This window comes from Periplaneta americana, chromosome 4 (genome assembly GCF_040183065.1).
Source record: "Periplaneta americana isolate PAMFEO1 chromosome 4, P.americana_PAMFEO1_priV1, whole genome shotgun sequence".
Classification (NCBI taxonomy): Eukaryota; Metazoa; Arthropoda; class Insecta; order Blattodea; family Blattidae; genus Periplaneta; species Periplaneta americana.
Genome location: NC_091120.1, coordinates 207,079,120 through 207,151,208, shown reverse-complemented (window position 1 = coordinate 207,151,208; position 72,089 = coordinate 207,079,120). Strand labels below are relative to the sequence as shown.

The window sequence follows — 72,089 nt, the reverse complement described above, 5'->3', positions numbered from 1 at the left end:
CATTTATGTAGACATGAAAAAGATCTTATGTTACTTAGTCCCTTCTACTCAGTTTGGGTTCTAGTTTTAAAAGGGCTTAAGTGCGGCTATTTTTGGAAATAATCAAGAAAATTGTTAAATGAACAACATTACCTATTTTAGAAGAAATATAAACAAATAATATCCAGGAAAAACCTCTTAATAAAAAAAAACTCTATAATTGAAACCAATCTCAATCTTTCTACTGCTCTCCTGAAAAGTATAAAATTGTTACTGAAGACCTTTTTCCTCCCGGCCACAGACATGAGCTCAAAGTGATCGGACTCCGAAGTAAGTCGATGTCAGGTAGGAAACAAATGCGGAAATGTCCATGAAGTATGATGTACACCAACGCAAATCATGTTCGTTTCTAAGACAGACCTTTGGGCCTTCCCGTGGTGCCGGAGGAGTACACGGTGTAGGCCATGTCGTCCAGGCGCACCACCACGGGGCGCGGCACCCCCCGGACCCTGTCCAGCCAGCCGGCGTCCAGCAGCACGCGCTTGGCGGCGGCGCCCGTCAGCCTGTCCGCGAACGCCGCCTTGGAGCACACGGCCACGGGGCGGGCGTCCTCCAGCACGGAGCGCAGCAGCGGCGGCGGGTAGGACAGCTCCACGGGCAGGTAGGCCCCCCCTGCACAATGCAGAACCTACTTTGGAAGTTGATTTTCATTTCTTTATGCGTGGAGTACTTTCTACAGAACGAACTGCTTTTCATTTGAAAGTCTACGATCAAACATTACTACTGTTTGAAATACAGCAGCATTAAAGCCATTTCGTTCAACTTACGAGTAGATTGGCTGTTGTAATTTTGTGTTATTTGATGATTTTAAAAGATCAAATGCTGTTTGTGACATTCTTCATTCGACCGTGACAGATCGATCTCCTCTGTTCATCTCTTAAGTTATAATACAGAGTGATTCAAAAGGTTTTTGTAAAATGCTAAGAACAGAAAATATAAAAATGACAATTTTAAAACATGGCGTCGTTTCAGAGATACAGTATTTTGAAGCATACGAGTCACGAGTCATTTGAAACACAGAGATATGAGGCTTCCATATATTCACTTTAATTTATTCACCTACTTACATACCTACCTACCGTATCTTCCTATCTATCCGTTTATTTATTTATTTATTTATTTATTTATTTATTTATTTATTTATTTATGTATTCATTCCTTTATTTAAATTAAACAAATACTGGATAAATAAAGCAACAGGAAAGATTGATTTACACTTGTTTACTGTAGAGATAAAATTAAAAAAATATATATATATTAAAAATATTTATGTTAGTAAATTGTGAAAAGGAGCAGATACGAGTAAATAAGATTTAAAGTCTTAATGGTTATTACGATTGGTTTAAACATACACTAAAACCAGACGTAAGTGCAAGTTTGAACCAATAAATTATTGAGATTTGCGATAAATTAATTAGTTTAGGAAATTGTATATTTATTATGTATAACTACTTTTGTATATAGATCTTTTTGTTAAATTATTAAGTTTTGTACTTTTGTGAACTAATAAATTAATCTATCTATCTATCTATCTATCTATCTATCTATCTATCTATCTATCTATCTATCTATCTATCTATCTATCTATCTATCTATCTATCTATCTATCTATCTATCTATCTATCTATCTATCTATCTATCTACCCACCCACTCACCCACCCACCCACCCACCCACCCATCCATCTATTCATTCATTTATTCACAACGACGAACACCGTTAGTACAATTTGTCTGTGAAATAGCGGGGCACAACCACACGACAGCATGCGACGTACCTGCCCGCAAGATGGCGATGTAGCTGACCACGTACTCCAGGCTGCGCTCCATCAGGATGCCTACCACGGTGTTCACCTCGACGCCCAAGTGGCGCAGCCAGGTGGCAAGCGCCTCAGTCATGGCGTCCAGCTCCCCGAAAGTGACCTGCGGAAAAGCTTCTATGATTCCTAACAATAACAACAGTGACAACAATGTTTTTGTACGCAGTGACACTCCGTTCTATGATTCCTAACAATAACAACAGTGACAACAATGCTTTCGTACGCAATGACACTCCGTTCTATGATTCCTAACAATAACAGTGACAACAATCCTTTTGTACGCAGTGACACTCCGTTCTATGATTCCTAACAATAACAACAGTGACAACAATGCTTTCGTATGCAGTGACACTCCGTTCTATGATTCCTAACAATAACAACAGTGACAACAATGCTTTTGTACGCAGTGACACTCCGTTCTAAATAACAGACACTTGGAAACTGCTCTGCAGAATTACATGCGCTCTTATGGAAAAATGGCGAACCTCTATAACTGACACGAGCAGCTATATTTAATATATTTTTGACTTCAGAATTTCTCAATAATGGACAAAGATCAAACTAACACAGGATATGCCTTGAACGATGCAATTTATTGGCATGTTATTATTATTCAAAATGACATTTCAAGTGATCCCTCGCTATCTTGCGGTTTGTTGCAATCTTATCGGCAATTGTTCATGACACTTTGCAATAAATCCGGGATTTCTCCCTGTATCGTGTTCTTCAAATCCAGGATACAGCGTGGTCTGGTTTGAAACATTCTTTCTTTGAGGTATCCGTACAGAAAAAGAAATCAGGGGCTCAACCCGGTCAGTAGATACCGCCAGTCTTCCTAACTTGAGGAATATATTATTTTACGCTAATATGGACTCGTGGCGGACGGGCGGGTAGCGCGTTTGGTGGATTTTCCTCGTTACAAAATCTTCCAGGACGGCCTCAGAAATCCAGTAGCCCATCGTGTCTTGCCACTTCGTACTAGTGTCACCTATACAAGCAGAACATGACCACAACTCGCCTCGGCGCCGTCGTCAGTGACCACGGCGACGTCCCCAGGCGTGGCTCGCGCTTGTCGGATGAATTGCTCGTGCAGGCAGCCCTGCTGGTCGTAGTGCTGCATTGCCTGCTCCACGGTTACGGCTGCCATCTTGACCTGCAAGAAAGTCATCAAACACTTCACTGAACTGCTACGGCCCCCGAAAAAAGAATTAAAGGCGAGAATTCGCTTAGAGGGAATAGTCCCTCCCCCTACAGTTAAGATTAAAATAATAATAATAATAATAATAATAATAATAATAATAATAATAATAATAATAATAATAATGCCGGGTAGCTCAGGTGGTAGAGCAGCTGGCTACCGACTGAAAGGTCCGGGGTTCGATCCCAGGTGGTGACAGGATTTTTTCTCGTTGCCAAACTTTCAGAACGGCCCCGAGGTTCACTCAGCCTCCTATAAAATTGAGTACCGGGTCTTTCCCGGGGGTAAAAGGCGGTCAGAGCGTGGTGCCGACCACAACCACCTCATTCTAGTGCCGAGGTCATGGAAAGCATGGGGCTCTACCTCCATGCCCCCCTAGTGCCTTCATGGCATGTTACGGGGATACCTTTACCTTTTTTAATAATAATAATAATAATAATAATAATAATAATAATAATAATAATAATAATAATAATAACAATAATTGAATAGCAGTAGTAGCCTTCTACTAAAGAAAAAAATGTGAGAACTGTAATTCGAATATTAAAATATTCCACTTCTATAAACGTATAAGAAATAAAAGACGATCTGGTTAATGACTTGGCTCGAATGAACCAAGGCGTTACCCTTTGTTACATTAGTGTTGTTACATATTATAAATAAAAGTACACTGTTAAATAAAATTAACATTTCTTTACTAGTAAAATTGTGTATTCATTTATTCGCACCTACGTCATACAGTAGTTATAGCAAGTGGGCATGATTACCTACAGGAACGTACATTTTAGTAGGATAAGATGTTGAAACTAACAAACAAACATTCTGATGGGGGCAGATAAAATGTTACATTTATTTCTTCCACCATGTTAATAATGTCAAAATAAGTGCTTATACAAATTTCGGCCACTCGACCGCAATTACGAGGCCGTCCAGAAAGTGATTTTCCCTCGGGCCGTTTACAGAAAAAAGTACAATTGCATGGGAAGATTTATTGAAACAGCTGCAGCAATTGTTGCGCTATTTGTCAGCATATCCCTCACTGGAACTAAAGCATTTGTCATATCATGGAATCAATTCTTGTATCCCTGTGTCGTAGAAGTCAGCCGCCTGGGATCGGAACCAGCGTTTGACAGCCATCTGCACCTCTCTGTCGATCCCGTGATATGACAAATGTCTCAATTCTGGTGGGGAATATATTGAAAAATAGCTCAACAATTCCTGTGTCTATTCCAATACATTTTTTTCCAATTAAATAGTGTTTTCTTTCTGTTAACGGCCCCTGACGAACTTATTTTTTACTGCCCTCGTAATTGCGATCGAGTGGCCAAAATTTGTATAAGCACTTCTTTTGACATTATTAGCATGGTGAAAGAAAAAAATTTAAATATTTTATCCGCCCCCATCAGAAGTTTGCTTGTAAGCCTATGTGTGGAAACTGAAAATGTATTCTCAAGCGGAGTAAACTTGAGTATAAAAAATTATATCATATTAATTTATCCCTGTTTATGGTATGGAGAACAGTTTAGTTTACCTAGCAGAGTTAGGGCCTGGGCCTCTCTTCCACTCAACCAGGTCTAATTAATATAAATACCGTACACAAGTTATAATAATAATAATAATAATAATAATAATAATAATAATAATAATAATAATAATATTATTAATAATAATAATAGTAATAATAATAATAATAGTAGTAATAATAATAATAATAATATTAATAATAATAATAATAATAATAATATTAATAATAATAATAATAGTAATAATAATAATAGTAATAATAATAATAATAATATTAATAATAATAATAGTAATAATAATAATAATAGTAGTAATAATAATAATAATATTAATAATAATAATAATAATAATAATATTAATAATAATAATAGTAATAATAATAATAGTAATAATAATAATAATAATAATAATAATAAGGTATGCAGTAAAACACTATTATTGAAAGTCAAGTTCCCCGTTAATCTGAATAGGTCTGCATTACAAGTGTAAAGATAATTACTCATAACTTTAGCATTTATAAAGTTAAGTTATTTAGACATTTAAACATAATCACAGTTTAACATAATGTTAAGAGAATTTTTTTAAGTAAACTAGTCTGAAAACAAGGCTCAAATTATTAAATTCTTATGCGTTTTACATTCACGAGCGAATGAAATTTTCTACGTTGAATTAGGTAACTGTGCATTTCAATTTTATAAGACCGTTCGACGGGTTATATTATCGACAGGAAGAAGATTCCATATTCGAGATTTGAAGATGGTGGAAGATTGAAAATAACGACATGTTCTGTGCTTAGGTGTAAGAAGAAGAGTTTCTTATTGAGACCGGGTGTCAAAGTTGTGAAGACAATACGCTATGCGTTATAGCCAATAAATCTTCCCTATAAACAAGCAGCTAAGTTGAGGTCATAACAGTGTACATCCACCCACTCCATCGTCGCTATGGACGCTACTGCTAGCAACGGGGACAGACAAAATACCACGATGAACTCAACTAGCCAGGCTTGACTTAGTTATGAACCACAAGTAATCTAGGATAATGGCGATGAGCGATCAGGCGGGAAGGTCTGCAGAGTAAAGAGGTTGAGAAAAGCATTAAACATCAGACCACAATGTGGAAGATCTACGTGAACAAAGTCAACAATAAAACATGCATGGCATTATAAATGAAATGCATTACACATCAAACCACATTGTGCAAGATCTACGTGAACAAAGTCAACAATAAAACATGCATGGCATTATAAATGAAATGCATTACACATCAAACCACATTGTGCAAGATCTACGTGAACAAAGTCAACAATAAAACATGCATGGCATTATAAATGAAATGCATTACACATCAAACCACATTGTGCAAGATCTACGTGAATAAAGTCAACAATAAAACATGCATGGCATTATAAATGAAATGCATTACACATCAAACCACATTGTGCAAGATCTACGTGAACAAAGTCAACAATAAAACATGCATGGCATTATAAATGAAATGCATTACAGATCAAACCACATTGTGGAAGACCTACGTGAACAAAGTCAACAATAAAACATGCATGGCATTATAAATGAAATGCATTACAGATCCAACCACATTGTGGAAGATCTACGTGAACAAAGTCAACAATAAAAGCATTCAAGGTATCATAAATGAAATAGCGCACGGAGGGGGCTGGCTTAGGATGAGTGTGGTTGCCCGTAAGGCACCTGGACACGCAGCGAACCTCAGTGTAGTCAGCCGGTGTGGGCTTGGGAATGCGCCTATCTTGTTGAGGGTTAGTGCAATAGATCTTGAAAGATTGCAGTACTGAGTCGTAGAGCTCCCCTCCCGAAATTCAATTCAAACGCAAACGTTGTAGAAATGTCTCCTTTCCATTATAAAATATCGTATGCATGATTCATGGTGCATGTACAGCTATAAGTGGACGTTTGCCTCATTCCTCTCCCCATGGCTATACTCTCCGCTTTTCATAGCCCTGGCAATCAAGTACTTGGCCCAGGCTAGATGTGCTGCATCTTACCTTCTTCGGACTGGTTGGCGAGCTGTTTAACACAGTGCAGCACACATCTGACCAGAGCTGCGGCAGGGACTGTGTCTGCCGATAAGCTATAGCTTTCCGCCAGCAGGGTAATACACGTGTCCGTGTTATGCTGGAGTAACTGCCTAATAAATTCTAATGCACTTTAAAAGTCATGCACTCACCCATGTCACGCAAGAATATGCTAAAACTGCCTGCCTCCATTTTCCACACATTTCTGGCATTTTGGAAATTACTCACCCACCTTTCTAGTTCTCTTTGAGAAGTTGAATTGAGATCTTAGCTGCTGTTATGCTTCACTTCGTCCAAAGTGTGTGTATTCGTCTTGTAACTTTATCTTTTATCACGACTTGAAATCAATCATCTGGGAATTTCTCTGGAAATAATTTCCTGACATTCTGTACGGACTTACGATGTGGAATAGAATTAGGCCTATTCTTTGCCATTTATTCTTAGCAGACTGTACACGCGTAGTTGCTTGCACTGTTCAAACAACACTGTCGCATGAGAATCAGGTCAAAACCACCAACCCAATACATACAGGGACATCATTTTATTATTACTTGCATTTTTATTGTACCTGCATTTCTGAATGTACTTCACTCCCACCCCTTCACTAATGTCCTTGCTCCTGTCAGACACACAAACTTACGGCCGCTGTTGCATTCGAAGTCTTCAAGCAGTGAAGTAAACACTGCAGTGTATAGTGTGTTTCATAAATATGATTGCGTTTTCTATAGAAGAAAGAACCTATATTAATATCGTACTAAAAAATTATATTCAAGAAACGATAAATTCAATTTCATAGAATATGCTTCAAAATGTTTTTAATAATATGCGTACTGAATTGAAGCCTGCATTGTAATGAACGGCAACCATTTTCAACAACTTGTTTAAAAATTCTGATTAGCTTTTTTTGAATTGAGGTGGCTAGAAGCAAAGGAATGCTAGTGACATTTGTAATAACATGAGTTAAGTGCATCCAGCGTAAGCTAAAGTATCTAAAATTTTAGTGGCAAAGGGATATTTTAATCGCATCACACATTAAATTTTAAATAAAAATTTCACCGATTTTACGAAAGCTTAAATATTTAAACCCCATTTTCTCAAAAGTAACTTAAGTGTACTTACAGCCCTTTACTTATGAGCCCCTCAATTTAAATGCACTCTCTATATTGTATGTTAACACCAATAATTAATATGCTAAATAAAGTAGACATTACATAACGAACATAGCCGCCTGAAAAGTTGAGTTTTTGAAAAAAAAAAAAAAAAAAAAAATGTTACTACTCTACTATATTTTGACAAATTCCGTAAAAGTGATGATCAAACTGAAAATCGTAACATCGTATTTCCCTACAACATAAATGGATACACTACTTTCCTCTCCTCCTATACCCAGTAAAATGATTTGTTTACATATTGCACTAGTAACATCAAACTCCTGTAATGGAAGGGGGCAACAGTGTTTCCGAGTATAGTCAGGTTAATGTTAAAAATGTTGGTAAAAATAAAGTGATGTCCCTGTACATACATACATACATACATACATACATACATACATACATACATACGTACATGTACGCACACACATACATATATATTCATAGTTTTCTGCCGTCCTTCGCTGCAAACCCAGCTTTCTTCAATCTTCACTTTTTCTGCCTTCCTCTTAGTCTCCGCATACTATCTTAGATTAATGTTATCCATCACGTGACATCTTCTGCCTCGAAATTTTCTCCCGTTCACCATTCCTTCCACTGCATCCTTCAGTACAGTTTCTTCTCAACCATTTCTTTTCTCTTCTTCATCACCTTCAGCATTAGGCCTATTCTTTCTTTACCCACTTTTTCTAGCACAGCATCACTTCTTCTGTCTGTCCATTTCACACGCTCCATATTCATATTTCAAATGCTTCTAGTCCTTCCACTTCGTTGCAATGTCCATGACTTCGTCCCATACAGTGCCACAATCCACACAAAGCACTTCACTAGCCATTTCCTTAGGTTCGCAGAAAATGCTCTTTTTCTCTATTAGAAGCTTCCTTTGCCATTGCTATCGTCTTTTTGACTTCCTGGCAGCAGTTCATGTTACTGCCTATGTAAGCACATCCCAAGTATTTGAAGCTGTTCAATTCTTCTAATGTCTCATTTCGAATTTGCACGTTTATTTATTTTTATTGCGATAATCATGGTCTTCGTCTTGTTTGCATTTATCTTCACCCCACACTGCTTAAAGCTATCATTTAGCATATCCCTTAGTAGGCCTATTATCTCCTCTTCCGTCAACAACGCCATATCATGAGCAACTCGTATGCACTTTAGTCTTTTTCCTCCTACTATCACCCCTCCCATGTTCTGAAAACACTAAATCGTCCAAGTAAATATTGAACAGTATCTGTGATAAAAGGCATCCTTATTTTTATATAGATTACTAAACTGTCTCCTCTCTACACCAATTTTTTTCAGGATCCCCTTAAGTTTGTTCCAATCGACTTTGTCAAAAGCCTTTTCCAAGTCCAGAAATATCACATACATGTATGATACATACGACAGTGCTTCAAAAAGTAAGGTAAAAAAACTTTATTTCACAGGCGGGTATACTGATACACTGGTACGCATCACTTTTCAACATAGTCACCATGCTTGTCCAACGGTAGACCAATACATCGATGGCGGCATAGAAAACATCTGCTCAAGTCCCTGAAGCCACGTCATGACGGTCTGCTGAATCGCTTATCACCCAGGTGCTTCTTCAACGGTCCGAAGAGATGGATGCCAGGTCGGGGCTGTACACAGGATGGTTCAGTACCTCGCATCAGAAGCGACGTAACAATTCGCGAATGTTGTTGGCTGTGTGTGGTCTGTGCAGCAACACGCCGCCTGCTGAGAAAAGTCCAGGTCGTTTTCTGCGAATTGTCTCCCAGTGTGTGACCATAATCGTTCACTGCTTCTCAACTGGTGAGGAAATTAGCCAGAAGCAGGTCTTTGTTCCAAAAGACGCCATGGAATTACGGTTCATCTCCAGTGCTGCATGAAGCACCTCTGTAACGATACTCCTTCCTCACGAAACCGCAAAAAAGTGCACGAGAGACAATCCCATCCGAGTGAATTAGTGATCTTCTGTGAGTTACTTCGGCACTCACCGTGAACACGACTCGGTATCCAGCTGCTCATGTGCACGCTGTCCACTGAGATGTTGAGTTCGTCAGCAATGTCGCTGAGTCGAATGCAACGATCGCCTGAATCAAACCTTCACACTGTCAGCGCTTGGGATTCTTAAACTTCTGTCCTGCTTGTCGAACTCAGTGCACCAAACCCATTTCTGCTTCCGTGACATGACATTCACACCGTACAAGTTGACGATGAATTTCTGATGGTGTGACGCCCTTCAGACGCAAAAACCGGTTCGTACTACACACTTCCTCGTCCGACCAAGCTTCTGCGCGCGCAACCATCTTGAAACTGACATTGCGACTGTGCGCGATAACGGCTCTGGCGGATAATTCGAAGAAGAGGGGACTATGTCACAAGTAGGAGCTCTTGTTACCTTACTTTTTTAATCATCATCGCATTGTAAAAGTTTTTTGGAATGGTTTAGTTTTACTGGACTATACTGCAGGTGTGGAAAGTTCTGGTTGGATTCGCGCTCTTTTGATATTGTAGGTCTAATATTGAAACACTTTTGCAAAGGATCAGATATTACTGGACTTTACAGGGCACGCAGAAAATCCTTTCCTCGTTGCAATCACACGTAGTAAAGCAACATTCTTCAGTGAGCTGTTCCGGATACAAGTCTGCGAGGGAATGATAGACTGACAACCGCGTATATTCTTCCTCTTCGACGAGTTTAATGACGGGTGGAAGGCGTAGCAGGGTGAAGACAAAGCCGTGTAGGCAGAGCGGTGCATATCAACTGGACGCGCTTTTTAAATGCCTTGCGTTTATGTGATATCTACTGAACGACCAGTTCGCATCAAACAATGGTGTAATCGTTGTAAAGTTAACAGATAACAACAAACAACATTTGAAGAGGCAACCAATTTTGTTGCATTGGCTCACAATTCAAACATTTAAACTGGATATTAGATCCGTAAAACATTTTTCTTAACATGCTACAGCTGCCGAAGTTGATCCGTCGTAACATGGGGAAATTCAATCCAAATACGGCAAATACGGAGTGGACAAGACATACAGTAGCGTGCAAATTAATCCGAACAACGTAATTACTTATGCAAAAACACTCAAACGGGATAAAAAAAAGGATCTAAGACATACCTCAGTAATCTATGTGGCCTCCCTTGTTCCTAATAACAGCTCTGAGACGATTTGGCATGGATTCCACTAATTTCCCACAAACATTCTTCATTTCTTCATCGCGAAACCATACACCATTGAGGGCAGAAATCATCATCTCCTTTGTAGAACAATCCATTTTTTGCATTCTTCTTTTGCAAATTGACCACAAGTTCTCAATGGGGTTGATGTCGGGTGAGTTGCCTGGCCAGGAGAGTACCTGAATATTCTTCTTGTTGAAGAATTCTGTAGTTTTTCGAGACGTATGGCATGGTGCCAGGTCTTGTTGGAACACAACTCTGCCATCCGGAAATGATTTTTTTTGCAGCTGAGGCACGATTCTGGTTTCCAATAAGTGAATATATTTGTCAGAATTCATCATTCCCTTGATAGGTATTAATGCTCCAGGCCCTTCATGTGTAAAACAACCCCAAAACATTACTTTAGGGGGATATTTGGGTGCTTTTTGGAGATGAGCTGCTGTTACTTTTTCGGATCCTTTCCGTACGTAAGAAACACGGTGGCCATGGACCTCGAAATGAGAGTCATCGGAAAAAAGTACATTCTTCCAGTCATTCACTGTCCAGTGTTGATGTAATTTTGCCCACATTAAGCGGTTTTTTTTTTTGCACATAACAAGGGTTAGCAGTTGCTTCTTAATAGGCTTACGAGCCCTTCGTCCAGCTTCCAAAAGCCTACGCCGCACTGTTGTGACGTGAATATTCGCCCCAGTGGTAGCCATTAACTCGCGGGTTAAGTCGACAGCAATTAGTCTAGGATTTAATTTACTTTTCCTGACAATTAAACGATCATCTGCAGGTTAAATCTTCCTTTTCCGGCCACAGTTTCCTTTTTTCTGGGGTGTGATGGATCCAGTCTCCCTGTATCGTTTTATGATCAAATTAACAGTAGCCAAACCGATGTGACATTCTGCAGCAATTTGCCTCTGTGTCATAGAAGAATGCTCTGCTAATGTTATAATTTTAGACCGTTTTCGTGGAGTTGTATCCATTTGCGAAGACGACAGAATGTACACAGGATTGCAGTATTAAGTCTTCAACACAACTGAAATGCTTATAAGTACAAAACGACAGGCAAAATGTCACATATTATAAAAAAAAAAATGACAGACCTTCAACAATGGAATTACACGTACTACACATGTCAATTAAAGCGGTATGAGCAGCTGTGAGGCCAACAATGACAGAAAATGTAAAAATATGTCGTGTTCGGATTAATTTGCACGCTATTGTAATTGGCCCGTGGAAAATATAATTATATGAAATATACGAATTTATATGTATAAAAGCCCATTTACAATGAAAATTAAACATAACCGTAACATAAACACAGAAGTTTGCGTCCAGGCCACCAAATGGGATCATTCACAATGATTCACATAAGCATCGACATAAACATTACCGTAAAACGTTAACATGAAAGTTTGCAAACTCCAAACTTTCATGCTTATGCTTACGTGATTTGCAAACAGAACACAATCGTGGAGCGCTGAGGTATACGGCAGAATATGAGGATATGGCGTCGTTGTTATGTTTCCATGGTTACCAAGTATGTTTGCTGTTATGTTTATGTTCCCATCGTGAATGATGGCATGACTTCTTGATTTTACAGTAAGGTTTATATTCTTAAGTTAACGCTTACGTTATGTTTAATTTTCATTGTGAATGAGTCGTAAGAGTGACGCGGAAATGACCGTGACAATGCAGGAAACCGTGATTTCGATGCAACAATGGATTGCTATCACATGTCCGGGTATGCGCATCTCCCGCTTGCTCCGTCCCGAGCTTCGCTGTGTCATTACGTTTGAGTGAGAGGAGCAGACGTGTTTAGTGGCCAGTTGAATGCAACACAAAATGGCGCTCACGACAAAACAACGCGTGTTCATTGTAGAGGGTTATGCGAAGCACAATTCATGGGAAAGGTGTGCGGAACTGATCGCGCAAGAATTTCAGACTGGACGTGTTTTGGCAAAACCTCCAGCAAAGACTGCAATGCAAAATTTAGTGGCAAAATGGCTGAAACGGGCTCTGTAGCGAATAAAAACCGTAACTATTCGAAAAGAGTTCGAACACCAGAAAACACTGCTCGAGTGCAGTAAAGCCTGGTCAGTCTTTAACAGCCTTATAACTATAAATATTATATAAATGCAAATATTACAGATTTTCCAGGCCAGTTTTATTTTTCCCACCCTGTATATGAAAAACATGTTTACAATAATTTGTGAACACAGTAAATGCAACACAACACTGCGTGCTGCAGTTGTCCACCTTTTCGCTTGAAGGCCACAAACAGGAAATGCTCCTGCACGAGGAAGAGGTAAGAGGAGTACGTTTTTGGCACACTGTCTGCCCAGTGATTACACTTGTGATGAAACTACTGAAGTGACTTTATTCGGAAAGTGAAAAAGCCAGCTACGCTTTAAAGGATTCCAGCGCCAGCGCCTTGATGGATATAGGAGACATATCCGAGGCTTCCGACGGACAACGCAGGAAATATGAACGTTAAGATAAGCACTGCACTGTGAGGAAATAAATCGAGCACAGAACTAACAATTCCAAGGATTCAGAACTGCACACTGGGTCACATTCTGTTGTGCTTGGCTACCTCACACAATATTGTAGCCTATGTACTGTACGATGAAAAAGTAATGGAACGGAGAAAAATTCTCTCCAGCGCCGGGATTTGAACCCGGGTTTTCAGCTCTACGTGCTGATGCTTTATCCACTAAGCCACACCGGATACCCACCCCGGCGTCGGACAGAATCGTCTGAGTGTAAGTTCCAACTCTTGGGTTCCCTCTAGTGGCCACCCTCTGCACTACGTCATAGATGTCTATGAACGTAGGACTGAAGTCCACACATGTGCTGAGGTGCACTCGTTATGAGTGACTAGTTGGCCGGGATCCGACGGAATAAGCGCCGTCTTAAATCATGAAGTGATTTACGCATATCATATATATTATTTTAATGTACCGAAGTACATATGATATTTCCATGCAGATATTCTACGTCATCATACGATGAAAGAGTAATGGAACGGAGACGATTCTGTCCGACGCCGGGGTTGGTATCCGTTGTGGCTTAGTGGATAAAGCATCAGCACGTAGAGCTAAAAAACCCGGGTTAAAATCCCGGCGCCGGAGAGAATTTTTCTCCGTTCCATTACTCTTTCATCTTATGATGACGCAGAATATCTGCATGGAAATATCATATGTACTTCGATCATTAAAATAATATATATCTATGTACTGTAGTTCCGATACGTGTTCGAGCAAACGGTTGTGTATTATCCAGAACAAACCTTCACTCATTTCGAGTAATTCCTGATTGTCACGTGAACACGGACCATACTGCGAGATCAAGGATGTATAACTTTACAAATGAATGATATAGACCTAAGCCACACAGACAAAATTTTACAAGAGAACGATCGAAAGTTTAGCGTCCAATGCTATCAGGTGCGGTATTATAATTTCTTTGGCGTATACTTACGTCATATGTTGAGTAATTTTTATAATATTTTACTGGTAGCTTCCTCATATATACAGGGACAGATGTTTCATGGCATGGCCACCAAGGTCACCCGATATGATTGCATGTGACTTTTTTCTATGGGGGTAACTAAAGGACCGTGTGTTTATACCGCCTTTGCCACGTGATTTAGAGGAACTAAAAACCAGAATTCGAGAAGCTGCCGCCACGGTCACAGAGGATATGTTGAAAAGGTTAAGGGAAGAGTTTGATTATCGTTTGGACATCTGCCGAGTCACTCGTGGTTCACACATTGAATCTCTGTAAGGTGTAAAACGAACTTTGAGAGTTTGACTTTAAACTGACGTGTGTTTGAAAGTGCTATCATTAGTAGTTTTTGTGTAATAAAATATTGAAAGTGTTACCGGACTTTTGATATGCCCTGTATTGTATTTCATATTTTTTGAAGATTAGCTAGTTAATGTTAACCCGGCACACTCACATTGATACAAATTTCCAGATTCTAGACATCCAGCAATTTTTTCCCGAGCCGAGCCCGGGAATCGAACCCGGGAAATTATGATTAATGAACAGCAAAATTAAACAAATCGTTGAGGTTATAACACTTTATTTTGAACTAGGTTCTTTCCTTTTGTGAATTAGGAACAAGACTGCACTTGATAGTTGGCTTTTATTAGTTACAACTCGATAGATTCCTACTCTCCAGTGGTACATACGCGAAACAGTCTTAAAAGTTATCTGCAGACTAGATTCTCTTAGTACTACTGGACCACTTACCTGAGCAACAATCCTGAACCAGACTGCCAAAGCTCTGAGTCTGCAGCTGCTGTCTGGCTCTGTAATCCAAATCACGCGTCTGGCACGCCACGCACACATCCCGTGCATGCACACTTCTAATCCACGGCACGGCCATGAAATAGTAAGCAATGTGGATAACAAGGGATATTCCTTCTGAACTATATTTTCAAAGTATTTTTTTTTCACAATATACAAAACAATTATTTGTCTTTTGAGATAACAAACACTAAGAAGCAAAATTGTAATACATCATAAAACAGTACAGTAAATATTTACAATCGCCGGCAAGGTGCGTGAGAAATCTGTTTGCAGACGACGCGACGGTGAGCAATCTTCAAACCAAGACAATCAAATATAAGGAGTGATGAAATACAGTATCTGACGGGAGCTAAATTTGAACTCATTGCAAACAAGACTGGTTAAGATTGAAAACAACAAATAGCATTACCAAAATGACAGCTGGATGCATTTCCTCAGATCACAAATGGCACGATGAAATGTTGTAGGAATTACAAATCACACTCATTGTCGATAAAATCAATAAACAAGAATAACTGTACACAACATAGATTACTTCTACGGGTTCCGAATTACTGTTTAAGGGAAGAAAAGGTTAGGAAGGAATATCACCGAAACACCCAGCAGATGACATTCACCACCTGGAGTAGCACTCGTGATTTTAGAATTGGACACCTTGTTCAGACATAATCATCAGTGGCGTAGCGTCAATGTAAGCTAAAAAGCTCAGCTTCCCCAGTTAATAATAATTTCATAATAAATCTGCAGTTTATGGACAAAATTATTTATTAATTTTAATAGAACTTATATTTACGCGTTAAATATTGTAATGCGGCAGCTCAGGATGATTTGTGATGCAGCAGTAAACAAGAAGCCTGCACACACCAGCTTCCAATCTCCTCTACTGAATTACAAGCAGACTGATTTCTTCTGTGTAACCCACCCCGCAGATTTTCCATCCCTTTCTAACTAAACTAACCTGGTCGCAAGGCTCGCAAGAAGCTAGCTTTGACACTGAAAATAATTTAGTTTCCGAGTTACACAGTTATGTTCAGTTGAAGTGTTAGTGTGCATTGTGGCTGATATAATAAATAATGAGCGAAATAACAGTTCCTGACACTAATTTACTTGAATTTTTTAGGACAATTCTATTATCAACACTGACTTACGTACAAAAGTGTGATTTAAAAACAAATGACAGACTGCCTTGCTGTCAATTTTTATTTTATTGGGTTATTTTACGACGCTGTATCAACATCTAGGTTATTTAGCGTCTGAATGATATGAAGGTGATAATGCCGGTGAAATGAATCCGGGGTCCAACACCGAAAGTTACCCAGCATTTGCTCGTATTGGGTTGAGGGAAAACCCCGGAAAAAACCTCAACCAGATAACTTGCCCCGACCGGGATTCGAACCCGGCCACCCGGTTTCGCAGCCAGACGCGCTGACCGTTACTCCTCAGGTGTGGACTCCTTGCTGTCAATGAAGGACACAACCAAAAGACATACGCATACATAAGTAATGATACTAATACTGTATCTATTGACCGTTAATTTTGTGATTTCTCTAAGTATGACAGGAAGTGAGCTAATGTTATACGTATACGTGTCTATTTGTTAGAGATATGTGTAAACCGTGAAATCATATTTTACTACGTACTATTTGAAGTCATGCCTTATTGGTGTTACTTACGAGGTTCCAACCAATCTTCGGACTGCTGACTTGACATTGACTACTATATATTTTAAGACTCTTTTTGTAATACGTTTTCTCATGTACATGAAAGACAACTTGAGTTAGCTTCCCCTGCTCAAAATTTCATGCTACGCCACTGATAATCATAAAAATTAGAAATGGGTTTGGTGTACTTTAGAAGCCCACATGCTTTTAATGGTATTTGATGAAGTAAGGGACAGGAGTTACGGAACGCGGTATAACGTACAAGGCCTACTTATTATTCAACTTTTGAAGCAAGCAGACACGTGAACAGATCTGACACAATAAAACAACTGTACAGAGTACCACGTGTGTCACAAAGCAGACATGAATGACTAGGCCTGTACTATCCAGCACGCTGCCAACGACATTCCACTTATAGTCCGTTTTCCTTAAATGTCATTCAAAAGATGTTCATAACAAAATGATTTTCCCTGGACCGAAATAAAGTGATTAAACTTTCGTTATCTGCACTGTACAAAAGGCATACGCCAAAAAGTAAGATACGGCATCTGCCGGCAACTATACGGTGTAAGTACACGTCACGACCTTCATTACTTTTGAACAAATTTACTAGACGTAAGGCACGATCGTTTCTAGTATTACTTTCCGAGCTAGGCGTCGGTTAGTGCGACCCTTGGCAACAGCTACATGGACACACAAGCAGCAGCATTGCCTCGCCAGTAAAGAAATATTCTAACGCAGCATTTACAACTCCATCTACAGGAAAGTGAAGTTTTCACAACTTCACTTTTACATTAATTTTATAAAAAAAATCCGCGTATATTTTACATTCAGGGTTATAACTTATGCTCCAAAACAATTTCAACTAGAATTATCATCTATAACAGTTATTTTTAGAGAAGAATGAAGTACGAGGGTTGTTTGAAAATTTCACAGCCTGACAGAAATTATACTAGAATTATCCAACATAATCCCCTCTGAGATTCACACACTTGGTCCAATGCTGCTGTATATAAATTCCTCGAGGTCTGCAAAAAGCCTTCTGCTGCTGTGATAACCTCTTCATTTCTTCCCAGCCAAGCGAGTTTTGAGCTTTGGGACAAGAAAGAAGTCTGAGGGTGCGAGATCTGGTGAGTGGGGAGGGGGTGAGGCAACAATTCGAACCGTAGTTCGTGTAGCTTGGCAACCGCGACTGCAGACGCGCGAGCAGGGGCATTGTCGTGATGACACAACACTTTCTTCTCGGCCTCTTCTCGCAATTTTCCCTTTCAGTTGCTGCAGCAGATTTGAATAATATTCTCCGGTTATTGTTCTCCCCTTGCTAGACAGCCAATCATGATTATCCCCTTAGAATACCAGAACACAGCCGCCATAACTTTCCCAGCAGATTGAACGCCTTTTACTTTCTTTGGAGGTGGAGAATCGCTGTGCTTCCATTGTTTCAACTGCAGTTTTGTCTCTGGTATGTAGTAGTGAATCCAGGTGTCATCAGTAGTCATAAACAACCTCGAATCGACCCAGACAATCCCTCGAAATTTGATAGCGGACGTATCTATGTTCCGGTGTTAACAAACGCGGAACCCACTTTGCGGAGACCTTGGACGTGCCCAAGACATTGACCAAGCTGTGGCGCACCCGTTCAGTTGAGATACGTATAATCTCGCTAATTTCCCCCCCCCCTTCAGTCGACAGTCATTCAACACCACATCGGTTTTTCAGAGATCACTACACTTTCCATATACTTCGTACAAGAAATGCTCGAAATGATATTTTGTACATCAGATCTAGAGTGTAGACAGATGAAAGGAGAAATGAAATTGTAAGAACCTAATTAAACATATCATCTATATTAACATGAATTCAGGACTATTTTTGCAAAATTTGCTAACTGAAAAAGAAAACTAAATTTTACAGGAGAGACAAAACACTATAGTAAGCAAATTTTGCTGTATGTCTAACTTATAGCAGAAAGCAAGTTTTGAAAAAACGATCGCACTTTGACACATTACAATGAAGAGAAATAACCCAATTTTACTAAGACGCTTTGAACATCATGTAGAGGCCTGCCTTATGTTAACGAATCCATCAAAATCTCAATTTTGCAAATTTTGCAGTTAGCAAGTTTTGCAAAAACGGTCCTCAATTATTATTACGCTATGTGGAGACGATTCAAGAAACTTTCATTAGAGAGATCAACTTTTAGCTGGTACTAACTATGTTTTAGAACTGGCAACATATTTCCTGAACTGTAACGTATTATCATTATTATTATTATTAGCACCATCATGATAATAATTATATAACTAGAAGAAATTCATAACAGTCAGTAGGCTACATGTCAGTAAAATTCGTATATGCCGTAAATGGGTCATTCGAAAATTGGTGGCAACAGTGTAATTAAGAACAAAATATTATTTATTGACAATATTGACATACTTACAGTTCTTGAACGTAACCTCCTTCAGTATCACACCTCTGGAAGGCGACGGATGTCATCCACAGCATCACGTTGCTCTAAGCTTCTAATTGACGCTCTACAGCTGTTACAATGGCTGTCTATTTATAAAGCGTGCCCCTCTCAGTGGTTCATTCATCTTAGGAAAAGGTCGTAGTTGCAGGGACTCATATCCAGAGAATACAGAGGACGCTCTAGTTCCACCTGTTTAAGTAAATTAACCACGTGACGAGCACCATTGTGATGCACAACGTGATGATTAGGGCTAGGATTTTGATGACCTATAAATCATGAAAAAGTGTCCTAAAAACAATACATTTATGACCTAAAAATCTTTCAAAAATGCCCTTAAAAATGCCCTAAAAATTGATCTTACATAACTGGCTTAGTAGGAAAAGAGGTTTTGTACTACTTAATATTTAGACTAGTAATTAAATTAAATTTTACATAATTTTTTCTAAGTAGTACACTTTAATTAATTATTTTACCTCATGTAGTTTCCATGTATGATCGTTCACCTCTGCTTCAGCATGTGGACGTGAGGTCAGCAGTCAGCTGTTCGGTCTTGGCCCTTCATGGGCTGTAGTGCCATGGATTTACTTTACTTTTAGTTTCTACCACAAGGCCACTCTTATCCGGAATTAGCAGGTATAGAGGAGTCTATATTGAAGGGGTGGTTGGACTGATCCATTACATGGGGTGTACTACGTTAAAATGGCAATAAATGTGTAGAAAAACGATTAAAATATTATACAAAATAATGGATATTAATGGAAAAAATATGTAAAGAAAATATCAAAGGGAATGAACATTATTTTATATTAATAATGGGGATTTATGGCCAAAATTGTATGAAAATGCTTCAAAGAATAAAACAAAAGATGCTCTTATGAGTTGAAACAGGCAGAAAATGCAAAAAAAAAAAATGCAGTAACAAATATGTCTTAAAACACTCAGTTTATCACATAACATATAAATACTAAAGCGGCTATGTTTCTGGCTTACTAGAAAAAAGATGCAATTTCATCAAAATCCTAGCCCTAGTGATGACATTCAAGAGGTTTCAGCACTTCTGGTGCATTGCTGATCGTAAATGGTTTTCCACAAAGTGACTGTAATATGCAGCATGCACACGTATTCAAGTTGGAACAGAACGAGTGATTAATACACCTTCATAATCATAAACTTAATTCTTAGCGGCTCCTGCCCTTGTCTACATTTTCTAGGCATTGGGCCGTTACAGATAAGTCTTATCACTGCATACAGACATTATTACCTTATAACTTACAGATAACACAGTCATATCAGGCACCATTCCATCTCATACTACAAATTTACATCAGTCACCGCTAGGGGAGCTGGATACTAGCAATGTTGCCATTAATTTTCGAATGACCTATGTATCATTACTTCAAACAAAATATGGTACATCAAAAAGACCAACAAAGAGTGTGAAGAAAATATCCAATACTGGAAACACTTCCCAACATTAATGTTATACAGCAGAACCTCTATTATCCGTGGCAATTAAGGGGGTGGAGTGAACGGTTAATCGAGAAAATCGTATAAACCATACCATAAATGGTTTCGTAATTTCCACTGTGATCTTTTGTTTTACTGCACTATACAGGTAGTAGATTAGAAGTTCTAATTTAAGTCTGGTTTTAAACGACGGGCTTTTAATGGCTGAGGAAGCTTTTTATGACTGCTGTCTGTGGAAAGATAACAATAGTACAGGTCTCATGTTGTAGATTTACATACCGGTACTTAACAAACATTATACTTTTTTTTTTTTTTAATTAAACTGCGCACAGTTGTAATTTAAATCTGGTATTCTGATACGAAATGAACCACAGTTTTTCTTTCCCCGAACCACTCACTTACTTGCACTTTTTTGTAGCACAACACGTTTTTTTTTTTTCACACCCGTGGAAGATATTTTGCATAGAAGTTAGACAGTACGGCCACTCGAAGAGCAGACCATACTGTGTAAGTGTAAAAGTTTGTAAAAGAACACTCTGTAGAAAAAAATTCGTACTAGTATACTATACAGTACTTCATATTTTTTCTGTAGTAAAAAAAAGGGGGGGGGCGAGAGAAAGACAGTCGGATAATCCAGGAATCAGTTAATAGGGTGACGGATAATCGGGGTTCCACTGTATGGTAATTCCTTCATACACAGAAGTCGGACATGAAATCAATCCTGAAGAGGAGATGAAACTGCACGAGACAAACAAACAGTCCTGCCGAAAGGACACCCACTGTGGACAGTATGACAGTCACTGTTGCTTCACATTCAAAAATTTCTTTTTTACTCCAAAGAGAAAAAAATTAACGTCACACGAGAGTTGTGCAATGCACTTGTTCTCCTCAAATCATGTTCCTTCGCCTGCGTCCTCTATTTACAAACAAATAAGGTAGGTGTCCCTGATATGGCCATGCTAAGGTTTGAGAATTTTTGTAGCTGCCATTTTGAAAAAAAATGTAAACCACTTTTTTCTTACTCATTCTCAGTCTAAAGGACTTTCTTAAAACAATTTCCTTTCCCCATAAAAATAGCTTTAATTGTCCAAAAAGTCCCAAATTCCAAAAGTTTATCTAGTGGCCATATCAGGAACATGTGCACATGATATGGCCACCCTTGTTCCATGTTCTACAAATCGTGATTGTTTTCAGTTTAATAGCGCAGTTGTGTTAAAATTAAATAATTTTGGTGTCAAATGAATAAAAATTACACTTAATAATCTTTTTTATAATTCAAAAGTGTAGTCAAAACAGGTTTTTCCATAAAAAATTAAGTTGTTTTTCTTAAAATACAAAATTTTTGCGTAATCCCAGCTATACGGCATGTAAATTTGTCAGGTGAAAAAATAAAAGTGAAATGAACTTGATATGGCCATGGTGCATTTGATATGGCCATATCGGGAGCAGGTAAGCTTTCACAAAAATCGTTTGATTATGAACAACTCGTAAAAGATACGCCATCAACGACAACACCAATCAACAGAACATTAAAAACTGAATGGAGTACGATGGTTTTCATGAAACAAGTCATTGAAAAACATGCATAAAACAAAGGAGAGTTACCAGAGAAAAATAAGAAGAGGTCACATGAAAACCGGAAAACAGGCAACTGACGCCGTATTGCTCAACCTGACTGGATGGAAAACGATCAAGTGACATACCAGGATGCCTTTTCACTGGATGCTGCTGCAATTTAGCGGATTTTTTGGTTAACTAACTCACAATAGGGGGGTGGCCATATCAGGAACATGGCCATAACAGGAGCACCCACCTTAACTACTGCATTAATACATCTATAACAATGACGCACAGGGAAGTGATCGTTATTTTGTATGAAATCAGTCTTGCTAGATAACGAGACTACAAACAAATGGAAGTAGTGCAGAACACAATCCAGGGTTTTCCATGTCAACTGTTTGCACTATGACACTTCGCATTTCAGTTTCCATGATTCACAGTACAGCTATGTACATGTCTGCTGAAGAAGTGTGGCATTATCCAGAGGCTACAAGTGGCGAGCAGCAGCTTCCATTCTCAATGCAACTTACTTTCTTGCTTCATAATATTATGACGTTTTTTATTCTTCATCGTGAACTTCGATTGCTGTTTAGGCCAGTGATTCTGTCTCTTTGTTTCGAACAAATCCTACGTGATGTAAGATTCATTATAAAGTTTTTTTTTTTTCCTTTTCTTACACTTTTTTCGTTTTCTGGCTTTACTCTCCAACTTGACAGACTGGAATGCCATGCAGCAGTTCCCACTGCACTCTGCAGCAGTAACATTAATGAACAGCTGGATGCGAACTTTCCAAAGCCATCTGTAACTTTAAGCAATAAATTAAACAATAGCTTCGCAAGTAAAGCAGTGAAGTGGCTTTAATTGTACACCGAGACTATACAAAGTAAATGATTAGCCAATAACAATCAATCATTCCAATTTCTACATTACACTCTGATATTAAGAATGATTCTCGGAAAGTTGATAGAGATGACTCAAGTGAAACATGCAGTTTGTTGCACACAAATAAATACATCCTTCAGTCCACACAGTTCACGGGTCCGAGCACCTATGTGTCCAGCTGTGCACTTAGTAACGAAGTCTTCTCACCTATTATAATTATACTCACATCAGCTGATTCTTTTTCAAAACAGAGAAGCAAAATCACGCAAAAAGCAGTGACATATTTGATGAAAGAGTAATGGAACGGAGAAAAATTCTCTCCGGTGCCAGGATTTGAACCCGGGTTTTCAGCTCTACATGCTGATGCTTTATCCACTAAGCCACACCGGATATCCACCCCAGCATCGGACAGAATTGTCTCAGATTAAGTTCCAACTCTTGGGTTTCCTCTAGTGGCTGCCCTCTGCACTACGTCAAAGATGTCTATGAACGTAGGACTGAAGTCCACATATGTGCTGAGGTGCACTCGTTATGAATGACTAGTGTGGCTTAGTGGATAAAGCATCAGCACGTAGAGCTGAAGACCTGGGTTCAAATCCCAGCGCCGGAGAGAATTTTTCTCTGTTCCATTACTCTTTCATTGTATGATGACGCAGAATATCTGCATGGAAATATCATATGTACTTTGGTACATTAAAATAATATAGAAGTAACATATTTACCTTCCTCTCTGTTAAAAAATTAAGTAATTCAATATTCATAGAGATTAGTTTTCAATGTTTTGAATATTACTCCAAACAAGCTACAAATAACAAATGAAGGACTTGCGGGAAAAACGATGAATGTCACATTTCTGTTAAGGATTACATAATGATCTAATTGAGTCTATAACTGCAAGATGTAGTGCTGTTTCTATAGAAAATAAGGGAAAGGATTACTGTATTCGTGGTGATAATTCTCCTTTTTACCATTTTTCATAAGAACAACATTAAATTTCGCAGTAATCCATTGAATTAGATAATGATATCAACCTTAAGAAAACTGTGACATTCATAGTTTTTCCTGCGAACTCTTCAAATACTAAACCAGCACTCGGGATATAAAGTGCAGTTGCTGCATTCAGATTACACACAGGGCAAAGCTCTACAAGAACTGGATTATATTTTTCACTCTATGCCCGCTTTGTAACCTCCAAGAAGAAATGGATCAAGATCAAATTCTGCAATGTCCGACAATTGCTATAAAAACATCTATAAGTGAAAAATATTGCAGTGCTAGGGAACTAACCTAACAGTTCAGCATTAACAGACTTGGAGACCAGCAATACAAGCGACACATAAGTTGATGAAACAGAAAGCGAAACCTGTAACAATAGCGAAAATGGCAATATTTTTATAATGAATTTTCGCGATAATGTGTTTTAGAACGAAATAATTTCCGCGAAAAAAAAAAGTAAAATTTATTAAAAATTTGCATTTTATTAGTTTTTTAAACATCTGATGCACTGTTTAAACACTTTTAACTTGTGAACACATCCACTCTTCTTATAAGCTGAAAAGTAAAATTCGAAAAATACATTCCAAAGGACATTAAGAGATCACCCCTATGTCCAAACCTGGTCACTGACACTTGGCAGTGGGGGAAAAGGTACTGTCCATCTGAAAGGTTGCTGGTGTTATAGCAAGGCCAAGGGTGATGCTATTTTAACCATTTTTTTTTTCAATATTCACTTGTAAAGACTAATATTTTAAAGTGTAAATTTTGAAATATGCGAGTAGATTGGGAGAAACGAGAGACACAATGTCTAACATTATTTAAAAAATAAAGAGCATGTGCACTTTGAAAAAAAAAGTGTAGCTCCTAAAAAGACAAGCACTAATGAAAACCTATTTTCTCACTATTTCGACATCTAACATGTAACATAACCTTATTTTTTCATGTAAAATCCCTTTCCAATTTATACGAAATTATTGTGATAATCTTACAACTAATTACTAATAAAAAGAAAAATATAATATTTCTTATCACGATTTCTTTCAAAATTAATGCGAAATTTTCTGGTCTCTTAGCATGGGTAAGAACATATTCATGTCAGTGGGTATTGTCACATAATTCACATGATCCCACTCTTTCCCTCACATGCCTCAACAATGATTATCGTAGTCACATTTGTTGCCAAGAGTTCAGAAAGGAATGATGGCGGACCTGGACACCGAGTTTTACATTTATTCCAGAACCAAGCAGCTTTCACGTGCATTAGCAGCTCCAGTGGTTCCAAACTTGTGATCCACAGGGTCTGCTGAACCAAACTGTATTTTAAGTAAGCTTAATTTTAGTATGTTCTCAGATTATTTGCAATACTGTTTGCTTATCTCAGAATTTCCAAACACAGAGTGTAACAACAGTGAGATTTCCTGAGAGATTTTTCTTGGCTTGCAAGTTTTGCATACATATTTGACATTTTTAGTTTCCTAATTTCTCTAAATTCTAATCTTCTGAGTCCAACTTTAACTGTGTTCAATGTTCACGGTAAGGCTGAAGCAACGATAACGAAATTAAACTTGTGGTCTCAGTCAGTTATCAGTAGAGTTTTTTTATTTTTATTTTAGTAGATTTTATTTTACAACGCTTTATCAACATCTCAGGTTATTTAGTGTCTGAATGAGATGAAGGTGATAATGCCGGTGAAATGAGTCCGGGGTCCAACACCGAAAGTTATCCAGCATTTGCTTGTGTTGGGTTGAGGGAAAACTCCAGAAAAAACCTCAACCAGGTAACTTGTCCCAACTGGGAATCGAACCTGGGCCACCTGGTTTCGTGGCTAGACGCTTTAACCATTACTCTACAGGTGTGGACATCAGTGGAGTATTTCATTCATTTCCTACTCCGTGACTTTACAGCAACAAATGATGATGATCACTCACCTGATATCATTGGAAATACCGGTATATAACAATCTGATTTACTGATATTACAATTAAGAAAATATCTTCCTTACTACAATGGAAAAAAACAACTGAATAGAAAATCCCTTCTTGGTGACAAACATAGTTTGCCCATCAAAGAAGAAGACAATTGCCTTCTGATTCGAACTTAAAAAATCACAAGTCCTGCCATCTATCAACAGTATGTGGAACCCGAATCACGCAAATGAAGTGGACACGCACACACACACAAATGACTTTACTGTAATTTGCTCGCAACATATCCCAAATTGCAATACAACACTTGTGTGACTACATTATCTGATCTGGTCTGCTTGAAAACAAACACAGAAGTAAACTTAATGTCGAGGTAGACTTGCACTCCATCTACAACTGAGATAGACTGGAGCTGCAGGTAACACCAACCATCCCTTATGGTAAGTCTAGTCTACAGGGTGCACAATGGACCATTTGTGCCTGAGGGCTGCAGTAGTATACGAAGTACGGTATGTTTGTTTATAATAGTTGTTTACTTTTGTATAACAGTGATACTAAAAATGAACTAACCACATTCGGTACCTAATTGTCTAAACATGTAATGAATAGTGACAGTCAATGTGGCCACCTCAATGCCGTGAGGCAGCTATCCACACTGGCTACATCAGAGCTAAGAGAACCTTAGTTTCAACTATCTCACTCAAGCAAATAAAAGATGTCCTAAGGCTCTCAGCTGGTGTAGCCCTGAAAAAGTACCACTTGAAGATCACTTCATAAAAGTACAAGTTACAAATATTCCACACAAATGAACATGTGTATCTGTAAGTAGTGGCGAAAAGTTATAAAGTTGTGTGCCAGAAATGTTAGACCAGGTCAGATCACGTAATAATTTGTTGTAGTTTCCATTCTGAATTTAGGGAAGATCAAACAATACCGCAACAGTTACTGAACACGTAATACACTGGAAGCAGGTTAGACATAACTTACAAGATCTGTAGAACAAGTATAAATGAATTTAAATATTTCTAACCTAACTGAAGAGTATAGAACTGACAAAGACAAACACGCATATAGAAAAGGCAATGCAGTATAAATAATAGTAATAGTAATAATAATAATAATATATTGACAATGACTGGAGTTATGAAGTAAGGAGCAGATGACAGGTTTTGGTTCCTTTTCTGAAAGAAGCCAGGAAAAGAGGTCAATTTGCAAAACCATGTAGAGACAGATCTTGATCTTCAGTGTGGAAGCATAAAGGAGCAGGAAGTAGTTCGGACGAAATGGAGAGAAATAAGAACAGTCCTGAACAGCAGCGGTTCCTCTATATGAGCACAGGAGCACGTGAACACCTTAAAAACCAACAATAATCATACATATTACTGTATTAATATTATTACATCTATACTTTCCAATGTGCAATGATGTTCCTACTTTTTTCGTCTCGAGAGAATGTCCCGTTCGTGGTCTTTAAATCTATATTGAACAGGTTGATAGCAGCTCGCACAATTTTTCTCTAGCAGGCTGGAATAGCCTGAGGCGAGAATATTTTCTGGCATGTTACAATGGTTACAATAGCTCTGCTCGCACAGGTCTTAACGTGCTAGTGACAGAGAAACAGAGATCCTCCAGCTCCCTTGGGTCTGGCATCCTGTTCCTTTCTCCCTCTTTCCTCGTTTTCTCTCTTTACTCTTTCTTTTCAAAATACCGTTACGCATGGGGGCTGATTCTGTTGCCTTTTGTTCAGCAAAGTAAGGAAAATACAAGCTGCATTGGTGCGTATTGAAAGTTGAAACAGTAACACTTGAAGTTTGGAGACGGACATATGTGAAATTGTGAGTGTATTAAATTAAAAGAGGATTAAAACATTCCTCCGTAACACCATGACAGAAGACCGATTAAGTACATTGACTATGTTGACAGCGGAAAAAAAAAAAAAAAAAACTTGTTAACGACATTAGAGACTTCAATAATAAAGTTATTGATAAGTTTGCATCTCTCAAAACTAGGCGCATGGAGTTTCTCTACAAATAAATCAGGATGTCCAACACCATCTACAACAGCAGTGAAGGTGAGTCCTATGAATTTATTTTACTCTACTCTTGTTTAAGGTTTTAATTTTGGTTTATATCCGTAGATTTGGTACATGCATATTAGACCTCGTTTATCTCTGACGTGTGACTCACCTATACGAAAATATTATATCAGTGTTCATTACTCAATATTTTTTTTTGTGAACACCCATCCAAGAAAGGCACGAGCCGCCACTGGTCCTGAAGGAGAAAATTTGGGGATTAGCGTGAATGAGCATTGGAAGTGATACCAGCTTGGGCAACGTACAAGAAAATAGCAAGGTAAGCATTCCATGGAGGTCAACTATGGAATGCGGAAAGAAGAAACCTCAGGTGATTGGGAGAAGCCAGTGACGTCATCAGACGAGAAAGAAGTAACAACATGTACCGGAATACTGCATCAGAATTCGGGGGCAATTCCGAGGAGAGTATGAGAATTGCACCGTCAGGGAAAAACAACGGCAAGGCAGTCGAAGAGGAATGGAACTGATCCAGGGGGCAGTGGTGAAGGAAGAAACAATATGATTTTAAAAGTTCGTGTGGTGGGGAAGCAGTGAGAGAAAACAGAAAGAAAAAGTAGATAGTAGGGGGGGACAAGGATGTCAAGTGAAGTGAAGTGAAGTGAGGGTGCCAGCAGTGGATCATCACTAGTATGGGAAGTAATAGAGGGGTGGTGGGGGAGCGAGAGATGACATTTAAAAGGAACATGAGCGGAAGAGGGATTGCAGTAAGTTATGACTTGCATAAACTGCATGCAATAAGGTGGGATGGCACTGTACACAAAATATGTGAAGTACCATCTCAGCGGAAGAAATGCTTAACGACAAATACATTATCATTAATAATAGTAATAATAATGGGCTTACCTACGCAAGCACAAGAGTCGTATAGCCCCGACCAGAAAACAACTCTAAAGTTAGCTGGAACAAACGAGTTCATTAATCAGACAGAAAGCATAACCTGCCACCAGGAGCGATGCACAGCAGACCGAGCTCCCACAATCAATTCCTTGGGCATCATGTGTTCAGTGAGACATCACTTCATCTATGGTGTGCAATTTCCTCTCAGAGAATCACTGGACCATTGCTGAGTACACGCCTTCGTGGACCAACTCGATGACATCGGACACTTCCCACTTTCAGCACACCTCCAGTGAGGCTACACATTCTTCTCGAAAGAAGTCTTGTCTCAATATCTGCAAGGGAGCAGGTTCGGGCCCTACATCCGACCAATTGAAGCAGAATCGCTGGGTAACTTCCGGCATTGGACCTCAGACTCATTTCGCCGTCACTTATTCAAATGTCACTGTCATAATTACATAGCCGAGTTAAGTTCACAGTACAGTGTGCTGTATTCATACAAGAGCACGGCATGGGCGACAAATATCATTCACAGATCAGGAGTGGAAAGCACAATAAGCCTCAGGATGCAGTGCAAGCCTTTTATCTCAAGGAAAAAAAAAATCTCGAAAGAATTCTAGCTGCCCAGGTCACCAAACTTGATGTCGGTGGATTACTTCTAGTGGGGCTATCTCAAGGAAAGAATCTACAAAAACAGACCACGAACAATCCAAGCAAACATCATGACCGAAATATGGGAAGTTATTTTTCCAATAACCTTTGATTACACTTACTTATGTTAATGTTCGTCATTCAAACAAGTGGGACACCCACTGAAATCCTCAATAGTCATTCATTCAGTTAGTGTTCTGCCCAAGGGCAGGTCTTTCACTGCAAACCCAGCTTTCTCCAATCTTTCATATTTTCTGCCTTCCTCTTTCTCAATAGTAACAATCTCAATTTTTGGTGCAATAATCTTGGCTATATTATTTATGTGTGACATTCTACTACCATTATCTTATTATTATTATTATTATTACTACTACAAGGGTTGATCAGAAAGTAATCCCTTCTATTTTTTTCTCCTTAAATAAGTTGATAATGTGAAAAATTTGAATTTGGCGCAATTCCTCAAACCTTCTTCACTGCAGTAACAGCTTCCTAAGTCAACAGATGGCAGTACTGCATCACTTTAGACGTATCGACGTATGTATAAGACAGCGTGCTGTGATAGAATTCCTCAATGTGGAAGATGAAACTCCCATTCACATTCCTGAAAGGTTTATGGAGATGCGACAGTGGAGCTCAGCACTGTTAGACGATGGGCTCATCGCTGTACAGAAGCTGGCTGATGATAAGCAAAGCAGCCAATCGGCCGATGACTGCAGTGACTCCACACAACATCCGGCAAGTTGACAACATCATTCATGAAATCATGATGACTACAGGTAACAACAGATGACTTGTGTCGCACACTTTCCATCAATAAAGGCATTATTGATAAACTGGGCTACTCTAAAGTTTGTGCACGCTGGGTACTAAAAATGTTGACTGACGAGAATAAAGAAGGAAAAGAATAGCCTCCGATCTGTTGTAGCACTTCACTGTGGAGGGGGAGGAGTTCTTGGCGAAAATTGTGACTGGAGATGAGACTTGGTTTCATTTTTTTGAACCTGAGTCCAAGAGGCATCACACAATGTCGCCGAAGAAGAAGAAACTCAAAACTGTGCGATCTGCAGGGAAAGTTATGGCGACAGTCTTTTGGGAAGCGGAGGGATTGATTCTGGTTGATTTTTTGGAGCAGGGACACACAATAAATTCTGTCCAATACGTCGAAACCCTCAAGAAGCTTAATGCACGTCTTCAGCAAGTTTGCCCATCAAAAGCTACGACGGATATTCTTCACTTTTATATGACAATGCGTCCACACCTTTGGAGTAACGGTTAGCGCGCTTGGCCGCGAAACCAGGTGCCCCAGGTTCGATTCCCGGTTGGGGCAAGTTACCTGGTTGAGGTTTTTTCCGGGATTTCCCTCAACCCAATATGAGCAAATGCTGGGTAACTTTCGGTGCTGGACCCTGGACTCATTTCACCGGCATTATCACCTTCATCTCATTCAGATGCTAAATAACCTAAGATGTTGATAAAGTGTCGTAAAAAACCTACAAAAAAAAAACCTACACGACAATGCAAGACCACACGCCAGTCAATACACCACTACTGGAGAGACTGCGAAAATTGGTTGGCAAGTCTTGCCTCAATCACCATACAGCCCTGATCTAGCAACATCAATGCTTTTATCTGTTCGGTCCACTAAAGGAAGTCATCGTCGGCATCACTTTGAAGATGAGGAGACCCTGAAAAATTCCGTGAGCCAATGGCTGAGAAAGAAGGACTGTGATTTTTACCACGCTGAAATACATGCTCTTGTTTCAAAAGTTGTGGAGATTATATTGAAAAGTGACAAATTAATCGTGAATGTTGTGGCTGTTATGCTATGTGAATTTCATTTAATTTTCTTGTAAACTAAAAGCGAAAAAAAAAAAAAAATAGGAAGCATTACATTGTGACCGACCTTGTATTATTGTTGTTGCTTCTGTAGTTGTTTGTTTTAACATCATGAACATTAGATTTCGTTTTCAAAAAAATTAGTACTCTCATGAAAACAATCTGAAGGTCATCAAAGAATTCACTGAAGTGTATCTGGACCATCCTTAATGTAGTGTGTGATGTCATTTTTGGGGGGAGGGAAGTGTTCACGCTCTTTCTCCCATCATATCTCTTTTACTATTTTTCATAGAAAAGCTGATTTCAAATTTTTGGCTGCACGTGCTATGTTTAAGAAGTAGAATTACGATTAATTTTGCTACTAATCCACACCAGCATTTGAAACCAACTCACGGCATCCATTGGTAAGCAGATGTCCATTCAAGTGGAAGAACCCACACAGACAGGTGTGCAGAGACTGAAAACTTGCACTTATCTATACTAATAATAATAAATCTGTAGCCGAAATTTTTCTGGTAATTTTCGATTTTCCAAAAATAATTGGTCCTAACATATATAATTAGCCGCCCTGAAACCGAAAATCGCTTTTTTTAAATTTCTGTTTGTATGTCTGTCTGTCTGTCTGTCTGGATGTTTGTTACCTTTTCAAGTGATAATGGCTGAACCGATTGATATGAAAATTGGAATATAAATTAAGTTCGTTGTAACTTAGAATTTAGGCTATATGACATTCAAAATATTTTATTTAAAAGGGGGGTTATAAGGGGGCTTGAATTAAATAAATCGTAATATCTCTCTTATTATTAATTTTCATGAAAAATATTACGTAACAAAAGTTTCTTTAAAAATAATTTCCGATAAGTTTTATTCTATGCAAAATTTTGATAGGACTGATATTTAATGAGACAAATGAGTTTCAAAATTACAATAACAATGCCATCTAAGGCGGTGTAATGAAATAAAAAAACAAATGACTTCGTCTATAAGGGGTTTTGGACAACAACAATCGAAACCTATGAAACATAGCCTACATAGAATGTTTCTGTGTTTGTATGAAGTAATATCAGAAGCTAAATTAACCGATTTGTATAATTAATTATTAATTCACCATTGGAAAGTGTAGTTTCTCTAGATGGACATAATGCTATAATGTTATTACAGTAACTTCTGAGTGAATCGAGGACAGGTAAGATTAAAATAGCTTCTTATGCACAGAAAACTCGATAGGCTATTCTGTACATTCGTTTCCTGTATTTCCTAAAATAATTTTTATGACCAAATGAGTGGTCTCTGGATCAAAATGATCGCATTTTAATTTTTTAATACAATTTAAATTAAGTAACATAATAAACGATTTATCCTTCTATCAAACACGAATGTTCCCTGGATCACATGTCCTATTTTAATTATGTAAAGGTAAAGGTATCCCCGTAACATGCCATGAAGTCACTTGGGGGACATGGAGGTAGAGCCCCATGCTTTCCATGACCTCGGCACTAGAATGAGGTGGTGTGGTCAGCACCACGCTCTGACCGCCTTTTACCCCCGGGAAAGGCCCAGTACTCAATTTTATAGCAGGCTGAGTGAACCTCGGGGCCGTTCTAAAAGTTTGGCAATGAGAAAAAATCCTGTCACCACCTGGGATCGAACCCCGGACCTTCCAGTCCGTTGCCAGCTGCTCTACCAACTGAGCTACCCGGCTGCCTTAATTATGTAATTACTTTATATTCATTTCTAACGGGTGCAGCAGAGCGCACGGGTACGGCTAGTAAATAATAAACTATTAAATACTATATAACAGAATATAATCATTCCTCCACATGTACATATTCACAAATGCATTTCTAAAACATTACAATGGGAGAAGGCAGGAGGATGATGACCCCTGGCAGGAAGGGGAGAAAATCCACTTCATCCACCATACAAAGTGCAACCCTGCGCATGTATTCAAGCCTGAAGATTACAGATGTGAGCTTTGTGAGTGACGGCCATGATCTTGTGACGAAGATCAGCTGTTCACCTGAGCCGAAGCTTATTTTAAAAGAGACAACGTCATTTATTTGAAAGGGAAAAATGTACACATTAAGAGCCCAAACTGCATGTAGTTTACTAAGCTATCGAGAACTGCATGATACAACGAAGCCCTGTTTGTGGACGTTACAGACACAGTGACTGCAGACCCATTCTAAATTCGTGCACCTGGTACATGTACACGGAGAAGGCTGTGGACTAGTGAAATTTTTAATCTGCATATTTCCATTCCTTTTACCAAAGGCCATCACAATCGTTGTCACGGTAATATCTTTTACCAAAAATCAGAACAGAGTAATGGCAAGCCTAGATATAGAACTTTGCCTTTATTTATCCTTATCCATGAACAGCTCAGTTGCACACTAGGCTGACGTGCCTCACTCCACGACCCAGGCCCGTGTCCCAGGGACAAACGTCTGCCACAATGTTCACCCTTTCACAGAATTTGTTGCTAAGTTTCTCAGTCAAGTGTATCAAATGCTACACTATACAAATGTACACCGCTGTCTACGTGAGATTTCAGGCTCTTGCAGTGGTTGGGTTGCAATTTCTCAAACATTTGCAATCTACTCACAGATTCACATTTCTCGAGACTAGGAAAAGTTACCATTCATTATGCCTGACTATTGCAAAGTTGGACAAACAAAATCGCACTGAAAGTGCTGTTTATATAATGTTCACCAACATGTTGCCATTCTGTTTCCTTCTTCATTTTTAAATGTTACCTATCATCTCGAGGTGTGATCAATTCTTCTAGCCTGGCAGAATTCATAAACCTCAATGCTAGGATGACGGATGTCTTGAGGATGGAATCTGCCAGCAATGCAAAATGTTGGAGAAACCAAATTTCAACTAACGAATGAAATGCCCTAAATTTGTCCACATCACTGACAACTAACCCCTCTGCTACAAGCGCTGTGCGGTGCTCAATACTGATTCAGCATGTGGATTGTAACTGCGTCCCCGACACACGATTGCTAACACTTGCTTGTCGACGTCACGTCGCTGAGGTAGGAGTCCCTGCACACTAACGTTTCCTCATGTCAGACCCACACGCCATGCGGGTTCTTGCTCGTTGGAACGGCGTTCTCCAACTGCCGGGGTGATCCAATCATCTTGCGTGTGCTGCCTGGCTTGTGGGGGCCTGCAACAGCAGTCAGGGGGCATCCTAGCGATCAGTGTCTTCCCTGCTACAGCTTCATTAATTCTGACATGCTAACAATTTGCTGCACAATGATTCATAATGTTACAAAGTAGCACACAATAACAATAATTACAAACATGAGTATAGTTCCCAATATCACAGAACTGTAACAATTTGATCTTCAGGAAAAGAAGTAGTAACAGTGTTTAACTATGAAATCAAACAATCTGTAGAATATATCTACTAAAACTACAGAATGTCCACAAAGTCTTTCCCTCATTACAACATTCAATTATACATCACATATTCATTATATGAGGTCTCGCCGTCCTCATTCAATATTAATACGACTGCTATGAAGTAGTCAATGTGTATTATCACCATTAAATCGAGAAAAATTCGTTCCGGCACCGGGAATCGAACCCAGGACCTCTCAGCTCTGCGCGCTGAGGGCTCTTTCCAACTGAGCTATGCCGGGACATGATCCACGGTGCTGGTCGAACTCCTCTCATTGTACTGTTTTACGGCCTACTACCTTCATTTAAACCTATGTAAGTCAATATGCAGGAGCGCATATTTAAATGACTTTTATGGCCATATTCAACAACAGTTTGTGATAACTGTAAACATACATACACCAAATATTCATTATATGAATCTCATTGAATATTACACGACTACTATGAAGTAGTCAATGTGTATTATCACCATTAAATCGAGAAAAATTCGTTCCGGCACCGGGAATCGATTATACACAATTATACACAATCTGGAAAAGTTACAAATACATTGTGAACAGACTCTGTCTTTCACATAACCCCACAAGAAGAAATCTAAGAGGGATATATTTGGGAATCTTGGTGGCCATGATGTCAGGCCATCGTACCCAATTCATCTATTGGAAAATTTTAAGTTGAGAAAGTCCTGAACAATTAATCCCCAATGTGGCAATACACTCTCTTGTAGGAAACTCTTCTAGCTGAGGTGCTCCATCATGTCCAGTACACTGTGTCCTCGAGATAAGAAGGGCCCAATGAGATCGCACAATTCCTCTGCTGTCCAATAACGACATACGCACACACCACGTGTTGTCTTCACCGCAGGTGTGGAATGATAAACACACCAAGAACACCAACGTGAAATAACCTTCATTACTTCCCCTACGTTTTGGTGTAAACTGTGTTCCACTGTTGCCAGATTTCATGTAAATGGATGTTGTAGTGAGGGAAGACTTTGTCAATGTGGTGTATTATTTCACTAAGTCACAAATGTTGACAGATTTCTCTCGAAGTTAACGACATTTTCTGTATAGTTTAGCCTGCAACTAGGAATGTGTGTGCTTCTTTTATTTCGCGGAGAATAAGCTCTTTATTAACGGCATATTTGTATCTGCAGTTATCCCGCTCCAGTTAACTTGGTCAATACGTTATGATATTCAGAGACATACATTAAACAATTTGTAGTTCTGAGAATTAAAATCTGCTGCATAAGTAGGCCTATATGCGATGACATCAAATTACATCCAGAGTAAGCTCTATATCTACTCTCTTTCCAGCTAAAGATTGAAGTAAATGTAAATAAATGCACGTGGCATAATGGTTCCTGATTGGCTATTGGACGCACAACGTCTCCAAACTCATGCTTGTCATCATCTTCCTCACATTAAAATAGTTCCTTCTAAAATAATAAAATGTATAATATACATGGAATACGAGTGAATTAAACATGCTTATAAGAACACTTTCTTACGATTTAAACAACATGTTTATATTAGTAGTTTCAGACATTGCGTGTTAAATCATTGTAACATGTATTATGGCAACGCGCATGCGTAATAGGCATTAAATCCCTCCCAAGGTGACTTGCAGCTTCACAGAGCACATCAGCACAGATGGTATAACACAGTGCGAGATTCAGTGTTGTCAACCTCAAATAAATTTCTGTAGAATTAAAGACATTCTCCACTCTTCAAAGAATAACATTCAATCACGAATCTACAGAAAAAGAAAATCCACTATTCCCAGTAGAGAAATAATAAATATTAACCCTCTGTGAGAATTTTACGGGTTAGTTCAATGAATGTGTTGAAATGTCTGCAATATATCAGATGGTGGCTGCCCTGCGTGCTCACTTGCTGAAAATAATGCGCCCTGGTGGCTGCTTTGGTAGCTAGCTTGCGATTGCGGAGTAATACATTTCGGTTTTGTTTACGTCTACTTCAATCTTTAGTTGGAAATAGTTTAGTTGGAGTATATAATTCTTTACCAAATGTTTCAGACTGTGAGTTGCACTCACCTTCCAGCAGGTTCTTCACCTCGTCGGCCGGTGCGATGGCCAGGCTCTCCAGGTTGGCTTCCTTCATCTCCGCCACCAGACACTCCACCTGCCGCTTCTTGTCCACGATGGCCGCCTCCAATGACTGCACCTGCCACAGGACACACTTCTTCGGAGATACAATTTTAACCAGCAATATAACAACAGTACTGCAGGTCCTCTCAAGAAGCTTCAGTGCCTCCTCAGCAGTTGTCTCACCTCCCGCTTGAGGCTCTCCCCACACTGGGCCGACACCTCCGCCCCCTGCCGGGCCTGCTCCACTTCCCGCTGCAGCCGCTCCACCTCGCCCAGCAGCGACCGTTCCAGCGACTGCCGGTCCTCCGACTCCCGCACTTGCGACCGCTGCTCCAGCTGCAGCTCCTCCAGGACCAGTCTGCGAGCATCCAGTTGTTCTGCTTTACTTGCTTGTTTACTTAGTTAATTACCTACTTACTTCTTAAATTACTTATTTTTTATTTTATTACCTTTTATTCACTCATTCATTTATTTGGTTGCAATGCATTACAATTCACCTAGCTACCATCACTCACCAACATACACAGGCAGGTGTGCTTACATGACATACACACATGAATGCTTCTTGAAATTTATTTTACATTTCTTTTAACTTCTTTATTGCTCTCATTTGCTTTTATCCTATTTTCCATAAATAAGTTCCTAAGAATTTTATCATCTATTCATTTGTAATCCTTGATATTTTAGCTAATAAAATGTAGCCATTCCTTTCCAAACAACTGCATTCACTGCAGTCTGTCTTAACACAGGTTAACAATAAATGTTTCTATTTCGCCACATGATGTGCATCTGTTCATTTTTTATATTACCCCTAAAAGGCCAAACTGTTTCCCTCATCTATATTTGCACTGTTCACTGTGCTTAATATTTCTTTTCTGTATTCTTCATTTCACTTCACTAGATTTCAATTTGTATGTATGTATGTATTTTTTTCGTCCTAAGAATCATACAGGATAATGTTGGAAATGTCAAAAAAATTAAAACTAGAATTAAGTTCTAAAACTACATATTAGCAAAACAATAAACAAATAAAAATTTATATAATAACATGGTCTATAAAATTAACAGATGATTGGAGACTATTACTAATACAATGATATTAAATACACGACTAAATTTATATAGAAGCAAAGGAAATGTCACTTGTATAAATTAAGGCAAAACAAATTACTGTATCAAACCTTCACACAATAAACCTAACACTAACAGTTAATGTGTATTCACATTCAGATTATCTATGAAAGCTTTATTACCTACTATTAATAAATATATACGTACAAACTTAATAACATTTACTAATTGCAAAAACTAACATCGAAGATATTCTTGTATTGTATAAAAACAAACAAAAGGAAATTCTTTAATTCTTTCTTGAATTTAACATCTGCATTTAAGTTTTTAACAGTCCTGGGTAATTTATTAAAGAGAAGTGTGCCATTGTAATAAAAACTTTTTTCAAAAAGAGAACTTTTGTGTCCAAACAGATGCAAATTATACTTTTTTCTTGTATCATGATGGTGAATGTTTTCATTTCTGGTAAAATTGTGGAGTTGTTTGTGGACACGAATCAAAATCTCATATATGTAAATGCATGTACAGTGAGAATGTTCAGGATTTTGAAATAAGATCTACAGCTTGTGTTGCTGGGGAGATTTAACACAATTTTTATGGCTTTCTTCTGAATTTTAAATGTTCTGGAACAATGGTTAGGTTTTTCCCAAAAAAACATTATATCATACGACAATAAAGAATTGAAGTAAGCAAAATAAGAAATTCTCTGTTCTTTGTATTAAACCCCCTGCTCACTTATCACTGCTTAGATATCAGTGCATCTGGGCTCATATTTATTATATATGTCCGATCTTAGTTGTAATTAGACCAAGATTCATATGCACTAACATTAAAAAATAAGCTGACTATGGAATGCTTTCAATGAGAGATTCAGAAAACTTGTAACTATTCTTCTACTTTTAAAAAATTCTGATAACAAATATAAAATAATTGCACGTGTGTTATGCAACTATGTTTGCAATAGGCAATAAACTACAAGTGTTTTTTTGCAGGTTGTGTTGTGAAGGAAAGCTTTTTTCAGTTAATATAAGTTTCCATGCTAAATATAAACGTTCAGCATCACAGGATGTAACTGGGAAAAACTTAAGTTCCCCAGCATTTAGCCCAGAGTTCATCTGCCGCTTCAACACAGATGCCGCTTTGACTTAGAGCAACGTTTCTCAAACTTTTTTGAAATGGGGACCACTTTTTAAAGTCAGAACAGTTCCACGGACCACCTTACTCTTGTTCCCTTGGAAAGCAAATTTATCATTTTCGTAGAATATTTTAATACCAGTATACTTATATTTTGAATTAAGGTTCGGTACTTTGGTCCTCTGTTATGAATTTGGATGGTTCCTGGCTGGGTTACAGGCGTGGCGCCAGATGTGCAGGGAAAAGATGGCGAGAAACACCACGTATATAGTGCTTTAAATCCCTCTTTTGTTGCCGAGAGTAGAGTGGGAAGTCGATAGACAGGTAGGGTAATAAATTTCTGTATTGGGAGAAGAAGTGAAATTCGATTGCCATGTGTCATTTCCAAACTCTGAGATTTTAAGCTATAGTGTGATATGCAATTCGTTTGAATTTTATTTTTTCTTCTGTCTTTTTTGAAGGACCACAAGGGCAGACCTCGAGGACCACAGGTGGTCCGCGGACCATAGTTTGAGAAATGCTGACTTAGAGCATTATTTTTCTGACACACTGTGATGGCTCCTCTGCATCTTCAACTCCCGCCAGTTTTTAATGACCTTAGGCAGGAACAAGTAGTGTGCTGCTAGGAATTCCAGGCTCTCCTGCAGACCAGTGCCCTGCCCTCTGCAGTCATCAGTTTCTGAACTGTGAGTAAGCTGTTTCTTTTCTTCTTCTTGTGGCTTAACTCAAACCAAGAGCATGAACAACCGAACACATTGCAATTCCTTCAACAATCATCTCTCTCACTTCAAGGAACTTTTTAAAGTTCATCGTAAAGATAAAAACATGCACCCACCGAATCTTGTTCTTGCACTGCAGCAGCTCCGTCTCGCAGTTGGCCAGCTTGGAGCGCAGCAGCGTCAGCTCCGACTTGAGCGTCTTCTCCTGCTGCCGCACGATCTCGTTCTCCTCCTCCACGCCCCCCAGCAGTCGGAGCTGCGCACACAGATCAAGCATTGGACTGGCTGCACCAAGTGGCGACACTGAGTGCCTCATCGCTAGCCTAGACGGAGCTACCTGCTCTTCACTGAGGCGCGAGGACACCTCGACACGCGCCGCTTCCTGGGCCAGGAAGTCCAGCTGGTGCTGCTGCTCCCGGGCCTTGCCCTCCCAGAACACGATCTCTGCGTCGAACTGCAACCAGCACTACAAGCTCAAACAACATGCATTATAAACTATTATTATCACTATTGTGATCTTTCACAGATTCTAACGTCAGCCAAGGTGAAATTCAGGGAACTGCATTTATTGTCTGCTTGCTGCTCATGATCCAGAATCTTCAACAGCTTTGCACGTACTCTACTTACCTTGGTGAGCTCGGCCTGCTGTGTGGACAATTTCTCGCGCTGGTAGTTGACGAGACGCACCAGGTCACGATACTGTGCATTGTACAGCACTGTCTCTTGTGGGGGGTCTCCGCCCCCATCGCTCTGCTGGAATTCCTATGACAATCACAACATGATGATAACTGACCGTAACAGCAGTTTAAGGGAGATATCTGTTACCAACCCTCGGATTTCTGTTAATTAAAGAAAGCTAATCCACGAGAAATTTAAAAAATGCTTAAAACACCACCAAAGACATGTCACTCCCTCGTAATGCGACGCGTGTCACAGCCAGGAACGTGGAAGTGAGGGACAATCACTCCCTGTTGTAGAGGTGCCAAGCATTATGGATTTCCCCCACTATTACAGCATTACAGCTAAAGGGAGAAATATTATGGAAAAGCAAAATTATCACAGAAGAATATAAATATCTTCCGAAAAGAGAAGAAAAAAATGTGTATACAGGACTTTCCAATTGAAGACGAATTTCTGAATAATACAGACGCAAATACTGCACACAAAAGGAAACTTTCACATTCACTTATTGCATAGATTCAAAGATTCCTAAATTTGGTTAATCGCTCGAAGAGCAATTTGCAGCTTACTAATGCGGCACTTTTCCTAAATACATTATTAATTAGAACTGCTGCCTTTACAAATGAAAATGGACAAGTAAATTATAAAACATTAAGTTAAGTTGTGTTTGCAGGCCTCACAGTGCCCCTCATACAGAAAGTCCTCAGTGTTTGCAGAAAAAAATCAGGCCTACATTAAACATGCCAACATTGGAATCACTTCTGATTGATTCACAAGATTTAGAGGACATCACAAGGAGAAAAATCTGCAGATATGCACCTGTTAGACGCAAAGCATACGCAGTGACAGGTAACGTGTAATTATATATAATCTGCTTGTCACAGGGGAGCTAGAGCACGAGCACCATGGGGTTCCTGCGGTTATGTACCAACAAGCCTTGTTCTTGAACCCACGCTTTCACATGATTTTATGAGCATTTTCTTTTCGATTAACAAGGAAACAATGTACCATGACTAGAGGTGTGAAATTACAGAATTAATTTTTTGTATTTATAGCAAAATTGTTTTTAAAAATAATATTTCATGGCATTATTTGCAGAAATAGCATCCATTAGCTAAAACACAGCCTAAATGGTATTGGACACACTGATCAATGTTACAGTGTTCAGTTAAATGACTGTGGATTCAAAAGACAAAAACTAACAGAAACCATGAAACTGCAAAAAAAAAAATGTGCACAATTATATGCTGACAACGACTTATTTTGCTGCAAAAGTATAATGCCGAATGAACAGAAATTGTTGTAATTTACAAATCAACAATCAAAATATCAGGTTTGTTTCTGCAGCGAGTTTGTGATGGTTCGACAACTGTTTGAAAACTGCTTCAACCTCAACTGTTGTGCACGATCGGCAATGATTGATTGGAAATTAATTTCAAACTAGATCTGCACATGTACTGTACAATAATTTACTACTAAGAATATTCAAGACGTAATTAAATTTCAAAGTATGTCTTAATAAGTGAGATAAGCATGGAAACACAAAGAAGTGCACGTGTGCCAGTCCAACCATCTTAATGAGCATGTGTCACTGATCCACAAATCTTCCCAACTGTCAGGAAATTGTTTGGTATGCTGCAAGAACACCAGCAAGCAGTCAGAGTCTCAAGTTATCACTGCAAGAACAGTGAAATCCATTTGCGCATGCTACAGAAAGAAACCTATTATAAACAGCTGATGCCTCCCTGCACTCTGGCCAGAAACAACATCCATGTCCATGTCAGGGAGTTTCAGAGTTACACTCTCTGGTCCATGTGCTCTGTGGCAGACTAAAGCAGAGATAAATAGTGTGCATGCGCAGTTCACGGAATGCCAGACTCCATGAAAACAAAGTTCCTGAACGTGTCCTGAAGAACAAAACAAAATCTGAAAATTTATTCAAATGAAAATTAAAAAAAAGAAAAAGAAAAAAACTACGCATTGTTCGAAATTGCTCACTATTTCACTGAAAATACAATTTATAGCAGTAATTCGCAGTAATGAAACTGACTTCAAGGGTTGCAATTGTTGTGGTATATTTACATGTTGCAGGGATGTTTTTTGTATGTTGGTGGCTATATTGTCTTTTTTTTTTATTTTTGAATGCACCCCCATTTCTGCCTCTCAGATTGGAGACTGGGGAATGAGAAAGGGGTGCGCTGTCTGGCAAAAGAGGTACCAGCCGCCTCGTGAGAGAGCTCACTCGGCAGGAAGAGAGAAGAGAGACGGCAACTTATCTGCGACCTTCACTCCGTGACTCATCGCCAGCCTGCAGCTCGTGATTGTTGGGCCTGGGTTTGCCCGGCTAGCTGGACGGGAATATCGCTGAGTACATGGAGGGCGCACCATTGATAGAACGCCGGTCTGATGTTATATTCGCATAGACCTGGTTACTATGCATGTCATCGCAAGCAGAGTATTGGCCAGCTTTCGATTATTTATTACATTCTGAGCAGTGGAGAACTGTTATCACCGCTATATTACTAGTGAACATTCTTCGTATGGAAGAATGGATCGGCGGCAATAGTTGGGCGTGCCTGTGACGACGTTTGTTATGCGGATCGGCATCTGCGTCAATTTAAGGTTGGAGTATTGAACTTTATTATACTTATCCGAGCCAGCTCATGCCCAATGTGGGTACCGTCTGCTTTCTGCAGGATTTCTCTCTCTCTCAGTGTATACCGTTATCACTGTTATTCCCCATTTCATACTTATTATTAGTTTTCTCCCTTTGAGAAATTTTCGTTATTATTACATTTTCAATATCTTAAAATCTTCCTTGCCACTACCACCCCTACATCTGGTGTTATTTTCATGTACTCTTTGTTGTTGTTTTCTAATGCCAGGTGTTTGACATAAAGTCATTTGACCTCTTGCACTCCAATATTTTTCAAAGATATTATCATGACCAGCCAATGAAGCACAGATTTTGAGGTGTTCCGAATCCATTTCTTGGTTTGAGTTGCACAATGGGCAGTTAGGGGACTGATATATTCCAATTCTATGCAGGTGTTTGGCCAAACAATCATGGCCTGTTGCCGGTCTAAATGCAGCTACAGACGATTTTCGTGGTAAATCGGGAATTAACTGTGGATTTTGATCCAGAGAGTTCCATTTTTTCCCTTGGGATTGTGTTATCAAATTTTGTTTGTTGAAGTCTAAGTATGTAGATTTAATAAATCTCTTCACAGAGTAATACGTAGATTTAGTAACAGGTCTGTAAGTAGCAGTGCTGCCCTTCTTTGCTAAAGCATCCGCATTCTCGTTTCCCAGGATTCCACAATGGGATGGTATCCATTGGAATACAATTCTTTTATTGAGTGATATTAATTGAGAGAGCATTTTAGTTATTTCTGCTGTTTGAGATGAAGGTGTGTGTTTAGAGACTATTGATAGAATAGCTGCTTTGGAGTCTGACAATATAACTGCATTCTTAAATTTATTGATGTGGCATAGAAGATTCCTGAGACTTTCACTTATTGCAATGATTTCACCATCAAAACTTGTTGTTCCATACCCAAGAGATCTACAAAGTGAGAAGAGACAGCACGTAACACCTGCACCGGCACCTTGTTCTCTGGAGATCAAGGATCCGTCGGTGTATAAATGAAGCCAGTTTTGTGGAGAGTACCCAATATTAACTGTCTCTAAAGACAATTGTTTCATTATTTCAGTGTTTACTTCTGATTTCAGTATTTATGTACTCCTTGTAATTTGTTATTTTCGCATAATATTTGTAATTTGTTAGTAATACTCTCTACTCTGTTTGTTTGTTTATTAAATTGTTAATTTGACGGTGGCTCTTTCTTAAAACAATTATTGTTAGGGGCAACCAAAAACCTTGTATGCTAGGATCCATATTCCTTCCCTGGGTTGTCCCCAGGCACACTGACACAACATTGTGATGAAATACAAAGGAAACTGAGGAAAGGAGCAAAAAGCATGCTTCTTATTTTTATAGTGTGTATCTTCATGCCTCTAGAAATAGTGTACTATGAGCTTTGACTTTCAATGTTACGACATTGCCACTCACGTTATAGGAATACAGTGGCTATTTCACGACAAGAACAGACAGGTAACAAAGCATGCGGGCAGCACTCTCTGTTACCTGGTCCCCCTCACACCCTCCTCACATACCTTGAGCAGGTTGCGCTTGGTCTTCATCTTCAGGATGTCCGGCCGGCTGTCCTGCTGCGAGGGTGAGGGGCCCGGAGTGCGGGGGGGTGTGCCCCGGGTGGGGCTGCTAACAGGGGGAGGAGGGTCCCTGTATGGGGGCAGTGTGCGCTGGGGAGGTGACGTGGGGCCAGGAGGGTCCCGGTAGGGGGGTGCTTCTCTCTTACCCCCACGATAACCATAAGGAGACGCAATGCTGTCACTGTGATGGCTGGGGGAGGCCCGAAGAGCTGAGTCTTCATCCGGGGGCTTCAGCGGCTCCTCCTCTGGTCGGACCTATCAACAAGGTGAGCGCTCAAATATAATAGTTGGGGGCCACAAATCTTGTCCGTCATCAAAACAATGGTGTGTCAGAATCCTGTGAAGAAAATCATTTATTCATTAAGTTTCTAAACATGCAGAGGACAAAATCATATTGACGCCAACAGCTCTCTCATAAAAGTTTGGAACTATAGTTCTTTTCCTACTCATACACCAATCTCCTCGTCATGGAGGGGCACTTCATGATTCTTCAGAGCAGTGTTCAGCAACCTTTTTCTATTCACAGCACACTCTACATGGGCCTAGACTCAACACGGCACACCAAAATGTTAATCCCCTCAAAAACATATAATGTGACTCTCTTAATATAATTACTTAATGTAATAAAATTGATTATTATTATTATTGTTATTATTATTATTATTATTATTGTTATTATTATTATTATTGTTATTATTATCATTATTATAAAACAGAAATAGACTCTTGCATTTATTAGCAATTTATGAACTTCACTGTAGAAAGTACACATTTCTATTACTAATATTAAAGTAAATAACTCTACTCATACTTTCAATGTGATACTTGGGCCTGCTTAGCTGCACACAGGTGGCTGATCCGCGGCGGAATTGTTGACAGTGCAAGCCTAATTTCTTCATCAATGGATTTGAGTCTCTCCCTCTTTGATGTTTTAATTTCAGTTAATGTCGAGAAGCCCATTTCACACATACAAGTAATTGAAAATGGCAATAACATATTAAATGTCATCTCAGAGATAGCCGGGTATTCACTCCTTATTGACAACCAAAATGTTTCCAAAGGCACTTCGAGAAGTTTTAATGTCAGTGTTCTGTCTGCTTTTAAATCTGCCAGTTCCTATTGCACGAGTATATTATTCGGAAGATTGTTTGAATCCACAACGAATGGCTCAGGAACCCAGTCGAAATCTTGAACACTCTCTCCAAAATAATTCTTGAACTTCTGCTGCAAGATTATTAAATGTTCTTTAATTAAGTCCATCAACACTTTATTACCGTCAGCAAGGAGCCATACAGTTGAGAACATCTCAAACCACCGATTTTAAATAATCTGCATCCACAAATTCAGTTTATTCACAAATCCTTGAATCTCATTCAAACTATATTTTCGTTCCTACCTTGCATTTCTCTGTTAAGCTCATTGAAATGTACGACAATATCGAAATGATATGCCAACTTAGATAACCATTCATCATCTGCAAATAAATCCGGGCACTCATGCCCTCAGTAGTAAAAAAATGCAAGTATGGTACCTCCTCTTAAGTTCAAACATTCGCGCTAACACTTCACCTTGTGATAACCATCGCACTTCTGTATGTAGCAGGAGTGTAATGGGCTCTGATCCATTTCCTGACACAAAACGGAAAAAAGCCAGAAACTAAACACACTAGAACAATATGAAATATACAGACACGCAAAAACACACCCCAATGAAATTCTCAACACACAACTCAATTTCAGAAAACACACACTCTTTGACTCCACATTACACCACACAAACACACCCTCACAGGAAACAAAACAAGAGGCGCCAAGACCAACAACGACCAGTTCTAAGGATGACCCATAATAGGTCGAAACATGTAAACCAGGTACGATAGAATTTAACACAAGAAAGTCATGTAATACATATTCCGATTTAATTTAAATTAATTTTATCAATTTCTTACAATAACAGGTAAAAGTTCGCATCACACCTGATGTGGAACACTGCTTTAGAGGACCAACAACTATGATTTTGTGAATCCGCATTTCCACGGAGGTGGAACCAAGCGTCTGAGAAAAATATTAAATGTGGTAAATTAAAATCTTTCATATTAGACAAAGTTACCCTTGAATAACAAACTGCAGCTCCGTGAGGAAATTGCCAATACTCCTTAACAAGAACAACAGTGAGTGACGTGTAATGTGTGGGTGCTGAAGGCATCTCCTTTCATAAAACTTAAATGCTCTCATTGCAATGGCTGCAGTACTTGCGAAATGTTTGTTACAACTTCATCATCTCCTAGGCTATGGTCGTTCACTGTCTGAGGAATATGTACACAGATTTGCAAATTCCCAACGAAAAGTCTAAGCAGAATACTAACACAGTTACGCTTCCGAAAACATTTAGGAAAACATTGAATTCGGATAAGTAAGCTTTCAGGAAAGTCCGTTTCGGAAATTTGGCTTACGAAAATACATCTATTCAGAATTTGCATTTCGGAATAATGTCATTCGGAAAACTGCATTTGGAAGAATGATCAGGAATCAAGCAAAATGTTAGACGACAAAAAGAATTCGTCACCTCCTTCCTAGTATGCTTTGTTATCATGTTAAAACAAACATAATCGCCTATGTAGCATTTCAAACCCCTCAAAATTAAAATGCGCGCAAAGCCATGTGCCCACCTCCAGCCTGGGCCGCGCCTTCACCACGCCCACGTTGTGGTGTCCTCCGCTGAACGTCAGCGACTTGCGGATGTCTTTGTTGCGGTCTGGGGGTGCTGACTCATGGGGGGGAGGGGGTGGCGACACAAAGCCGTGCTGCTTGGCCCCGTCGAATGCAGACCACTGCAAGATGAACTGCACGTCGTTGGAGTACTCGCCCCACTTCGTGAGGATCTGCAAGCAATTGACACGGACCTCTTGTACACTGGGAAGTACTCATTTGAGGATCATTCAATCCATGCGAGTGACAACAAAGAATGTGCTTATACAGCGAAGCACATCACAATGTAATCTTATGGCAAAATGTATCTCAAACTGACATATAGTTTTTAATTAATATACATTTTATTTCATAACATTATTTATTTAAAAACAAAAATAAATGATTAATTCATTAACTAGCGGACTTACTCGTGTTAAATATGTAATATTCGTCCGGCTTACAGCTGTTTCAGTGCTTCACGCACCATCCTCAGAGCCTACTAGATCTCGACGTCATCTCGAACTTCTCTGCCTGTAATGTGGGTGTGTTTGAATGTTGAAAGGTGTTGAAGAGTGGAGTCAAATAGTATGTGTGTACTGAAATTGATCTGTGTGTTGAGTATTTGATCAGGGTGTGTTTTAGTGTGTCTGTATATTTCGTATTGTTCTAGTGTGTTGAGTTTTTGGTTTTTGGGTTGTATGTGTAGGATTTCCATGTCTGTATTTATGTTATTGTACCTATGTGTGGTTAGCATTGGTTATGTGTTCGGCATATGTAGATGTATTGTGTCCTCTGGTTATTGCTTTAATGTGTTCTTTGTAGCGTATTTGGAATGATCTGCCTGTCTGTCCTATATAGAACCTATCGCAACTGTTACATGTGAGTTTGTATACGCCTGTGTGGTCGTATTTATTTGTTTGTGTGTTGAGATGTCTTTGTAGTGTGTTTTCTGTTCTGTATGCTATGTTGTATTTCTGCTTTCTGAATGAAGATGCGATCTTATGTGTGCTTTTGTTTTCATATGTTAGTGTGATGTATTTCTTGTGTTCTTGTGTTTGTGTTGTGTTTTGCGTGTTTTTGTGTTTGTTAAGTTTTTGTTTTGTCTTTCTTATGATGTCTATTATGTTTGGATTGTATCCATTTTCTTGTGCTATGTATTTGATTGTGTTCACTTCTTCATTGTAGTGTTGTTAGGTTAGTACACACACACACACACACACACACACACACACACACACACACACACACACACACACACACACACTATTTGACTCCACTCTTCAACACCTTTCAACAATCAAACACACCCACATTACAGGCAGAGAAGTTCGAGATGGTGCCAAGATCTAGTAGGCTCTGAGGATGGTGCGTGAAGCACTGAAACAGCTGTAAGCCGCACAAATCTTACATAATTAACACGAGTAAGTCCGCTAGTTAATCAATTAATTATATTCAAGTGTTAAAATTAGTGTACGCAAGATTCAAAATGGAAAAATAAATGGTAAAATATAAAATATATCAGACTATATTTTTTATGCTCAGAGCTGTACTTTGGTAGATAGCCAATCATGAGACTGCATTTTGTTGACGTCAGTTGGAGGGATAATAACATATTATGTGCATCATTCGCGGGAGAGAGGAGAGGAGGAAAAAGATGGACAATCTGTTCTCCTCAGCAATTTTCTTCTTCACCTACATTCTAATTCTACATTAGAATTCTCTGCTAACTTAAGTGCAGTTTTTATTGGAACACGCGAATCAGGGACTACTTCTTCTTCCTCTCCACTATCGCCATTGTCACTCACACGCAGAGTCAGCAAAAAGTCTATCACTTTTTATTTCATGCCTTGGAAGCACTGTGTACCCAGCCACCTATTAATGTTTCCTCCAACCACATCAAAGAATTGGTCAGTTTGCTCCACCAACATTTTAAAATTCTTCTCCTGTCGTCATTTGCCTGAAGTTACTTAGTGTCTAGATTCTAGTGTCACTTTCCTTCCTCCTCTTTCTACTTTTCTGTTCCTAGTGCTGACCTGCTATGGCACTAAAATCGTCCTCCAGTGGCTTAAGGAGGGAAAGCTGGTGATCAACAAGATCAACAAGATCTCCCGTCGACCTCCAGACATTCTGGGGGTTGTGTGTGGATGAAGTAGCCTCCAAAACGTTAAAATATGGCGTTCACTTAAATGAGTTACAACTTGCCATTTAACCACATATTAGAGTGCAAAAGGCCAAATGACTTTATTGTCAAATGCCTGGCAACAGAAAACAACAACAACAACTTAGTGTCTAGGTTATTGCTCTTGTATGGAATGTGAGGGGTGATTGGGGGTGTGAACTGCTGTGAGTAGTAGCACTAAAGGAAGGGGTAGTTGTATACATTTCGATTGTTAAGTCTTCGGCATGACTAATCCCTTGTTTGCACATCGAATTTTACCTGGATGGGGGAGGGGGGAACAGGAAGACCATCGAATAATCTGATAATCGAGGCTGTATTGTACATGATGTATGTATAAATAAAAGAAAATAATTTAAAAAAGTCATGAACAGCAAAGAGTAAAAATGTGGTGCCATTTTGAAGTCTTAATTACAACAGGTGGTAAGAGGTTCTTTGTGAAAGTCATTTTACAGCAGGAAGTGCTGCATATCATAAAATTGAAATCTCATCCTTGTACCATTAAAATCACTACATTATCTTTCTGTAGAGCACGTCACCTTGAGCGGGTGCTCCTGCGGGGCGAGGAGCCTCTCATTGTTGCGCCAGCGCTCAATAAGGGTGAACCGCCCCGTCTTGCCCGTCGCGTGGGCCAGTGCATACACCACATCCTGCAACACAGCACCAAGTTTCAGGAAATGAAGAAGGTGATAGTGCTAAGTAAAGCAATAATGGAGGAGGTTGTACGGTACACTGTACACTAACTTTCACGAAACTAAAAGAAAACATTTATAGGCGGAAAAATAGGTTCTATGTGTTCCTTTAAAGTGATCAACAGGTTTCACGCATTAATAGTTATTTATGGTACTTGTGAGGTAAGTACATCTTTATTGCACGAGTGGAAAGATTTAAGCACGATGTGTCAGCCGAGTACTTAAATTACACGAGTACAATAAAGATCACGCTCACAAGTACCATACATAATTTTATCCATGACCATAACGAAAAATTATGTTTTATAAAAGAAAATATGTTGAAAATAAGTCCTCATATAATCACATATCATGGCATGGATTTTACAATCGATATGTTTACTAGGTAGGTTATGATGTAGGAGGCCATGATTAGTGAAGAATGGTATCTAAGGCGTTGGATAAATAACAAATTATAATTAATTATATAATTTTAATATATATATTTTTTTTCATTTTAAACTTGTATTTTCATCTTTTTGAAGTTTCAAGGATTATTTAGAAGTGTTCACGGGACTAATGTGATTAAAATAATTTCACACTTTACTTCTGTAAACTTAAGAGGAATATTAAAACGTAATAAATCATCGTGTCTGTTTAGCTCAGTTGACTAACGCGTGTTGTTATAAAATCCTATAAGCCCAATTTCGCAGATTCAAGTCTCCTCGCTTCCTAAAAGGTAAATTATTACAAATTTAAAAAAAAATACATAATATTAGATATGGATGCAATGCACAAATTACGACGTAGCAGATAGAGAAAAGAGAAGGAGATTGAGTGTATGTATATTTAAGAAATAGTAATAAAGAAGTAGAGGTAGTGACATCTAGTAACTAATATATTAACTTCTTGAGTAATAGTTGAATGGAGAAGTATACATGTGTGCCCGGGTACTACGAAAATACTAATGAACTGTGAGATAAAGTTCAAACTGTGAAGTAAAGTCTTTATCTCACTAGTGGAATAAAGTAATGTTGAATAAAAGCCTACTATACAAACACAAAAGTATTTAGTAAAGGCATGTTTTTCGTTATGGTCATGGATAAAAATACAAACCTGAACTGTACCAGAAAAATAAAATCTTCACCAAGTCTTTCAGTGACTTGTTTCCCAAAGTGGGGGTCATGTAAGGACCTGAGGGGGGTCGACAGGTGATTTACAAAATAAGACAAAAAACGGCTTATTAACATGCATTTATTTTCTATTTAGAAATAGAAACATAAACAACATTGAACATACTTACTTACTTACTTACTGGCTTTTAGAGAACCTGCAGGTTCATTGCCGCCCTCACATAAACCTGCCATCAGTCCCTATCCTGAGCAAGATTAATAGTTCCTACCATAATATCCCACTTCCCTCAGATCTATTTTAATATTATCCTCCCATCTACGTCTCAGAGTCCACACCTGTGGAGTAATGGTCAGCGACTCTGGCCGTGAAACCAGGTGGCCTGGGTTCGAATCCCAGTCGGGCAAGTTACCTGGTTGAGGTTTTTTCCGGGGTTTCCCTCAACACAATACGAGCAAATGGTGGGTAACTTTCGGTGTTGGACCCCGGACTCATTTCACCGGCATTATCACCTTCATATCATTCAGACGCTAAATAACCTAGATGATACAGTGTCGTAAAATAACCCAATAAAATAAAAAATAAAAAAATCTACATCTCAGTCTCCCCAAAGGTTTTTTTCCCTCCAGCCTCCCAACTAACACTCTATATGCATTTCTGGATTCGCCCATACATGCTACATGCCCTGCCCATCTCAAACATCTGGATTTAATGTTCCTAATTATGTCAGGTGAAGAATACAATGCGTGCAGTTCTGTGTTGTGTAACTTTCTCCATTCTCCTGTAACTTCATCCTTCTTGGCCCCAAATATTTTCCTAAGAACCTTATTCTCAAACACCCTTAATCTCTGTTCCTCTCTCAAAGTGAGAGTCCAAGTTTCACAACCATACAGAACAACCGGTAATATAACTGTTTTATAAATTCTAACTTTCAGACTTTTTGACAGCAGACTGGATGATGAAAGCTTCTCAACCGAATAATAACAGGCATTTCCCATATTTATTCTGTGTTTAATTTCCTCCCAAGTGTCATTTATATTTGTTACTGTTACACAACACTGAACATAAAAACCGAAAAATGATTTTAGTAGTTATAAAGTAAAAAATAATTATTGTGATAAATGCGCCTTTTTTCAAATCTGGACTCTTCATTTCATATACACAAAAAGATATCATTTTCGAGTTCGAGGAAATTTTTGGATTTCGTTTTGAAGGTGATCATAGACAAACTAATTCTGCATAAATACGAGATTTTAAATATTACACAAAATTTAAACAATCCTATATTTTTGCAAGCTCGAAGTATTCTTGCATTCTTTTGATCCAAAACTGATCTATGCTCTGCGAAAAAAAAGTCTAGTTTAAGTAGATACATGTTTCAATGAGTTGAACACAAAAATAGATTCACTATTCATTGTGACTGCCACAACTGTTTTCAGCTTATCCACAAAGCTGTTGTTTAGAACTATGGTAACTTATGCACATCTGCAAAAACAAACCCAGTATTTACTGTATCACACGTAGCTAAATTTTTCATAGTGCTTTCCATAAATATATTTATTTTTGTAAAGTGACAGTGACTAGAAATGAAGTGTCTTTATAAATCCGTTATTTTAGCCCTGGCTGTTATAATGTTAACATCTTGACCTTGCAAACTATATTCAAAGTGTCTGAAAATATCGGTAAGGTCGCCAATCTAAGAAGTCAAAGAGAATTGGGAGATAGAGCTGCATATTTACATTTCTCGTCTTGCATATGCCGGCACATTAAAAGTCCTGCTCTTAACTTCAACATGTTACTGTATGAAAGCAATCTTACTTCCGTGGAATAAAGAAGATTTTAATATAACGAACCCATGTGAAATTTTGCTGAAAGTACGAATTTGCAACGTTTTTCCTTTGATGGAATTTACCATTTTGTACTCAACTATTACCGCAGCGCCACGTCGGTAATAGTTTCAAGTACTGGAAATGTTTACTTAACATTTTCTGGCACTGTTGCACCATAAAATTCTATTTTTGTAGTTTTTTTGTGGTCTTCAATGGTTTTGAGGAAAATATCGTTATTTTAAATTTTACAGCGATTTGGATCGGTGTCGGTTAGAGTTCCCGAGTAGCTCAGTGGTAGAGCATTGGTACGTTAAACCAAAGGTCCGGGTTCGATACCCGGCTCCGGAACAATTTTTCCCTCGAAATTATTCAAATCAACTTTACAGGGAGTTATACCTGAAAATCTTGATTTGCATAATACATGTTACTGTTCGTTAACAGAAAACCACAATTTAAGTCACACGGAGTTAGTGTGCACTCGAAGTTGGTTGCTTGACGGTTGTCAGCCCACTTTGAGGTCTGTGGATATAGAGGGAAAAATTGGATCGGTGTCGGTCAGAGTTCCCGAGTAGCTCAGTGGTAGAGCGTTGGTACATTAAACCAAAGGTTCCGGGTTCGATACCCGGCTCCGGAACAATTTTTCCCTCGAAATTATTATTTACAGCGATTTGTATTTTTCGAATTGGGTTAAATATCGGTACGGTAGCGGGGGATCACAAAAAAAAGTCTTGCCCAAAAGTGAGTCACGCCTTCAATAAGTTTGGGAATCCCTGTTTTAGTACAATAACATTACTTATCCCTTATCACATCCGAGGTTTCAGGTTCAAATTCGATGAACGGCAATAAAACCCCTAGCACTGCTTTCTTTGAGAGGGAAGTGAAGCCGCAAAGTTTGTGTGGAGCATGAAGGAGAGGTCCCCATAAGAGTGGCTGGTATGAGATGGATCCACTCTCTTGCTAAGAAATCACGTTGTACATTCTTACAAATAAAAGCACAATCTTGTTCATGCAGGAATTATTTTATTATTGAAGAACACACTTGTACTATGCTCTTTCAAGCACTCATTGGTTCATCATGTAGTCAACAAATTTTCTTACATAAATCTTTAAAACTAATGAAGAAAATTAATGGGTGAGTTTTATACAGTCAATACTTAACAATATTACATACATTAAATCTTTATGTTACTACATGAGATAACATTTACAAATAATGACAAACGTTTTCACCAATAAATTGGCATCTTCAGGTCAAAGTAAAACATATTGACATAAAATGAACACTTGAGATATTCTAGTTAAAAACAGTCGTTAAAAAATTAAAATGGTATAATAGGCAATCTGAATAATATGCCATTAAAAACAAGTGGCAAGTTGGTTTTAGTGTTCATAAACATGTCCATGATACCCGGCTCCGGAACAATTTTTCCCTCGAAATTATTCAACATGTCCATGAGTTTTGCCTGACTGGCATTTAGCAATTTTAAAGGCATGTTGGTCCGTTAAGTACTTGCCACTTGTTTTTAATGGCATATTATTCAGATTGCCTATTATACCATTTTAATTTTTTAACGACTGTTTTTAACTAGAATATCTCAAGTGTTCATTTTATGTCAATATGTTTTACTTTGACCTGACGATGCCAATTTATTGATGAAAACGTTTGTCATTATTTGTAAATGTTATCTCATATAGTAACATCAAGATTTAATGTATGTAATATTGTTAAGTATTGACTGTATAAAACTCACCCATTAATTGATATTGTACTTAACGGACCAACATGCCTTTAAAATTAATGAAGAAAAAGTTACAACCAAGGAAGGAATCATGAAGAAGTCATGCTTCGCCTCTTCATTTGCATAAGCACTGCTGCCACAACCCTGTGTACTGTGGGGGGTCACGAGATCAGCCCCTCCTGGTAGGAATGTGGAGTAATGGCAATCCTACACGCAGGCAACAGCCAGTGTAACGCCACTCTTACTCGTAGAAATGACATAATGACACACTACTAACTACACTATTAACCAATGTGGAACCATTCGACCAACTTTTAAAATATAAACTAACAATTTCAACTTATACAACACACCGACACAGAGCTGGTCTCAAACTAGTTGATATTTTCAGCCACAGTATAATTAAACATCATGTGGCAACAGTGATGTCATCTGTTTAGTGTCATAAGGATCAGACTCATAATAATTTATCTTATCTCTGGTCAGTTCTAGGAAGAGCGGTGCTCCATTCATCAATACCTCCTCACCACACTTAATTAAAATACACCTCACAGAGACTTTCTCGTTAGCTCCCCATTTACTTCATGTTTCTTTGCGGAATTGAAAGGCATCCAACTTCAGGTTTTCATGTACAATGTTCATAACATATAATATTCTTCCAATGGACATGATGACTATCGAAATATGTTATTGCACCAAAACCTCAAAATATCAAACACACCAGCAAACAGCTAAACTCTTCAAGCCTGAATCAAGTGTTTATTTCTACACCGGGTTTTCAGCCTGGCAATGAATAACAGTCACTTAATAAATCAACAACGGCATGTGCAAGGACTGTTAAGTCATAAAACTATCTTCGTTTAAACCAATTTACTAATTTTTTTTTAATCTCCTTGTGTTTTAAATTCACGTATGTGCGTGTAAACAAACAAACAAACACACACACATATAAGGCAAGTGTAGAACAGCATGCAGTGTGTATCAGAGAGTGCAGGTATGCAACCACAATGTACAGCTTTCTCAACAATTTATGGAATTAAAAGCAGTTAAAAAGTTACCTACTTAACAATTTTATAAAACGAAGTGGTCAAATTGACCTATTTCATGGCACTGCTTAAAACTGGTAATAAAAACAGTTTAAAACAAAAATATCATATTTTTTTATTTTTTAAATAAAACTTTTTTTTCCAATCCTTGGTAAAAGTGCATAATTTGAGGTGATATACATCTGATTTCTTTTCTTGTACAAAAGAAAGTACAATTGTTTGGTCCTGGGAAAACAATCGGCTTTATTTGTTTTTTTTTATGCTAAGCCGAACTTTTTCAGCCATGGAGCCTTTTTTGAAGCAAAAGTTTCTCGTGGAGCTCCAAGAAATGTTTAGAGTTTAGTTCTATTTGTCTATGTTCTATGAAGCATATTACACGCAATACATATACCGAAGTATGAATAATAAGGTATATTAAGGGGGGAAACTCAACTTAAAAATTGGAGAAAAAGTGTCATAGAAATGAAAAATTAAATTTCTACATTAATTTACGTGACAGAACTAAATCAATATGCAGAATTCTTCCCCTATTCATTGAGAAGTCACAGTCAAATGCACAAAGCCAAAAAATAAAAAATGATAATTAAAAGTGATATTTCAATTAATGATTGATTAAAAAATTTAAATATTTTTTATTTTGAAAAGTATTGGATCTAATGAGCTGAGATTTTGCATGTTACTTTCCATGTGTACATTAAACTTCTTCTCCAAATTTGACAAAGATTGGTCAAATAGGAAAAAAGTTCTAAAATATAGTTGAGTGTCCCCTTAATAAGGCAAACAATAGTAAAAAAGAACTGGAGACATTAATTATTTAAATCTACAAAATAAGATACAACTTAACAACCGTTAAAATATTTTTAAAATGTTGCATGTACACTCGAAGTTAATGTGAAAAATATGCCTGTTTCTTGCAGCAGAATTTGTCAATGTCCGGTGTCACAGAAGTCAAATTGAAGATGGATATCACCTTCTGTGTCCTAACGGGTTCGATATTTTGTTTTTGTAGCTGTGTAGCTCACGAAGGTATGTAGTACCGAAGGGCAGTAAGAGCAATTTAGCTTTTGAACTTATTATCGAAAGATCCTCCCCTACTGAGCCCAAAATGTGGGAAGTGGTTTGCTTTTGAATGGTGCCTGACAGCGGCTGTCCCAAACCATGTCTATAAGGACCTCATATTCTGCCGCAGTGAGGGCTGCTGGTTTCGAGTTCACTGAAACTGGATCTACAATCCACTCATATTTCTTTTGAATCAGTTCCTGCGTGTCCCTTCGGAAGTATGAATTCATATCTTGAAGCAAATTGTCAGGATGTTCTCTTATTACTGGTAAGAATGAGTCAATCATTGTTATGTAAAGTTTGAAGTCAATGAGAAACATGTCAGATCCTTATTCTCAATGCTTTCCACATAGAACGCTATCTTTTTCTTCAGCGTGGCAATATTGTCATTAGCATTGAATACAGTCTTCCATTTTCCTTATATGGATGTGCTGAATCCATTCATCTTTAAAAAGTGTCTGCCAAGTAACATAATTTGCACAACCATTCCTGATCATTCAAATAATCTGCTAGCAAAGTGTTTTGGTCATTCAAAAGTGAAGAAACTTCTGTTCGAAGTTCAAGTAAACGAGACAAAGCTTTACCATGCGAACCATCGCACTTCTGTGTGTAAACTAATAACAATGACTGTGTATACGTCCCATATCTTCACAGAGGATTTTGAGTAGTTACACTGCAAGATGGAAGGAGCAATTTTTGTCATCTTTCATAACTGCCGCGGACGGAGCCCCAGAGAATCAATCTTTGGGAACCACTGTGCTAAGCTATAGTGATACATAGTAGTAGGGAAATACCCATCTTTTACGAAAGCACTAATCTTTTATTCACTGTGAAGCTCTATGAGTGGACCCGGGTTCAAATCCTGATGGGGACAAATTACCTGTTTGAGGTTTTTTTTCGGGATTTTCCCTCAACCCATTAAGAGCAAATGCTGGGTAACTTTCGGCGCTGGAGCCTGGACTCATCTCGCTGGCATTATCACCTTCATCTCATTCAGACGCTAGATAACCTTAGCAGTTGATAAAACGTCGTAAAACAAGTTAAATAACCAATTTAAAAAAACATTTCTCTCTCTTTTTCGTCCGCACTGACTGACATGCTGCAACCTCGGTTAAACGAGCGTTGAGCGGATTCCGCCGATTTTGGAATAGACACCGACGCACTTAGGTTAGGTTAGGTTAGGTTAGTTTAGGCTTTTATTATCCCGTCAAGATGAAGGTGAAGGCGATTGAGTGTGATTTTTTGTTTTCTATGTTGGCAGTTCAAGTACGTCGAAATTAAGAATTTTCGGACTTTATGGATGACTCAATTAACGTTCCGAAAATAACTGCTAAATGCAAACTACAAAGCTTGGTGTTAAAAAAACACTGGCAATTAAGTGTAAGATGGTGCAAATGTTCTACTCGTAACCTATACTTAACATTACCAATAAAATATAAATATGAAATATTGAACATAGGTTTCAAAGATAAACACAAATCCATTGTAACTTACTTTATCAAGTGCATTATACCGTACATTTCCTGTAAGTTTAATAGTATTATGATCAACATACCTGACAAGTTGTATTGTCGGTTACTCCACAAACAATCCGTTGAATTCCTTCGACCCAGACTTTTAATTCCATGTCTTCTTGCCACGAAGACGTGGGTCAGCCTCGGAGGGCCTAGTCCAGAGTCCCGGATCTTGGTTAGGCATCCCTACACTGTGGATTTCTTACTCTGCTTTGACATCTTTACGGACTAAGTTCCATCATCATCAGAATCTAACACAACAAACACCATTGTGTAGTCAAACCAACATTACAAAAGTGACAACTCTCAACATTCCATTCTCGTTTGTAGGTTATAAACAAATATTTGGGTCTAGGCCTACTATCGGTGGGAACTGGAATTTCGGCTAACTTACCTTCTCAAATAATACAAAATCATGCTGCACTTCGCTATGTGTTGTAAATTCACGTAAGTAAAATTCCTTCTGAAATAAAACGGGCACACCCACACAATTTATTTATATAATAAATAAGAATGTCTTTTTGGGAGCACCCGTTATACGTAGGTCAACCGCTTGGTGGCTCTCCTGCAGTAATCATATTTCCCGTCACACACAAAATTTCTCACTCAAACCAAAATTCCCTGTTGAATGGATGCTGTTCAAAGAACGACAATGGCTTCAAAACAAACGAACAAAAAGGTCTTGTAATCCTTCGCAATTCGAAATTGCACTACATAATGCATGTACGTATAGTAATGAGTTAATGCATTCCGAAATACGGCTTAAAATTACCCTTTTCACGTACAGAACAATACGATTAGTAGGGCGTGCTCACATTAACGTGTAGGCCTATTACGTGATACCGGTAATAAAATCGTTCTCTGGGATTTTTTTGCAGTGAAATTTACATTTTTATTATAATCGTCTTTTATGAGATATGAGTAAATGAGGATCTCTGATTTAAGTATGTCCCGCAGCAGGCCTGATGCTGGCCTCCCAACTGTTCTTCAAAATTCTGATTCTAAACAATGTGCACTCTGGCACGAAGATGATACAGTATCATATTTGGCAATGGTTTAGCAGTTTGGACTTTTCTCATTGCTAGTTGTCAAAATTGTAAATAATTAACGTTTCGAAGAATGAATCTCTCTTCGTCTTCACGTGAAAAACCTTCAACCATTGGACAAATCATCGTTGCAACCCCCCCCCCCCTTCAGATCAGTATCATATTTTTACAAACATCTGCGTCACTGCTAAAATTCTCGTCTCATACTCTCTTTCGTTGAAACTACTGTACCCTACAAAAAAAAAAAAAATCAATCAACATATTAAATTAAAATTATCATACCAATTGTGTTGAATTGTACTTTATTCAAAAGGTCCACTCATCTGGCTGAAGAGATTCAACAAATGCAGAAACAAGGAAAGTTATCATCATGCCCATAACCAGAGTATGTTGTTTAGTCAACTGTCCAAAGACAAGTCTGAACCTCACAAGTGATACCAACAAGGCACCACTTATGAGGCAACTAGGCTAGGAGATAATGGGATAGGATGGGCAGTTCCTTTCCCCCTCCATTGCATACATCGCCGACTAGCTACATATTACACTAGTCAGACTTCAGATGCATACAAACAATTGTTCTTCTTCTGACACATATCGTCAAGTGACATGTACTGCCTGATAATCACTGCTCAAAAAAAAAAAAAAAGTTTTTTCTGTTGCCAAGGATTTTTCAACGAATTTATAGAATATCGAGGGTGCTGATTCCATAAATGACGGCAGTTTTTCCAGATTGGCTCTAGATTTTGAGATACAGAGTGTTGAAGTTATAATGTTATCCAAATATTTATATTAATAAGTCTTTACAGTATTATAAGTATATATTATCCATCACTTGTAATATTATTTCGTTTTATTCTTTTTAAGTACCTTAGTTTTTTTTTTCTTCGATTTTGAGATCAGTGTGGGTTCTTCACAAAGAGGTTGCTAACACATTCTGCTACATTTGTGGCGAATATTGCCAGGAGAAACATAAAAAAAATATTACAGACTTTGTGAAGCAAGCATAGCTGGCATATTTTTTAATGAAACTTGGAGACCAAGATAAGTCTTGGGCTCCCCATGTAGTTCGTAAAACATGTGTAGAAAGTCTACATCAAAGGAAAAATGGAGAAAAAAAGGTTTAAAATTTGGTGTGCCTGTTGTGTGGAGAGAGCCAGAAATCACCACAGTGAATGTTATTTTTGTGCTGTCAATGTGAAAGGTCTCAATCTTTACAAGAAACTTAAATGGGAGCATCCTGATTTGGAATCAGCAAGGCCACACAGCGAAGATGCTCCCATACCTGTGTTCACTGCACTCCCTGACCCGATAGGCAGGATTTGGGTGTAAGCAGTGGCAGTGGATATGAAGTGCATACTTCTAGACAGCTACAGTTCTCCCAGGAAGAACTCAATGATTTAGTCTGAGACCTAAATGTATCAAAGCAAGACTCTGAACTTTTAGCTTTCAGGCTAAAAGAAAAGAACTGTTTAAAGTTTGAATCTAAAATAACATTTTCTTCGGCCAAGAGAGGCAGCACTTTTTGCTTATTTTTTCAAGATGAACTAGTATACTCTAGTAATATCCCTGAATACCACAAAAGATTGGCATGTGAAATAATTCGAATGCAATGAAATATTTTTACTTTCTTTTTTGTCACATATTTAAAGTATTTTTAGCACATCGAAAATATTTTCCCAATTTTTTTTGCACCTAAAACTCTGAGTCCTAGTCGCGTGAAAGCAGCACATGGTGATAGCTGTAACCTAAGATAACAGTCAGGGATTGGTGCCGAATATTTGAAGAAGGATAACAAGAAATAACAGATTTGCCACATCCCAACCAAACAAATCACACAAAAACATTGCAATGATTGATAATCTCATGTGTCAGTCAATGACAGTATCTGGTGTGATACAAATACAAGGAGTGTGGCCAATGGAACCCGCAATTATCGACAATGTTAACAAACAGAGGTGCTTGCTGACTTTCTGCGTAACATTATCGCTGGTGATTAGAAGAGGTGCTTTAATTAAAATCAGATACAAACGAAAATCAGTATACAACGGAATCTTGCATCATATTATCCAAAGTACAGAAATTGCACCTTCAGCCAGATTTTTTTTTGGTCCACTGCTTCTTGATTTCAATGAGCAGCATTAGGAATAAACAGTGCAGAGGAGATCCTACAGTCCAGAAGTGCTCTGGTGACTCATATCCTGAATAATGCCATTTTGCTGAACTAATACAAGCTGTTTGATCTCTCTTCACCCAGCAGCTACAGGAATTAGGCCACCAGCGTACCTCAGTCAGCAGAGGTGCTTGCCTTCTGATCCGGGGTTGTGCTGTGGCGTGGGTTTGATTCCTGTGTGGGGTATTACCTAGTTAGGTTTTTTCCGAAGTTTCTCCCAACCATAAGTCGAATGTCAGGTAATCTGTGGCGAATCCTCAGCCTCATCTCGCTATGTTAAGTAGCCCAGTAGTTGATCAGTAAGAGATCCAGGGCCAAGTGTCACAATTCGATGCAGGCAGCACCCTTTCTTCAATAGCCACTCTTATATTATATAAAACACTGGCGGGCATCATTCCCACACATACACAATTCAGGGAATTATACCGGCATTTATGTGAGCCCAGCTATATAACCTTATCAAATGATATGGTTACCAGCTGACTGGACTAAACGTATTTGAAGGTCACTCGTAACCACTATTGCATGAGGCAAGGTACACAGAAATGAGAATTTTTTTAATTTGTCATAAATGTCATTCTGCAAATAGAAAACAAACCCTACAAAACACAAACATACCATTCATAAAATACTAATGATTCTTTCATAATTTCTGAAATCAAATCATGAAAAGCCCTTCTTTCCACACTAGAATGAAAAATCTTTCAACGCATCATATTATAAAAATTTGATTTAATGCAACAGCACTGTTAATAAACTGCTGCTGCTTATTTTTCAGGAATTTATAGTGGAAAAAAATGATGTTCAAGGTGTTCCTGTCTCCCCTGGATCATTTCACAAATCCCACATCTGATCAGCATCTCTGAAGAACCACGACTGCTGTGACATTCAACCAGTCACAGTATCATCAGACCTGTCTGTACAACTGCATGGATCACCCAAAATATAGTACAGTAAACTTAAGTAATGTGTACAGAAATTGTGAAGCGGCTGCGAAATGGTATCGTCACTTGAATGCAAGAACTACGTAACTCAATTTTTCCTATTTTGAGATATTGCCTCTTTACCTATTTATTGCACTGAGGAATATGTCTCGTTTTCTTTTACCTATTTGTTACATTGGAAAATAGATGTCGCGGTATTGTTCAATCACTTACCTAGTTCTTACATTACACTCTGTGCGATTTTTGCTATGCTATAACAGAGATAACTAAAAAACGCAAATTTCGAGTTACCTATTTCTTGCATTCAGGTGACGATATAATCCAACCAACAGATAGAAAGACAGCTGGGCAGGCATATTAAAAGTACTGCGGCAATTCCTTGTTGGTTCCACATCACATACTTCGTAATCGTCAGCAAATCACCATAAAAATACCCACTCCAATTGAAGTACAAAACAACCCATAATAACAGGGGAAGTCCTGGCCTCAAGTCTACAAAATAAGGGGCTATTAAAGGGACAGAAGTGAGGGAGACAGCCGACTAGTGAATTTCCTTAAAGTTGTGACAATAGCAAAATGAAACATATCAAGTCCTTTTCAATGCTTTATTGTATTAGGATATTATTAATTTCTGAGCCTACAGAATTCTCACAGCCTGCATAATACACGCAATTTATTATTTAATTCAGTACTGTTACACTTAGTGCCACGTTACAATCACATAGTACACGGCTGTCGAGTAACGGTTAGCAAGTCTGACCATGAAACAAACGGGCTTGGGTTGAAATCCTGGTTGGGACAAATTACCTGGTTGAGGTTTTCCGGAGTTTCTCTCAACCCATTAAGAGCAAACACTGCGTAACTTGCAGCGCTGGACCCTGGACTCATTTTGCTGGCATTATTACCATCTCATTCAGATGCTAGATAATCTTAGTAGTTGATAAAATGTCGTAAAATAACCAATTAAAAAACTATCACATGTCCCTGACCAAGTTCCACAACACACACAAGATGTAACAAATGTTGCTGGCTGCAGTTCTGCTCCTTGGCGTGGTGCTTGCATAATAGGGATGGCAGGTTATTTGAAAATAACTGGTTGTTATAAAATTAATTCAGCCAGATGGGCATTAACTGATAAAAAATAAGCAGTTAACCAATACATTTTTTTTCTAAATGTTAAACTCGGCAAATTAGTCAGGAAAACAAAATGAGTGGATATTGCCAATAGATATAAAAAAAACAGTCAAATGTGAACCAGGCAGAAGACACAGTTCTTAAAGGAACGTCATTAGATGCTGAAGATCATCAATGACGTCCTTAAACGAAATACAAATAATAATAATAATAATAATATTAAACTGCATTTAATTAATTACTGCACTCATATTAGGCTTATACAGGGTGATTCAGACCACCCGTAAGTCATTTATTTTGGAAACTAGTGCATGAAAATTTTCGAAACAAAAATATTTATAACTGAACCACATGTGAACTTTCACTTGAGCTTGATTTCATCAATCAGCCTTAACTGGAAGTAGGGTCAGTGGCGTATCACTTTAAAGTTTCAAATGGGAGTCGGGGTCAAATAGGGTACCATTTGATAGAGCTCTTCAAAACAAACAACTTTCATAGGAAACGTTTTTATTAATTACTGCTCTTTCAATGAGAAAAAGTACGAAAATGCAATGGGAGATTCAGGTCACCTGTAAGTCATTTATTTCGAAAACTAGTGCATGAAAATTTTCGAGAAAAAATATTTGTAACTAAAGCACATGTGAACTTTCACTTGAGCTTGATTTCGTCAATCAGCCTTAACAAGAAGTAGGGTCAGTGGCGTATCACTTTGAAATTTCAAATAGGAGTCGGAGTCAAATAAGGTACCATTTGATAGAACTTTTCAAAACAAACAACTGGGTGGTCTGAATCACCCTGTAGATGAGGTAAATAAAATGTAACACAAATTACATAATTTCTACAATAATCATCTTGATTGTGGCACATTCTGACAGACTATCTATTTTTCTATAACCAATAAATACTGAAATCAAAATTTCTCGCTGTTTGAAATGCTTCAATACCGCATAATATATCAATCAGAGAATCAGCAATTATGATAAGCATAGATTACTGACAGTTTAATCTCGTAGAGATGAAGTAGTGATCCACAGCCATCTAGGAATGGCTCATGAGACAATTTGTTTACACAGAGTACAAATAAAAAGAAACAATGTTCAACCGACATTAAACTTGAGATACACTCCTGAACACAAAATTATATAACAGATTGGCCATCCCCATGTTAAAATCGGTAACATGTGGAAGAGAACAACCACCAGGATCGCCACCATCGATTGGGAACGATTGCTAGATGTAAGTACAGTTGCTCCATGCAATTCAAATAGTAGTTATAACGTGACTTCTTATGCAGCAGCTAGGTGGCAGCATAGTGAAATTGATAAAAGTTGTTGATGTCAAAGCCTATAAGGCCGAGCAATCTGTTATATATGATCTGGGGATATACTTAAAATATACTTGATGTAATACATATTTTTAAAAAATAACCGGTCGTTCGGCTATTAATGAAAATAACCAGTTATAAAGTTAAACCAGGAAACAAAAATAACTGGTAATTAACTGGTTAATCTTATGAAAATAACTGGTTATTTTTGCCCATGTCTGCTGTGTAGAACTTGGATATACCGTAAAATCAGGTCAATCTAATCATATGGGGTGAATCCGATCATTTGCACATTTCGCTATAATAATAATGATGCAACTGATTTTTGTTTTTTGTTCTTAAGTAACTGATCTACACTAACGGTCAGCTACAGAGCGCCAAGCCAACAGATTTTCTTTTCAACATTCAGATAACTTCTCCTGGTTCGACTTATCATCGTTGTCAAATGGGCATGTCATGATATTTTTACTTTCTAATAATGTTCTTAAGTACTAGCTTTAATTCATTTTGATGCTACATTTCACTAAACACGATATTACAGGGTGAAACCGATCATGCAGTATACAACAAAGGGAGTCTTTCAAAACATACTGTAGGCATGAACCCAATCTAACGCCTTGTCTGGCTTCAGGAAGGCAGTAATTGTTCCCTTCTGTCGCAATAAAGTCACTGTCCAGATTTCTGAACAAGAAGACGACACAGTGACAGTAATTCAGGAAAAAGATCTTGGACAGCGTCATTTGAAATGCAACTGAATAAGGTTCGTTTTGATAAATGAACAAATGAGCAAAACGCTTACCTCTAACTCCAGGCAAAGGAAGCGTAGTAAGAGACATTATTGGAAGTGATGATGACAGTGCTGACAAGTGGAATCTGCAGTCTCTCAGGATTTACTTGTGTTGTGGCAGAGCAAGGAAGGCGTCATGTATGTACTGTATATTATATTTTGAACAACTTTAATGATCATGACATTGAATACATAGGTTGGATAAAAAGTTATGGCAACACTGCTGTCACGTGACGATGGTGCGTTCGAGAGCTGCCAGCTGTGTGAACATGAACAAGGACTGTTAGATGAGTTAGTGCAGCCAGCGGCGACAGTACTCTGTCAATCTACTGCAGTGTGTAGAACGTTGACTTTCATAGGGATAATGCGAGCGCCCTAAGACCATGTTTACAAAACTAGAGCAACGTTCCTGGATCAAAATTGAAGTGACACGAGGTTGTAGTGCACAAGAATGTTTTCAGGGACTGCGTGAAGCATGTGCCGATGCAGCATTGCCATATCGCACAGTGGCACGATGGGTTAAAGCGTTCCGGGAAGGCAGGGATGCCGTTCAGGACGACTCCGCATGGAGGACAACACAGTTCAACTCCTTGCTTCCCTGTTGGATGCTGATCGCCGATGAACTGCGTGTGAGTTAGCAGCAGAAGTTGGAGTATATCACAAAACTGTGCTCCACATTCTGCAAGACATTCTGGGTTACAGCAAAATTACAGGGCATTGGATACCTGAAATGTCAATCAAATGAATGGAAGCATCCAGGTTCTTCTCATCCGAAGAAAGTGCGCCCTACACAAAGTGCTGTGAAGGTGATGTTCACTGTGGCATATGACATTGATGGGGTAATACTGCACCACGCTGTACCTCCAAGGCGGACGGCAAATGCGGACTACAACTGCAGATTCCTGCAGCACCACCTTCGTCCAGCCCTCAGGAGAAAACGACGACACTTGGGGGTACAGAACCCCATCATTCTTCATGATAATGCAAGAAGTCACACTGCTGCTGCTGTCAAGGACCTCTTGCGCCGCTGGCAATGGGAGATTCTGGAACATCCACCGTACTCACCCGATATGAGTCCATGTGATTACGATCTTTTCACCAAAGTGAAAGAACCACTGCGAGGGACCCGGTACAATACCAGAGATGAACTTATCCGTGCTATAGGGTCGTCAATACGGAACATGAACAAAGATGGACGCGCTGATGGTGTACGACGCCTTCCAAACATTTGGCAAAAGGTGATAAATAAGGAGGGCGACTATATAGAAGGTACGTAAATGTTGTACCCCTGTGAATAAAGCCATGTCAGAAATATCGAACTGTTGCCATTACTTTTCATCCAGCCCTAGTAGTAACTCACACCCTCTGAAAATTTGTATCACTGGAGCTATTTTAAGGTATGAATTATATATGTGATGTCAATTGTTTATTTGAGAGAATATAATTATGTTAAGTGAATCAATGAGGAGATACTTTAATACCTTTCTAATACATATTGTATAAGACTAAAAGTTAAACTGTACTAAAATTTGATGTATTTCACTTATACATATTTTTTAAAACACAAAATAGTGATTGGTTTCACCCACTGGCAGTCTGAATCCGACAGAATAGCGAAAATAAATATGTGATCGGATTCATCCCAACCTGTGAAGTGAAACCGAACAACAATTAACTTTTTAAAATTATATTAAAATATAATTAAAACTAAATTAAATTATGGCCATATTATCCTCAAGTTTCAATGAAACTAAATTCAAATTGATGTTATGCTGTAAAAATTTTATATGACATATCTACAAAAGACTGAAATTTTTTATCAGATTCACCCCACTTTACGGTACATCTCCAGAAAGTGCTGCTTGAGTAGAATATAGATGTACTTCTACTTGCAACTGCACAGAATCTGGTTGTATTTCAGCAAGCATGTTCCCTGCGAGTGTGCATTTCTGCAGAAGCGCTGCTTGCTACTTGTGTAATCTGCAGGCTGTACTAATCGCTCTACTTGTGCAGGAAGTGTTGCTTGCCACTTCCTCTCTGTGCACCTTATTACTTGTGTAGCACTTGAATGTGTTTCTCAAGATGTGCGCGACGAAGAAAACGCTTCTTACAGACGTCACATTCAAAGGGTCGTGCACCATCGTGGGTCTGTTCATGCTTCCGAAGATCCTTGGCAGCTACGAAGCCCTTGCCGCACGTGGCGCATGCGTGCGGGCGCTCAGGGCGGTGTACGAGGGCGTGTCCGCGCAGGTCAGTGCGGCTGGCATAGCGTTTGCCACAGACCTCGCAGGCGTGGGGGCGCTCGCCTGCATGGAAGCGATAGATGTGCATCTTCAGATGACTCAGCAGCTTGAAGCGTTTGCCGCAGTCGTCACATTCGAAGGCCCGCGCCCCCGTGTGCATCACCACGTGCCTCTTGTAGTCACAGGGGAAGCGGAACCTCTTGCCGCACTCGGTGCACACCAAGCCAAACCTGCAAGACACGAGTGTAAATTGTGAACCAGTCAGTCTGCAACATAACCGCTCTACAACGAAGTAACAAAGTGAAGGCAATTCTCCAGAAAAGCTACACCCAAAAAGGCATAATCTTCTTTTCCTTCAAATGCCTCCTGGGAGATGTACATAGTGGTACACGTGGTTTTAGTTTCCGGTCAAAAATACTTCTAACATAAAAATCGTTTGATGCTTATTATAACGTGCGAGAGGTCCAGGACGAATTTCTAGGGAAATAGCCAGTTTCTGAAGCATTACCAAAATGAACTGTGTATATATATATAGGTATTTCTTTACTACTGCGTTACCACGTTACAGTACAAATGTACTGTATTTGCATCCATGGGTTCTAGCTGAGTCATACATATCACGTAAATACATTTGTACTTCAACATGGCAACGCTACACACACTCCTCACCCCTTAGTGTCCTTCACTTTATGCTTGCGTGGCCGTATAGGCCGCACCATTTTCTCCACCTTTGCCTCTCCATCGCCATCCACAAATTGAAGAGCTGTATCCCCAACCTGCAACAGTATGCACAGAAGCCAAAGTAGGCCTACAAAGTCAGTAGGCTACATAGCCTATCACCACTGATATTTTCACAGGCCCTCATTCTACGTAAAACAAACACGCACGAAAGAATTCGTGCAAGAAAAATTCGAAGCCGGGCGATGCAAAGAATGGCATGGCCTAACCTAACGTAACGTAACCTAGATTAAATTTTATGTACTACTCACTTTTTGCTAAACTTCAGAATATTTAGGTAGCCTATATTGCAGATTTTACACTTAAATGCCAATCCTACCTGAATTTCAGTCTCTACCGGAAGAAATGTGAAGGGAGCCGCTTCGTCCTCATCGGAGTCCGGCACCTGCCTTGTAACGTGTTCATTCTGGTCACTGTCTGAATCAGGTTCCACTTTGACAACCATTGCCATGGTGGTCAACAAACACCTCAGTCTAGGTTATATTTCCCACATGAGTTATACACAACCGGACTACAATGCACGATGCAGATCACACACCGTGTCTAGCGAATGTTATTGTACCTTGACCATCGTCCTAAAAAATCACATACACCAAAGTAGCCTACCCGAAATAAACAAGTGATCAAATGCACTAAAACCGAACTGTGAGATGTCAGAAATATTGCTTGCAAATATAGTCTATACAAAGAGGCACTGATAATAACCGACATTTTTCCAAGCTCTACAATCACAGTACGCTGTCTGCCATGGTCTCAGAGGTCGTGGGTACGAAGCCCGATCCGAATATGCACAATTCCAAGTAGTGCCCATACTGACGTGTAGGCCTATGTTGTTATTATAGTAAGTGACAGTTATTTAATATTGAAATTTTCTTTTGTATATTTGAAAAGAAATACATGTTTTCATAACTGCAATGAAACAGATGCACGTCCATTATTATTTTTATTCTTATTTCCCACACAAAACTCACGAATATTATCGACTGCATTCCATTGGAAAAGGATAATTCTGACGAGTGAAAGGAGCGTATCAGTGTTGCCAACATATAAATTGTATCCCCGTCTGTCTATCACCTGGAAATCCGTCAGAATCCGTCAAAATTAAAAAAAAAGTAAGATTCACTCAATCTATATACAAATAAAAGAAAATATTAATGCAACTTCCTTACAATCTCTAGTTATGTAGTTGATGTGTTTTGTTCGTCTACGCTCCCCAAAAAATTAAACAATTACAAATGAAAGCAGCTATATAAAATAGTCAAAGGACAATGTAAATCGTAATTTCCGCCAGAAAATCCGTCACCCGTCAATTTTATGTATTCATTACTATTTACAGCAGAACCAGCTTAATATATTATTATGAATAACCTATTCATTTCTCTACAGTATAATAGGTCAAAGATAACCAAGACGTTACCTGACCAACGAGCTAGAAAGAGTCGCCAGCTTGGCTTGTACAGCGCTCTGGGTGGTACCTCGACAAAATACGGCAGCCATTTAATAAGCGTTCTCGTTGTATAATTTCGTCTGCTCTCATAACAGCATTGATAAATATATATAGTATATATAGGGTAATATAATTATATGCTTCCTTGTATGTTACATATAAGCCCCTACAGTCGAGGCTGCGCTGAAGTTAAAAAGAGTAGGGACAAATTGAAGCTTGCGTTCGCCACCATGTTTTGGGAGAAGCACCGGCTAGCAGACGGCTGTATATACTGTATAGTATCTAATAAATCAATCCGAATTGATGAATGAAAAAAATTCTATTAACATTTAAAGCGACCACGTTATGGACATAATCAAGCTTAGTTATCGTTAGTTTGATATAAAACGAAAGAAGACTGGAACAAATTTGATACCGTAACCAAAGACGTTGTATAGTTATTTGACAACATTTAGAACAAAGAGAAATACAAATGCATATTGTGGTAATAGCACAGTCTAGTATATACAGTCACGAAGCTCAATACGTAATAAATATGCATCCATAGATAGTTGCTAACCACCATATAACCTACAAATAAACGCTGAGGATTATTATTAAAATGCGTTAGGTGTTTGGATAATAGGTACCGTTGGGTATATAAGCATCTTTTAGTGGTCATCCCCATCTTTGTAATATAACTTAAATAAGTTATTTATGTATTTTCTAACGTATATAAAATAACATAAGCAAAAATATTCCATGTATTTGGTCAATATATTGGAAATAGAAATAAACTAATACTGTAAGTCTATTTATGAGCAATGTAAAGCGTTTATATTTAAAACAATGCTTAGTTACAGTATTTACTGTAGATTTAATAAATTATTTATATTCAAATGTTAAAAGTAATATACGAAAGATTCAACATGGATTTAGATTTACTTCCGTTATTTTATATTATACGTTAGAAAATAAGTAAAGCAGTCTAGTTATATAACAGTGAAGGGGGATGTCCGCTAAGAAACCGCCTATATACTCAATGGTATATTCTAAACTCCGAATGCTTTATAGAAACAATCATTCATGCTCCCCAAACATGAACCTGCGCGAGAGGTTTCAAATTTGTACACGACACCAATTGTCTTGTATGTCTATAGATATATAACTACAACATCTTTGACTGCATATAACTGCAGTAGCAGAAGAAAAAAGGCAAAGAATGTATCATATTTCTGCTAATTTTTATGAAGTTACGGCATAGTTTTGCTATACATCTTAAAAAAAACAGGTATAATTAGCAGCATTTTGTTGTATGCGTAAACTTGTAACAAATATCAGCATACCCTACACTCTACAGTACGTACATTATTATTTATTTATTTTTTGCAGGTTCACTTTGAAAAATAAGGCACT

The 72,089-nt window shown here is 38.5% G+C and overlaps 3 protein-coding genes and 1 non-coding gene across 5 annotated transcripts in view; 1 reads left to right on the top strand and 3 right to left on the bottom strand.

The window, feature by feature from the left end:
• Window positions 1-15,335, bottom strand: part of LOC138698734 (uncharacterized) — a 51,009-nt gene extending 35,674 nt beyond the window's left edge. Inside the window, exons 1-4 of the mRNA XM_069824958.1 lie at window positions 15,205-15,335; window positions 2,876-3,010; window positions 1,816-1,960; window positions 400-651 (exon numbers count right to left, since the gene is read on the bottom strand). Coding sequence (XP_069681059.1) covers window positions 400-651; window positions 1,816-1,960; window positions 2,876-3,010; window positions 15,205-15,312 — 640 coding nt within the window. The 5' untranslated portion in view covers window positions 15,313-15,335. The remainder of the gene's footprint in view (window positions 1-399; window positions 652-1,815; window positions 1,961-2,875; window positions 3,011-15,204) is intronic.
• Window positions 15,336-33,982: 18,647 nt separating this feature from the next.
• RASSF8 (ras association domain-containing protein 8) lies at window positions 33,983-59,421 on the bottom strand. 2 transcript variants are annotated; one of them, XM_069824972.1, is made up of 11 exons: window positions 59,256-59,421; window positions 58,903-59,112; window positions 50,412-50,522; window positions 47,675-47,887; window positions 44,950-45,261; window positions 40,720-40,854; window positions 40,430-40,546; window positions 40,209-40,348; window positions 37,352-37,526; window positions 37,115-37,259; window positions 33,983-34,819 (listed from the first exon to the last, which is right to left on the bottom strand). In XM_069824972.1, the coding sequence occupies exons 2-11, from the start codon at window positions 58,972-58,974 to the stop codon at window positions 34,719-34,721; spliced, it is 1,521 nt and encodes a 506-aa protein (XP_069681073.1). In that variant the 5' UTR covers window positions 58,975-59,112; window positions 59,256-59,421; the 3' UTR covers window positions 33,983-34,718. The 2 variants fall into 2 exon arrangements, with proteins under 2 accessions (XP_069681073.1, XP_069681074.1); XM_069824973.1 differs by having other exon boundaries at window positions 37,115-37,244.
• TRNAN-AUU (transfer RNA asparagine (anticodon AUU)) lies at window positions 54,066-54,137 on the top strand. Its single transcript has one exon. It is a non-coding gene; the product is annotated as a tRNA-Asn (tRNA).
• A 4,772-nt stretch (window positions 59,422-64,193) lies between the features above and the next one.
• Window positions 64,194-70,263, bottom strand: LOC138698746 (gastrula zinc finger protein XlCGF7.1-like). Its single transcript, XM_069824974.1, has 3 exons — window positions 69,567-70,263; window positions 69,179-69,285; window positions 64,194-68,739 (listed from the first exon to the last, which is right to left on the bottom strand). Exons 1-3 carry the CDS (start codon window positions 69,696-69,698, stop codon window positions 68,316-68,318), a joined length of 663 nt encoding a protein of 220 aa, XP_069681075.1. The 5' UTR covers window positions 69,699-70,263; the 3' UTR covers window positions 64,194-68,315.
• Window positions 70,264-72,089: the final 1,826 nt, after the last annotated feature.

Excerpts from the sequence above, each read along its gene's own strand:
- RASSF8 (XM_069824972.1), bottom strand. The coding sequence starts at position 58,974 with ATGGAATTAAAAGTCTGGGTCGAAGGAATTCAACGGATTGTTTGTGGA. Across the intron at positions 45,262-47,674 it reads AGGCGCGGCCCAGGCTGGAG|GTCCGACCAGAGGAGGAGCC; the intron begins GTGGGCACATGG and ends CCTTGTTGATAG. Across the intron at positions 37,527-40,208 it reads CAGTGCAAGAACAAGATTCG|ACTGGTCCTGGAGGAGCTGC; the intron begins GTGGGTGCATGT and ends GGATGCTCGCAG.
- LOC138698746 (XM_069824974.1), bottom strand. The coding sequence starts at position 69,698 with ATGGCAATGGTTGTCAAAGTGGAACCTGATTCAGACAGTGACCAGAAT. Across the intron at positions 69,286-69,566 it reads CGGTAGAGACTGAAATTCAG|GTTGGGGATACAGCTCTTCA; the intron begins GTAGGATTGGCA and ends ATACTGTTGCAG. Across the intron at positions 68,740-69,178 it reads AAAGTGAAGGACACTAAGGG|GTTTGGCTTGGTGTGCACCG; the intron begins GTGAGGAGTGTG and ends CGTGTCTTGCAG.